At 43.3% G+C, this 66,727-nt stretch overlaps 3 protein-coding genes and 1 pseudogene across 9 annotated transcripts in view; 2 read left to right on the top strand and 2 right to left on the bottom strand.

Annotated features, from left to right (window-relative positions):
* Window positions 1–14,231: 14,231 nt before the first annotated feature.
* Kbtbd7 (kelch repeat and BTB domain containing 7) lies at window positions 14,232–18,832 on the bottom strand. The gene has a single exon (XM_028752709.1). It carries the CDS (start codon window positions 18,548–18,550, stop codon window positions 16,478–16,480), a length of 2,073 nt encoding a protein of 690 aa, XP_028608542.1. The 5' UTR covers window positions 18,551–18,832; the 3' UTR covers window positions 14,232–16,477.
* A 3,403-nt stretch (window positions 18,833–22,235) lies between these two features.
* On the bottom strand, window positions 22,236–49,312 carry Mtrf1 (mitochondrial translation release factor 1). 4 transcript variants are annotated; one of them, XM_028752726.1, is made up of 10 exons: window positions 49,031–49,311; window positions 44,531–44,956; window positions 43,613–43,704; window positions 41,945–42,026; window positions 41,649–41,756; window positions 37,375–37,547; window positions 35,972–36,089; window positions 32,165–32,301; window positions 28,213–28,311; window positions 22,236–22,573 (listed from the first exon to the last, which is right to left on the bottom strand). In XM_028752726.1, the coding sequence occupies exons 2-10, from the start codon at window positions 44,946–44,948 to the stop codon at window positions 22,460–22,462; spliced, it is 1,341 nt and encodes a 446-aa protein (XP_028608559.1). In that variant the 5' UTR covers window positions 44,949–44,956; window positions 49,031–49,311; the 3' UTR covers window positions 22,236–22,459. The 4 variants fall into 4 exon arrangements, with proteins under 4 accessions (XP_028608559.1, XP_028608561.1, XP_028608560.1 ...); XM_028752728.1 differs by having other exon boundaries at window positions 49,069–49,311; XM_028752727.1 differs by lacking the exon at window positions 49,031–49,311 and adding an exon at window positions 46,718–46,827.
* A 4,464-nt stretch (window positions 49,313–53,776) lies between these two features.
* Window positions 53,777–54,610, top strand: LOC114608689 (annotated as a pseudogene).
* An 8,930-nt stretch (window positions 54,611–63,540) lies between these two features.
* Naa16 (N(alpha)-acetyltransferase 16, NatA auxiliary subunit) overlaps window positions 63,541–66,727 on the top strand; it is a 58,698-nt gene continuing 55,511 nt past the window's right edge. For all 4 annotated transcript variants that reach the window (XR_003709408.1, XM_028752714.1, XM_028752713.1 and 1 more), the window contains exon 1: window positions 63,541–63,637. Coding sequence is in view for 3 of the 4 variants with exons in the window: in XM_028752714.1 (XP_028608547.1) it covers window positions 63,584–63,637 (54 nt within the window). In the remaining variant the exon portion in view is untranslated. The remainder of the gene's footprint in view (window positions 63,638–66,727) is intronic.

Here is a 66,727-nt window from a genome sequence, read left to right as displayed (position 1 = left end):
AGGAAGAGGAGGAGGAGGAAGAAGAGGAGGAGGAGAAGGGGAGGAGGGGGAAGAGGAGGAGGAGGAAGAGGAGGAGGAGGAGAAGGAGGGGAAGAGTAGGGGAAGGAAGAATAGGGGGAGGAGGAGGAGAAGGAGGAGTAGGGGGAGGAGGAGGAGGGAGAGGAGGAGGAGGAGGAGGAGGGAGAGGAGGAGAAGGAGGAGGAGGGGGAGGAAGAAGAGGGGGAGGAGGAGAAGGAGGAGGAGAAGGAGGAGTAGGGGGAGGAGGAGGAGGGAGACGAAGAGGAGGAGGGAGAGGAGGAGGGAGAGGAGGAGGAGAAGGAGAAGAAGAAGAGGAGGAGGAAGAGGAGGAGGCGGCGGAGGAGGAAGCACTCATATTCTAACTTAAAAAAAAAGTGAGTAGTGGGTGGCTGAATAGACCGGTCAGCAGTTAAGAGAACTGCCTGCTCTTCTGGAAGTCCCAGGGGTTAATTCATACCACTCCCGTGGTGCTTCTGTACTATCTGTAACTGGAACTCTGGTTTCGGGGATCTAACACGCTCTTCTGGCCTCACTGGGCACCAGGCATGCAACTGGTGCACAGACATGTATTTAGGCAAACACTCATACACATAAAATACATTTTACAAAAAAAATGTGTAAAGCATGGTTGAACTTCTACTTACTGTATATTTTGCGATATATATCTCCCCTCCCTTTTCTGCTCCAGTTTTAGAATAAAAGAGGCCCCGTCTTCCTTGCAGTGTAATCCTGCCATCTATTCTACCCTCTCCCTTCTGACTTCTGTGTCCACGTCTCAATCGGTCTGACGTTGTAACTGAGTATCACAGACCTGTAATTTATAAAGAATTGAGAACTATTGAGATCCCAGTTCTGAAAGCTGAGAAGTCTGAGAGCAAGGCACTGACATCTTAACATCTGGCAGGGGCCTTCTTGTATGTGGGGATGACAGAGTCTTTGATGGATTTGAGACATCATGTAGAGGGGCACACATGAAAGACAGCTGAACTGATTTTGATCACAGACCCACTCTGCAAATAACCCATTAGCTGATTACCCCTCTAGGCACAGGAAGGGATTAATCTATTCAAAAAGGTAGAGCTTGAAGAACACTTTAAAGATCTCGCCTTGTTCCAAATCCCCTTACTATCTGTTTTAGTTAAGAGGATTTAACAGCCACCATGACCAAGGCAACTCTTAGAAGGACATTTAATTGAGTCTGGCTTACAGGTTCAGTCCATTGTCATCAAGGTGGGAGCTGGCAGTGTCCAGGCAGGCATGGTGCAGGAGGAGCTGAGAGAGTTCTACATCTTCATCTGAAGGCCTGGAGGAGAACATAGGCTTCTAGGCAGCTAGGATGAGGGTCTTAAAGCCCAAGCCCACAGCAGCAGACTTTCTCCAACAAGGTCACACCTACTCCAACAAGGTCACACCTACTCCAACAAGGTCACACCTACTCCAACAAGGCCACACATCATAATAGTGCTACTACCAGGGCCAAGCATATCCAAACAACCACACTACCCTAAAATAGTAATTACCATGTAATTAAAATACTAGTGTTTTTACTGTGAGTGTTGGTGGTCTTACACTGCTCAAGCAGACAACCTGGGTCCCATTGCCAGCACCCACATGGTGGCTCACACCATCTTTGAACATCCGAGGTCTCTTGCATGCACAAATACCCATAAAACCACAATATGCTCACACACATACATTCTTTTTTACATCAGTTGGGTACGAAGAGCACATCTTTAGTACTAGCATTTAGGAGGCAGAGGCAGGTGGATCACTGTGAATTCAAAGCCAGATTGATTTACATAGATTTCTAGGTCAGCCAAGGCTACATAGTAGACCCTAACTCAAAAAACAAAAAACAAAAAAAAAAGAAAGAAAAAAAGGAAACTTAAAACAATAAGCAATAAATATAACTTAGGCCTTTTTACCAAGGTAGAACCAAAAGCAAAGGCCACCCCCCTAGACCCTCCAAGAATCTAAGCCACTGTGAAGGCTTCAAAAGCCAGGATAGTTGTGCTGAAAGGTGTCCACAGGCACACACACACACAAAAGACATTCATGTCACCCATGTCTCACAGACAAGATGCTGGAGTGTCCCTACAAGAAACAAGTTTGACCACTATGCTGTCAAGTTGACCATGGCCATCGAGTCAGCACAGGGATTCCAGAAGACAACAAACTGTCTATTGTGGCTGTCAAGGCTCGTAAGCACTCGATCAAATGGGCTGTATCAAACTATGAGACTGATGGAACCAAAGGCAACATCATGATCAGGCTCAACCAAGAGAAGCACGTGTTTGACTACCTCCTGATGTGTTAAACGTTGCCAACAAAATTAGGATCCTCCAAATTGACCACAGCTGCAGGACATACACAGTTTCCTCATTTAGCAAACTATATACAAGTTAGTTTTGTTTTGTTTTTTGTTTTTTTTTGAGACAGGGTTTCTCTGTGTAGTCCCGGCTGTCCTGGAACTCACTCTGTAGACCAGGCTGGCCTCGAACTCAGAAATCCGCCTGCCTCTGCCTCCCAAGTGTTGGGATTAAAGGCGTGCGCCACCACCGCCGGCTTATATACAAGTTAGAAATGCTCTCATGTAGTACTGTCCATTCCGAGTCCGCATATCACAACACGAGGTAACAAAGTACTTTTGACGTTGTGGCTGTCAATAGACCCTGACGCTGGCTTCACTGTGGTATTATTACTGTTGCTGTTGTCGTTATATTTTATTGCTATTGTGTGAGAGACTGTGGGCACAGTGACTGGGTGATCAGAGGACAGTTTTCAGGAGTCAACTCCTTCCTTCCCTCCTGGATTTCCAGGATGGAATCCATGTCAGGCTCACATGCAGGTGCTTTTAGCTGCTGAGCCATTTTGCTGGCTGTCATGATGCTTTTAAAGTTACTTCTCTGTCCACTAACTTTCCAAAACAAAATTGGAGATTTGGACTAGAAGCTGTAATTGTAATTGTCTGTAGTAATAATTATTTGTAATTTAAAACTATTAAAGATTTTGAAAATATAACATAAGAGTATGAGTTCTTTTTTGTTATTCAGATCTAAGAAGGGCGGGGAGACCTGTGTGTTAGGAGTGAGATAACCCATCTATCGTCCCCTTCTTCCTTCTGGCAGCAGCAAAGTGTGGAGATATGGCATATGTGTACGGGGTAAACTGATAGGTTTCCAGAGCTGAAAGTGGGGGGTTGGGAAATTGTGTCAAGATTTAGGGAGGGGACCCTGGATCTCAGGACACTTCATTTCTGCTGTGTCTGCTCTTTGCCATGAGGAAAGCATCGTCTCACTTGTTCCAATTCCCTCTTACCAAGCACTTGTCAAGCTAAATTCATGCGATGTGACTTGGTGGGATACACCTTGAGAGTGAGGCAGGAAGCTGTGTTCTTTGGGGAATCTTAGAATCTTTCATAATTGTCCCCTTCTTAAGTCAGGAGGTTTATTTGCGATTCTCATCCTCCAGTGTGTAACATCTGCTCCGGAAGCAGTAGCTTCCCCTTTGCAGGACCATTGCTTAAGGGAAGTCTCCTTCCTCTACAGAAGCCTTTGGAAAGTGACTTCTGAGGGTGGTGGAGTCGGGGCTGCCACAACTGCAGTAAATCAGAGGCAGGCCAAAGGAATGTGAGGGAGGATACCAGCTGCATCTGTGATTTCCCCAAATCTAGTTTGACCCCTGTATTACCAGACTCACTACACTAGCCACTTAGGCAGCTAAGACAGAGCATACTGCTAAATCCCCCGTCTACTGGCCCCTTCTTCCATCAGCAGAAAACCTTGGGGATATGGCATATGTGTGAGGTAGATAAACTGATAGCTTTCTGGAGGTGAAAATGAGGAATTGGGAAATCATATAAGAATTTAGGGAAGGGACCCTGGCTCTCATGTGACTTCATTGCTGCTCTTTATGAAATACTTGATGTAATAATGAATAATAATAAAAGACTTAATAGAGAAAAGTGTTCATGAGCACAAATACATATGTGCCTGTCTATGATAAAGGTGCAGGGTGCATTAGCTTGTTAAAACATCATTATCAGTGTGATATGGAATTAAATTTGGGGCTTTGAGTTTATTGTGAAGGAACACAGGGGAATTTGAAATGATTAACACACACACACACAAAATGCTTACATGTGAGAGGACCTAATCCACTCCATTTTAGAACAGGCAGCCATGTGTTACGCCTTAAGTTTCAGTTTCCCAAAGAAGCAGGCGAGGATCCTCAGGAGAGCCACAGACAATGGGTTGTTAGTCAATAGTGGACCTGACATTTGGCCTAGAGGGAGGAGCCCAGAGTTGAGGCAGTTCCTGGGACATCTGGCCAAGAGAGATAACACCAGTTCCAATTTGGGACAGTCCCTGGAATTCTTCAAAGCCTCACCAAAAATGGTACAACATATCAGCCAATTAAAATTGTACTGCTGCACTCCTAGCCAATCATGTTTGGGGTTACCTAACCCTTTCAAAAAATTTCCCCAGCCCTGCACAAAAGGAGCCTCCAAGCTCCTCTCTGGGTTGCCATTTTGATGAATGGTCGGACCCCCTCATGCCAGTTGATTCTGCAGAATAAATACTCTTTGCCTTAACATAGTATTTGAGTCTGGGGTCGTCCTTCATCAATTTTTGAACCCTAACATGTGGTGGTGTGAATTGCCTGTACCAATACACAAGAAAATGTTCATATTAAGATATGTTTATCCTCTATTTAGAACTAGAGTCCCTTAGTCAGGCACACAGCGACTCATCTAGTGACAAAATTCCCCAGTTAGTAGCATGACTCCAAAGGAATATTCCTGATTAAGGTATGGAGATTAGAAAGAGCTAAAACTTAAGAGTCAGAGAAAACAGGTCTCAGATATAGTGGAATTTTAATCCAGCTACATGGCTGCTCTGGCAAGAGATCACAACCAAAGCTATGATCGGGCTGGAATACAGACACCCCTCTAATCCCAAACAATAATGTCTAATTGAGGGCCAGATGAAATGACAAATCAGAGAGAGATTTGACAGTGAGTCAGAGATAAGATATGCTCAACTCTCAGGAGAACATACAAGATAGAAGTCTACTTAAAGAGTAATGAGATGACCCAACCTGCGGGTCCTAGTAATTCGTGGGGGTGAGGAGGACCACAACCTGAAAAAGAATGGGCGAGAGAGAAGAACGGACTCAAGGAAGCAATTGCTTGTCAAGAGCCATCTATTTGAGCGCAAAGCACCTTTTTATAGTATGTTTTACAAGAGGAGGGGGTAAGAGGGGCCAGGTGGTGGAAAAATACAGAATCTTCTTGGCCTGTGCCCTGGAACATTTCATGGTCTACACAGTACACTGCCTTTAATTATGGTCTACCTGCTTTCCTCAGAAGATACGATACACTGCCTTGAATCTTTCTGCAGCTGCCAAACAGGATCTTGCGGTTGCCAAGCTGCAGGGGACATTGTGCAGGTGGGGAAAGGTAGGGGGTGAGGGTAAGGGGCGAGGGTCCTGGCTTCTGGCAATGAGAGAAAAAGAGTTCAGTTCAGTGCAGTTCAGTTGAATGCAGTTGATCTCAGTTCAGTTTGGAGCAGAGTAGTTCAGTTCAGAGCAGTTCAGTTCATGGAGTTCAGAGGCAGTCTTTCTAAGCAGAACAATTCAGTCAGAAGCCAAGAGAAGCCAGTTTGAATCAGTCAGCTTGGAGAGAGTTTGAGGCAGAACAGCTGAGTTGAACCAGACAGAGTTCAGAAAAAGCTATGAAGGGTGGCTTTATTCAGCAGTAAGTCTCAGAGGCTGAAACACTGTAGGCTTACATTAGCAGACAGAGGCTAGAAGCTGAAACCTTCAAGGTCTGCACTTACAGTAGATTAGACTATGGAGGGTAGATGTTTCCAAGTTAGAAATGCACTGGGTTCAGCCCAAGCTATGTAGTCATTACGCTTAGGTACAGCTATCATCTCATCACTTCATCTGAGGAAATAAAAGTGACATTTAATTTATACTTACACTCAGATGTGGAGGGAATGAAGCATACAACATGCCCTTGTTAACAAATATGGTAATGATTAAGTTCTCCCTTTGGATACTGGTCTTGAAATCACAATGTAGCTAAGAATAACCTTCAACTTCTCACTCTCTTACCTCTAACTCCCAAGTGCTGGGATTACAGACATGCACCACTATGCCTTGTATATGTGGTAGTGGGGATCAAACTCAGAGTTTCATGAAGCAATGCAAATGGGTTGTATCTTGAGTCTCTTAACAATCCTTTTAAAGGGGAAAAATTGCACTTGTTTTCCACTCTGTTTTTTTTTTAAGCCGAAAGAGAGATACAATTCCAGAGAACATGATTTATCCATGAAAATGCAAAAACCTGAGCTCACAAACAATCTCATGGGAAAGAATCATTCTTCAAATCCCCAACTGCTCATTCTAGACTAAATGCAAAGAAAAGACCCCCTCATATCAAAAGGGGTCCTTTGATACAGAATATTGCCCCCTGTTTTAATAACAACATTCAGGAAAGAAACTTGGTCCTTCTTTTCTCATAGTACCTTATTTCAAAATATGCGGTTAGGCCCAGGTCACTTTCAGCTCTCAGATCTGCTCCTGTCTCACTAAGCCCACAGCTACTTAATCCACTGAGGATAAAGTCCTGTCACCGGTCAATAATAGAGTTTTAGTTACTTTTCTATTGTAAAAAAAAAAAAAAAAAAAAAAACACTATGACCAGAAGCAACTCAGAAAAGAAAGTTTTTATTTGGGCTTATGGTTCCAGAGGGATAAGGGCTAAGAAACGTGGCAGCAAGTAAGTCTGGTGGCTAGAGCAGCAGGCTGAGTGCTCACATCCTCAATGGTAAGTATGAGGCAGAGAGACCAAACTGTGAGAGATGAGGTTATAAACTCTCAAAGTTCACTTCTCCTACCCCTGTGAGGTACTTCTAGCAAGGTCACACTTTCTAAACCTACCCAAGCAGCATCACCAAAGTGGGGACCAAGTATTCAAACGCCTGTGAGTATGGGAGATATTTATCATTCAAAGCAACACAATCAACATCCCTTTAATCTGTACCTTTAATTTGTACATTGTTAATACATTCAGGAGAGGGTCACTAATAAAATGAAATGGTGTCAAGTCTCTACTTAAAACTTTTTCAAGGAGGGGCTGGAGAGGTAGCTTGGTGATTAAGAGCATTTGCTGCTCTTGAAGAGCACCTGGCTGTGTTTCCCAGCACCCACATAGCAGCTCACACCTGTAGCTCCAGTTCCAGGGGACCCAACACCTTCTTCTAGCTTCCAAGGGCACTAAACAAAGACGTGATATACATATATACATGCAGGCAAAATATTCATATACAGAATGCAAGTTTTATACATCTGTTTGTTTGTTTGTTTGTTTGTTTGTTTGTTTTCAAGACAGGGTTTCTCTGTGTAGCCCTAGCTGTCCTGGAACTCACTCTGTAGACCAGGCTGGCCTCGAACTCTCAAACTCAGAAATCCACCTGCCTCTGCCTCCCAAGTGTTGGGACTAAAGGTGTGGACCACCACTGCCCGGCCCAAGTTTTATACATTTTTAATTAAATTTTAATTGTATCACTTCCTCTCTTCCCTTTCCTCTCTCCAATTCCTCCCATGTTCCTTACTCTCAAACTGAAGAAGCTTCTTCTTCATTATTATTGTTACACATACACACACACACTATATATATAACATGCTTAATCTGGCCGGGCAGTGGTGGGACACACCTTTAATCCCAGCACTTGGGAGGCAGAGGCAGGTGGATTTCTGAGTTCGAGAGTTCGAGGCCAGCCTGGTCTACAGAGTAAATTCTGGGACAGCCAGGGCTACACAGAGAAATCCTGTCTGGAAAAACAACAACAACAAAAAAAAACCCTGCTGAATCTGTTTGTATATGGCTTCAGGGCTGACCACTTTATGACCACATTATAGGATATCTTCTCACTAAATTTGTATAGAGCTCGGCGACTGGGTTGTATAAGAGGTAGGCAGAGTAAGGAGAGGAGGAGAAGAGAAGGAGAGGAATGGGAGGAGATAAAGGAGGAGGGAGAGGAGAGAGGAAGAGAGAAAAATGGCAGCGGATATCCAAGTGTCTTTAGCAGAGGTAGTTATTAATATCAAGGTTAGGTAATGGGGTTTACAATTCTAATTGTCTGGACATCTTGTTAATTGAGCATTTCATATATATATATTAGATTATTTATATATTGGATAATCTTTAAGCATTAAGAGTCTTCATTCTACCGGGTACTGCGGACATGGCAGGTATTGTCCAGGGTTCAGTCGAGCTTTGTGGACAGCGTGGTGGATTGGAAGAGCCAGTCACTATGCTGGCATCTCCTGGGTGTCAGGGTGTCAGGGCTGGGGTTTCTAGATAGCCAGAGCTGTGGTCCAGAGCCAGAGGCTCGGGAAAATGGCAGCTGTCTGGCAACAGCCTGGACCAGGTGCCGACATTTAAATATTACCCAGAACAGTGAAGTGGGATTCACATGTTGGCAGTAACCAACCACTGTCTAATTGGACTGAAAGCTCACTCAATAAGAAGGAAACCTAGCAAACTTCACAGAGCTTGTGAGGTCATGCATCTCAGAAGAGACTAATTCCTAACCTTATTCTATTTTTTTTTTTTTTCGAGACAGGGTTTCTCTGTGTAGCCCTGGCTGTCCTGGAACTCACTCTGTAGATCAGGCTGGCCTTGAACTCAGAGATTAGCCTGTCTCTGCCTCCCAAGTGCTTGGATTAAAGACGTGCACCACCACTGTCCAGTTTGAAAACTTTTTGTTTGTTTGTTTGTTTGTTTGTTTTGAAGACAGGGTTTCTCTGTGTAGTCCTGGCTGTCCTGGAAGTCACTCTGTAGACCAGGCTGGCCTAGAACTCAGAAATCCACCTGCCTCTGCCTCCCAAGTGCCGGGATTAAAGGTGTGGGCCACCACTACCCGGCTCAGTTTGAAAACGTAATGAGTAGGGGAATATAGCTCAGAGGTAGAACATGATTGGCATTTGCAAGACCCTGGGTTCAAGACCCAGTCAGTGTCCCTTCCCATCTTAAGGAGAATTAAGTATGGTAACACATGCCTTTAATCCTAGCACTTGAGCGACAAAGGCAGAAAGATCAGCGTTCAAAGCCAGCCTGGGCCACAGGACAAGACTTGATCTCAAAAATCCAAATAAATAGGCAAACAAACCCCTGCAAAAACCCTCAATGAATTCATACTGTGTGGAAAAAAAAATTCAAACTCCTTAGTGGTATAAAAGCTTTCAAAATTTGATGCCAACCAGTTTTTCTTGTTTGGTCCCAAGTTGGAAGATATCCCAACATAATCCTCCCTTTCTAGAATCAAGTTACTTCAAAATATATGCTATTTCCTTGTATGACACTTTTCGAAGGGAGGCATGTACAAACATCTACTCAACCCAGAAAGGAAATTGATGACCAAAGTAATGGTACCACTAACCACCAACTAAATGAACTTAAGGAGTTTATTGGGGTTTACTTACAGAGTCATGGATAACTCAAGGCAACCTCTGTATGGTTGACAACTCGCAAAATCTGCAATCCTGGAGCTTGGCATTCTCTTCAGGATTTGCAGGCATTCTAACATGACAGAGTCTCCTCTCTTCAGCGGTATTGTTGTGCCAAGAAGTATTGTGAACCCCAAAGACCACCAAGGAGCCGACTCTGAGGCAATTGCACTACGGTCTTTATTTACAAGTTCGAGTTTGGGTTACATCGCCATCTCTGACACAGTAGAATGGGAGGATGTAACCCTGAGCTCTCAGCAGGACAAGGCTTTATAGGAAATGGCCAGCAAGCAAGGGAGTTTCAGTCTGGTAGGCATCTAGTTGTATGACTATCGTAAGCCACAGGTGAGCACTCTGAAGCAAAACCATGAACAATCACAGTCTGAAAGTACATCTGAAACAATCAGACTAATCTTTGATTGACTGTTGCTAGGAAGTAGCTAAAGAGTAACTCTGAGGTATGGGCCAAGGGCATGCCATAAGGTCCTTCCTGGTACTTGGGTGTAGCCTGGGTTCAGCTATACATCATTTCTCTTAAGATGGAGGCTAGTCCCAAGATGGAGTAGGTTCGGGGTCTCAGTATTTACTGCTTATATAGTCTTGGGAAGTGAGTGACCTTGTGAATCTGATTAAGTTTTTATGTCTTGAGACTTGTATGTTATATCCCAAGTCTTAGGGGGCCTCCCTTTAGAACTTCCCAAGTCCTAAGTGTTATTTATGTGTATGGGTGTTTTGTCTTGCAAATATCTCTCTGATCATGTTTCAGGTGGGGGGAAGTTGCTACACAGCACTTCTGTGTAGCAAAACCCACCTCTGGAACTCTCCTGCTTCCATCTAGCCATCTCTCATCTTCATCCATCTCCAATGACCGGAATTAGCTATTAAAAGTATCAAGCAGGGGCTGGAGAGATAGCTCAGTGGTTAAGAGCACTGACTGCACTTCCAGAGGTCCTGAGTTCAAATCCCAGCAACCACATGGTGGCTCACAACCATCTGTAATGAGATCTGATGCCCTCTTCTGGTGTGTCTGAAGACAGCTACAGTGTATTCATATATAATAAATAAATAAATCTTTAAAAAAAAAAGTATCAAGCAGTCAGAATTATTTTTTGGGTTTTTTTTGTTTTTTTTTTTTTTTTGAGACAGGGTTTCTCCGTATAGCCCTGGCTGTCCTGGAACTCACTCTGTAGACCAGCCTGGCCTCGAACTCAGAAATCCACCTGCCTCTGCCTCCCAGGTGCTGGGATTAAAGGCGTGGGCCACCACCGCCCAGCCAGGATTCTTATTTCTTTTTCTTTTTTTTTAACAAATTCTTTTTAATGCCACTGTAGCTGTCTTCAGACACCCCACAAGAGGGCATCAGATATCATTACAGATGGTTGTTAGCCACCATGTGGTTGCTGGGGTTTGAACTCATGACCTCTGGAAGAGCAGTCAGTGCTCTTAACCACTGAGCCATCTCACCAGCCCCCAGAATTCTTATTTCAAGAGATAGATAATCCTGCCTCTCTCCACGGAGGTTTAAAAAATAGTGTAATGTGGGTCTCAGGAGTCTTAGCACTGTCTGGAACGCCCTTCTCATGAAGTCTATTCTGACAGAAGATTTGTTAGAGACTGTTACTTACATTCCATTATGACTCCTCAGAATTTTACAAGAAACCTCTGAGTTTTAACTAAGTAGACACTGACTTGGAATAAAGACTACCTCTTCCAGGCTATGATAGGACTAGCTCTCCTTACAGCTATGGTAATCATGCCATTTAGATATAATGAATGCTATGTTATCAAAAGCCATGTGTGTATTCCTTATAGGGACAATTTATGCGTTCCTATTCCACTTTTTTTCTTCTTGGTGGCCAGGATAAGAACCACCCTGAGCCACACGGAGCCAATTATCAGCCTAAGGATTGAAGAGGAAAACTGATAATCCTGAGTTGGGTAGATCAGTATCCAAATAGCACAACAAACTTTTATATAAAAAGTTTCTTTCCTTCTTTTGAGACAGGTTCTGTGTAACCTCAGCTATCCTGGAACTTGCTATATAGACCAGGCTGGTTTTGAACTTGCAGAAATCTGCCTGGCTCTGCTTTCTAGAGTGCTGGAATTAAATGTCATCATCCCTGGCAGGAAATGAAATGTCCTATTTAATTAAACATCTACAGAATTTCTGCATATACAAGCACACTTGGACCTTAATTCTGTCCTATCAGGAGAGAAAGCATGGCTTCCCTTTGATTGCTCAGCTTGCTTTCTTATAGAACCCAGGACTATCAGTCCAGGGATTGCACTACCCACAATGGGCCCTTCCACCTTGATCACTAATTGAGAAAATGCCTCACAGCTGGATCTCATAAAGACATTTTCTCAAGGGAGGCTCCTTCCTTTGTGATAACTCCAACTTGTGTCAACTTGACACACAAACACATCACTATTAAGCCTTAACTCTTACTTTCTTATTCATCCCCAAGATCTAAATAACTTTAAAAGTCCCACAGTCTTTAAAAATTCTTACATAGGCCGGGCAGTGGTGGCACATGCCTTTAATCCCAGCACTTGGGAGGCAGAGGCAGGCAGATTTCTGAGTTTGAGGCCAGCCTGATCTACAGAATGAGCTCCAGGACAGCCAGGGCTACACAGAGAAACCCTGTCTTGAAAAACAAAAACAAAACAAAAAAAAAAATTCTTACATAGTAAAATTTCAATCTCTTTAAAATATCCAATCTCTTTTGAAATTCAAAGTCTTTTAACTCTGGGCTCCACTAAAATACTCTCTTATTTCAAGAGGGAAAAATATCAGGACACAGTCACAATCAATACCAAAATCAAGCTCAAACTGTCCAATGTCTGGGTGTCTGAGATCCACTCAAGATCTTCTGGGCTCCTCCAAGGGCTTGGGTCACTTCTTGAGCTTTGCCCTTTGTAGAACACACCTTGTCTTTCAGGATCCAGCTGCATGTACTCCATTGCTACTGCTGTTCTTGGTGGTCATCTTATGGTACTGGCATCTCCAAAACACTGCTGTCTTCTGTTGAAACTAGGCTTCACCAATAGCTTCTCATAGGCTCTCTTCACGGTGCCAAGCCTCAACTCCTTTACATGACCCCTTCAGTCCTAGGCCATCAATTGTAACTGAAGCTGCACCTTCACCAATGGTCTTCCATGGCTTCTCACAGTGCCAAGCCTCAGCTGTTCTTCATGATCCCTTCACGCCTTCAAAACCAGTACCACCTGGGTGCTCTTACATATTACCAAGTCCAGCTGCAGCACGAGGTACAACCTTGGCTATCTCTGGTATAGCTTCTTTGTGCTCTCAGAAAACACTTCCCAGAAGATTTCACCTCAGTGATGCTGGTCTCTTCTTATTCATCACTAGTTTTTTAGCTGCAGCTAACCAGCATCAATACTCTCAGTAATGCAAAGGTTTCACTTTAGTAGATCTGGTATCTTGTTGACCACAGCTGATTCTTCAGCCCCAGCTAACCGAAACCACAGAATCTTCACAATCAAAACAGTAACAGCCCTGATAAGAGTCTTTAATCTTCCCTCTTAAATTTCACGAGCCAGGCCTCCACCGTTTGCACTGTTCTACAGAACATCCCACAGAGCTCTTTTTTGTTTTTTTGTTTGTTTTTTTTGTTTTGTTTTGTTTTTGTTTTTGAGACAGGGTTTCTCCGTATAGCCCTGGCTGTCCTGGAACTCACTCTGTAGACCAGGCTGGCCTCGAACTCAGAAATCTGCCTGCCTCTGCATTCCTCCCAAGTGCTGGGATTAAAGGCGTGCGCCACCACTGCCCAGCCCCCAAAGAGCTCTTAACAACCAATGGCTCTTCTAGCTCAAAGTTCCAAAGTCCTTCCACAGTCCTCTCCAAGACATGGTTGTCACAGGAATACTCACCCCACTATCCTGGTACCAATTCTGTCTTACTGTTTTACTGCTGTGAACAGACACCATGACCAAGACAACTTTTATAAGGACAACATTTAATTGGGGCTGGCTTACAGGTTCAGTCCATTATCATCAAGGCGGGAATGTGGCTGTATCCAGGCAGGCATGGTGCAGGAGGAGCTGAGAGTTCATCTGAAGGCTGCTAGCAGAATACCTACTTCCAGGAAGCTAGGAAGCCCACCCCCACAGTGACACACCTACTCCAACAGGGCCACACCCTCTAATAGTGACATTCCCTGGGCCAAGCATTTACAAACCATTACAAGTGTCCTTTTCTGATGGCCTGTTTTCCTAATTATGGAAATTCTTACTCTTTATGCTAATTTGCTAAGTCAGTCTCCTATCATTTTGAAAGTGACAATACTTTATATTGCCCTATCTTTGGTTGCGGCAGGATCTCTCAACTGTAGCTCAGGCTAGCCTGAGAAACTTGTAAGCCTCCTGCCTTAGCCTCCCCAGTGCTAGATTAAGCACTCTACCACCATGCCTAGCTTCAACTTAACTAGCATTTGAAGTAATTTAGGTTCTCAGAACTTCAAACTACAGGTACATAGACAGAAAAGTAGATGTATTTCTTATAAATGGTAGCAATGGAAATGACAGTACCCCGAGCACTTGCTGATTAACTGGCAAAGTCAGCACGGGAGAATTCTTGTTGAGAAGAATTTCAGTATTGCTATACCTGTATCACTGAACAGGCAATAGTTTTATATACTTAACAACTAAATAAAACATAAAGCGAGAACGCCTTCGGTTTAAAACCAGCTTTATTTGGAACAAGCAACATACAAATCATTTATCTATAAAATAATAGCATCTATTCTCTAAGTCACAAATGTTTCACAAAATCAAAACCTTTCCCAAGAAAATGTGACAGTAAGCCAAGATATTACTAATATTTAGCCTAAGCTTTAACTCAAGAGTTGAGAATGATGAATTTGAGAATTTGACTTTTATACATCAGTTGCAGACCTTAACTGTACAGATGACTAATCTGGTTGTGGTAAGCATTGCCAAGTTTCCACCTTACAGAACAAAAAGCTATCAACAGAAGTTAATGGGGAAGAAAAAGTTAGCCTCCAAACAAGGGAAAAAACTTTCTAAATAACGAGTAGTTCTTATAACATTCCCCAGTATAAATGGAATAGAATTTAGACTTGAAAGCGTGACTACACTTTACAAGTCAGCAGGCTCTAACAGGAATATTATTGAGCTGACCTAGCTTACACTCTTCACCCAGCCAATCAAAATGATAAATAATACACTATCCATGGCATTTTGTTTTGCTTCTGTCATTTTATTTTTCACGACTTTTTATTAAAAAAAAAAAAGTCACTTCCCCATCTTGGACCAGATTCTTTCCTCTACCAGAGTGTAAAAACATTAGCATTTTGCCACTAGAGAATAAGGAGGAATTTGCATGGTACTGAATAAAGACCGAGGAAGATAATTCTAAAAGAGTATAGAAAACTTTATATAGCATAAAACATCTGTATATGTACACCATTTGTCATGTATATGTATTATGACAACCATATGTATTAATAAACCTTCAAAAGGTAAGCACCTTTAACATAATAATGCCTGTTTTGTGTAGTTTACTACTTCTGGACTTTCCTTTACATATGGTGACTGAGACAGAAACTAGAGTATAACTTACATAGAAATAGAAACTAGATACAGACACCATAATAAAATGGCCGTGTATACTGATTAGGGAAAGAACTGAAGAAACATATTTTGAAACATACTTTAACTACTGGCCCCAAACAAATGCCACCCACCATCCACTTAAGTTTCTTAACAGTCAACTTTTAATACAAAAATATCTTCAAGCTGAAAATGAAGAACATTTATAGTAACTTTAAAAACTGACAATATTTCAATACTACACAAAACAGTTCTATACACAGCTTGAAGTTTTAAAATTCTTTGCTGGCACTTAACTTGAGTTGATAAAACACTATAACTACTGATCTCAATAAAATACTGCCTTTAGCTTATACATATTTTCAAAACCAGTACTTCATAGAACATTAAAGAATAAATCACTTTCTGCTGATAAAGCCTCTAAGATGAATACTAAAACTATATAGCTAAAATATTTTAGTGAAGCAAACATTTTAAGACAGTGTATGACCAATGAAGAAAAATTTACATTATTTAATCATGTCCAGTGAAGAAAAATGCCGTTCTTCTGAGTCAACAAAGCATTTAACATGTACAGATCAAAACTGTGAATTTCTAAAGCAAATTACCTCTCTCATTTTTTGGTTTAGAAAGGTGCTTAAATAATTGATGACACTACTAGAGTGGTTTTTTTTTTCTCTCAAGAAATAGATCATATTTACCACATACATATTTTAAACTTTAAAGTAAAAACTTAAATTCTTTGGAAACAGTGGAATCCTGATTTTTTAAATTTTCTGTGACCTTTTAAGTCCACTGAACACATTATCAATATGGAATCACTACTTAGTAACCTGAATATTTCTTTCTTTGTAGAAAGGAAGGAGAGAATACTAGATTTTTAACAAACTATAACTGAGGATACTAAAAATTTACTTTAAAATGTGATCTTTCATTATTCTGAAGGAAAATGTTAACACCTTCAAAATACAACAATTCTCAGTCCAGTTTTTCTAGTAAACAAGACCTCATAGCACTAGACAAAATTTAACTAAAACTAGAAAAATCAAAATATAAACATACTAATTAACAGCAAAACAGAATCCACTAAACACCTTAATCAATTTATGTAGTTCACTATGCACATTTTAATCATGGACTTTTAGCACAGCAAATTATGAAATAAGCTGATTTCAGGGACTGTATGAATTTTGCATATTGTATTACTATTCAAATTGCTACCCTTTCTAAACCAAATCTCCAGTCCTAATCAACTTTGTTTTTTCAGGAAAAGGGGTATCATTTTAAGATACATTCCATACAGTAGAAACAACATCTTATTGTCGTGAAATATTTACAAAGAACCCTACTGATCTGGTGCATTTCTCTGAGGTGCAACCTGTACCCAGACTTCATCATCAGAAAAAGAACTTGAACTTCCTGACTCAGAGTCCAGTTCACTGAATCCATCTAAGTCCCATTCAGTGCTAGACTCACTCCTTGCATCATCTTCCTCGGTGATGAAACTCTGACCAGGTTCAAGACAGGAAGGATAAACTCGAGCACACAGGCAAATAAAGCCAGAGTCAAACTGCAAAAGGCCTAACATGGTACCTATATTAATCCATTGGTCTTCCCTAGTATCATATTCATATACTGTCACACGGTTCTTTTTCCACTGTGGGGTGGTGGAAGTGATGAGCAGCAACTTTTGGTCATGATTGACGATCTGGTAGTTGTGGGTTTCTGAGTCCAGTGGAATATTACTAATCCGCCTCCACTCTCCTCTAGCTGGGTTGTAGACCTTCATGACTGGGATGTCACAGATGCAATAGATTTCATCTTTGAAGACACAGGCTTCTTGAAAGTCACTTCGTTTAAGAGATGCACAATTCAGCCACATATTATGGCTAGGATCATAGCAGAGCATCCGCTTACTGTTGACAGCATAAAGATAATTCTGAACCACTATTAGTTCAAATGAATAAAAGGAATGTGGTACAGGAGCCACCAGCGCCCATTGGTTCCTCTGAACACTGTAGCATTCCACTTCCTTCAATTTAACTCCAGTTATCGGGTCTCGCCCACCCAAGATGTAAATGTAGCCATTCAGATATGCCACATCCATGCCCTCTCGACACAGCAATCGGTCTGCCAGTTGATGCCAACTATTTTGGGCTGGTTTATATACCCATAAGTCTTTCCTGGGTTGGGCAGCAAGATAGATGTCATGGTCTGGAGAGACACAAACAGCTGAAGATGTAATGGTCTTAGTGTGTGCCAAGCTAGTCAAAGGAGACGGCATTGTGTAAATATCCCCCGAATAAGGGTCATAACAGAGAAATGGATCTCGGGGGTGTCCAAAGAAAATTACCATCTCTTTGGCACACATACCCAACCTTTGGGGTGGATTTTCTGCTACAGATACAACAGAGCTACTGGTGCTGCTGCTGTTGCTGCTATTGTTGCTACTGCTGCTGTGGCTGCTATTTGGCTTGCACACCACTGACTTGTACAACCTATCACCAAACCGTAGCTGCAGGAGGGCCCCTTCAATAACGTCCAGGCAGTATTTCTTCACAATAGGCTTGGTCAGTAGTCCTCCCAGGTAGTCTTGGTCTTCTGCCGGGAAGTGTGCCCAACGAATACACTTAAAGACTTCCGCAGCACTGGGGCCCCGCTCTTTCGGAGCAGCCTCCAGCCACTGCACCGCCACGTGACACACGGTCTTCTCACTCTCTACATCCAGACTGTCCAGACGCAGGACGGCCAGCAGCTGGGCCAGGGTCAGATCTGCCAGCGTCTCCTCCCGAATGGAACCCATCCTGCTGAGCTGCTTGAAGTTGTGAGCTATGAAGGACTGGGCCTGAGACCGCAGCTTGTGGTGGTCGAAGGCATCAGCGAACTTGAGGATGGCAGTGCAGTTGGTCAGGTCGAGTCGGCGAGCCAGGAAGGAAGCACAGGCTTCACGCACGTACTCCAGCTGCAGCATGTCTGAGGCCGCGTACAGGCGCTGCACATTGGCCTCGCTGAGCGACACGCGACCGGTGTAGCAGTAGTCCACCAAGACCTCGAAGGACTCGGCATCCACGTCGTGGATGGTCACGCTGGCCTGCTGGCTCTCGTACATGCCCCCTGTGAACATGCTCTTGAAGTAGGGGCACGCCGCCGCCAGCACGTTGCGGTTGCACGAGAAGAGGCGCCCCGTGCCGGGCCCACTGCCAGGCGTCACCACCTCGATGGTCACATCGCACAGCAGCCGCGCGTCGTAGAAAGACTTGAGCTGTGCCAGGAGGGCTGCGGAATGGGCCGTGTCCTTTAATTCCTCCGGGCCCGTGAAAAACGCCGACACCGAGGGCTTGGAAATCCTCTTGGGCCGCCTCCCGCCGCGGGGACTGGCGAGGCGGCGAGAGCGCGGGGCGTCTTCCCGGGACTGCATGGTGGAGATGGCGGCGGGGCGCCGAGGGCGAGAACGGCTGCAGACGCCCGGCTCCTCCTCACGCCTCCCTCGCCGACGCCGACTCAGCGGCGTCCCAGAACAGACTCCGCTCGCGGCCGCGATTACTCAGCTGGGCCTTCGCCGCGGTGCCGCCTTCCTTTATCGCGTAGCCCGCGCCTGACTCACCGTTTCCCTTCGCGCCCTTTCTCCCGTCAGCTCACCCTCACACGACCCTGGGATCCAGCCACAGGAGCAGCTTCTGCTGCGCTGGCGAGACGGGTAGATACCCCGACGAACTACTCTTCCCAGGTTGCCTTTCGCGCGCCTCAATGCATGACGGGATCCTCGGGCTCGCGGGTCCATATAAATAGGCCGAAGCCGCTTTGCATCTTGGGAGTTGTAGTTTACGTAACCTCTTAAGCTTTTGTGTTATTGAATACTTCCCTGAGGTAGAAAGCGTTTAGTATCCTGAATTTGATACTTTAGGTTTCAGCCTTGCATAGTGGCATACGCCTTTAGTCCCAGAACCAAGGAGGCTGAGGCAGGAAAACCCATCTCTCTCTCTCTCTCTCTCTCTCTCTCTCTCTCTCTCTCTCACACACACACACACACACACACACACACACACACACACAAAGCCTTTCAAGTCCAGAGTAAAAGTACCGAGTCTATTATTTGATTGTATGACTTCCACCTGAAAACTTTATAGAATTCCAAAACTGAGGATAACAGTATTTTAGTCTGTGTGAAGACTGAATGGTATGTGCAATTTACAGAGTTCTTTATTTTTTTTTATTTTTAGGTTTGTCGAGACAGGGTTTCTCTGTGCAGTCTGGGCTGTCCTGGAATTCACTCTGTAGACCAGGCTGGCCTCGAACTCAGAAATCCGCCTGCCTCTGCCTCCCAAGTGCTGGGATTAAAGTTGTGCGCCACCACTGCCTGGCCGAAGTTCTTTATTTTTATTAGAATAATTATTTAATCGATAGACAGTCTTTAAAATGCAAACTCGGGCTGGAGAGATGGCTCAGTGGTTAAGAGCACTGACTGCACTTCCAGAGGTCCTGAGTTCAAATCCCAGCAACCACATGGTGACTCACAACCATCTGTAATGAGATCTGATGCCCTCTTCTGGTATGTCTGAAGACAGCTACAGTGTCTTACAGTATAATAAATAAATAAATCTTTAAAAAAAATAAAATGCAAACTCAATCACCATTGTTTTACTTATTCTATTATAGATATACACCCACTGATTTGAAGTCATGAGCCATTTAAAAAACTCTTTAAATGTCAGCAAATAATGAAGACCCCCTGCAGAGAGGAGACCCTCACTCAAGTCTCGGAAGGTCGTGACTACCCAGTAATCTGCTCGAGACACCGTGAACTGGAGCAATAGCGAGGTTTATTCGGGCATGTGACAGCTAGCTGCCGGTCAATTCGTTTGCTCATGCAGGAGCTGAATTGACCAAGACAGCCAGTTTGAGAGGGGTTTTTAAAGGGAAAAACCACAAACCAAGGAATGGGGAGGGGGATGAGGGGTTGCTAAGGTGGCATAACATAAAAATAGCGGAACATTCCAAAGGAACCCAACCTACGTGAGTCAGGGTCATGTGAAAACTCTATGTACGCTAATCTTTCTCAAGAATGTGGTCCTGCCCTGTCACTGCAGCCTTGCCCTGTCACTTCGGTTACCAGCTTGGTTCCCAGCTTGGTTCCACCTAGCTCACTTGCATTCTTTCCTTTCTCTTTGTGGTTGGCCAGTTCCAGTAATGGTGACTGGTCTTTCCACATTCTTGGCTTGCTTCATACAGAAATTTTCCATGCCCTTGTTGAAAACTTAAAGAGTATCCTATATATCCAAAGTAAATTCTACAAACTTAAAATGATCTCCATAATTTTCACTCTACAATAACTTCTGATTTTTTTTATTTGCTGTTTAAATGTAATATATACACACACACATTCGGGTTTTTCTTTTCTTTCCTCCTCCTCCTCTTCCTCCTCCTCTTCTTCCTCCTCCTCCTCTTCCTCCTCCTCTTCCTCCTCCTCTTCCTCCTCCTCCTCTTCCTCCTCCTCTTCTCCTCTTCTTGTGGTGATGAGACGGGGCTTCTCTGTGTAGCCCTGTCTGTCTTGGAGCCACCTGCCTCTGCCTATCAGGTGTTTAGGATTAAAGTCATTGCTGAGATTAAAGGTGGTGGCATGTGCCTTTATTCCAGCACTTAGAAGGCAGAAGCAGGACAATCTCATTTTACTGAGACCAACCTGGTCTACAGTGAGAGTTCCAGAAGAGCCAGAGCTACACAAAGAGAACCCGTCTAAAAAAAAAAAAAAAAAAAAAAAAAACCAAAAGTGCCCCAGAAACCCCCCCAAAGATATATAGATTCATTAGGAAGTATTGAACAACTTATTTGAGGACCTAAGAAGAGCACTATGGATGTCCTTCAAGTTTGTAGACTAGATATAAACAAATAGGTGGTTTTGTTTCCTAATTGTTATAGTTTGAGTTGGAAATGTAAATACTTATGTATTGGTGAGCTTGGTTGCCAGCTAATGGACTTTTGATAAGTGACTAGATCCCAAGGGCTCACCACTATGCAACTGATGGGTCTTTTCCAAAAGTTTAATTAATTAGAAACTATATTACATTTAGTTATGCTGTGTGAGAGTATGTGACACGTGTGAAGGCTAGAGGACAATTTGATGGAGTCTGGGTTTTCCTTCCACCATGTAGGTTCTGGTGATCAAACTCGGGCCTTGAGGATTGTTAACAAACAAGCACTTTTCCCAGCTAAACCATCTCACCCACCCTCCAGGTTAAATGTGAGAAACCAGGAACACAAAGCAATGCAATGTAAAAGAGTCGTTCAACAAATTATTTTGAAACAACTAGGTCAAAGTCAACAGTGTTAATTGATTCCCTTCCATAAACTCTAAGAAAGAACATCAAGATAAATCTTAGGCCTAAAGAGAAGACTAAAAACTGCAAAACTGCCAGGTACAGTGGAATACCTTTAATCCTAGCACTAGAGGGGGACAGGCAGGGGCAGGTGGATCTCTGTGACTTCAAGGCCAGCCTGGTCTACATAGGGATTTCCAGGACAGACAGGGCCTGTCTGGAAACAAACAGACAAAAACTACAAAACTTCTAATTGGGGCTGGAGTTCTTGGGAGACATACACAACATTTTAATAAAACAATAAAAACACTGACAATCAACCAAATCCCAACTTCTGCTCTTCCACAGTGTGGTGAAAATAAGCATAAATGTAAGCACTTGTCTGGGGAAATATCAGGTTCCATGTATACTGGCAAATAAAAAAATGTCCAAGTCATTCATTATCAGGTGAGTGCAAATTAAATTCACAGGCGTTCAGCACGCACTCAATAGAGTATCTAGAATTAAAAGGGTAAACAATGCTTAATGTCTTTTGGTCATTGACTGCCATGAGAGTTTTAGTGAGCCCACATTCCCTCAGTTGAAGCATGCCCAGTGGGTGAGCTCCCTGCAAGCATCCCTTTTGTTTCAAATATTTAGTAGCTATGAATTTGTCCTGAACCTGTCATATAATTTTTTTTAAATGTGATTTTTATATAAGCTAGGCATGGTGACTCATACCTATACTCTCTTTGGAAGAAAATGCTTATGATTTTTAAAAGGTCTAAAAGAAACAGTTGATTCATCTTATACAATTCTCAATATTTTATTTTGATGTTACAAGCTTATTTTCTATTTGGAGAGCTGGATTATTTACTGAGAACTAAAATAAACCCCTATGTCAAGAAATGTAAGTTTCTTTTATTAAAATGATTTCCATAAAACCCCTATACTTTATGAATATTCATTATGATTTCCACACCTGTTTGTTTCTTGATCAAAGCATTTATATAACAATAAATAATAAACCACATTTATTTCACTGATTGAAGGCTTTCATCCAAAAATTCAGCAATGGCCTCTTCATCTGCTGATTGACGCAGTCTCTCAATTAGCTGGTCCAGGCACTTCTCACCACGTAAAAATTCCTGATTAAAAAAAAAGTTATTATGACACCTGACTATACAGTTTGTATGTCAGATGTTTACCAAAAACCCATGTAGTAAACATTAGCCCCTCCGCTTTTGGAAACCGGTAGAAACCTAAAAGAGGCAGGCCTGATGGAAGGTGTGCCCCAAATGAAGCTGAAGGATACTCATGGCTTCCTCTCCATTTTACTTCCAGGAGAGGAGGTAAATGGCTTCTTCTGCCACTTGCTCCCCTTATGATGAACTGTGCTTAGGCTAGAACAAAGAAGTAGGCCTCAGGCATGAATATGACTGTGGGCTAGGACAGGGAAGTAGGCTCAGATATTGTTGTCATCCTGATGAGCCCTTAGAAACAGTGATCTTGGGAGTGATCAAGGGATTTTGTTTATTGCCTTGTTTGTTCCTTGACTATTTGCATCTATTGTATTGCTGGTTCCTCAACCTAGAACTGACCTAAATACTTGCATGCAATTAAAACGGTTTAAAAGAAAATTGAGAAAAAAAAATAAACCCGCCTCAGCCTTTAGCCTCAGAACTGGCTGGGGTCGTGCTGCAATATTGTCTAATTCTTTTTCTTTTAATCTTCACTCCTGCACTGGAGAACCTGTTGACTAACTGAGCTGGCTTGGTCAGAAGGCCCCAGCTAGATGTTTTACTTTTTTAAGTTGCCTTGGTCATGGTGTGTCTTCACAGGATTGGAACAGCGAGCCATTCAGTCTGAAACCTTGAGACTATGAGCTAAAGCAACCTCTTCTCTTCTCAGGTTGCTCTTCTCAGGTATCTGTTACACTGATGGAGAGCAGGCCACCACACCCGATAATCAAAAAGAGAGCAAACAATTGTCTGTTTCTTCATAGTTATCACTAACAACAAAGGCTTACTAATATTCTGCAATATTATTAACACAACTACTAATATATGGAGAATCCCAATTTCAGTGCTTTTTTTTTCCTTAAATAAAACATGAATCTAAAGAGAAAACAGATTTCTACTTTAATTGCTTAAGTTACCATTTTACTTTGAAATCAAATTGAAATACAAATCATTGTATTTGAAATCAATACAATGAAATCTGTGACTTTGATCTTTACAATGACTCTGGAGATAAGACAAAGACATCTGAATGAGCTTTTGAAACTGACCAACTGCCTGTCTTCAAAGACCCTTTGCTGAGTAACTTTGACACTAGTCTCTGTTAGCACACTATCTTTGAGAGGAAATGTTGCCTGTGACTTCTTTTTAACAAAAAAAGAATGTGTTTGTCTGCTAAAAGTTAAAAAAAAAAAAGTGTAGTCCAGTACACTGGAGGAAGAGGCAGGTAGATCTCTGAGTTCAGGGCCAGTCTGGTGTACAAAGCAAGTTCCACTACACAGTGAAGCCTGGGTTTGATTCCCAATACCCACCAGGTGTCTCATAACCATCGGCAACTCCTGTTCCAATGCCCTCCACCTCTCTGGGTGCCAGGCATGCACATAGTATACATACATACATACATACATACATACATACATACATAACATAACATCCATATACATAAAATAAATCTAAACATTTTAATTGGAAAGCCAAGGGCTGTGATAAGGTCTTCATGCATGCATGAAGACCTTCGTGCAGATCCTTAGGTCCCATGTAAAAGAAAACATACACACACACACACACACATTTGTAACCACAGCGCAGGGTGCGTGGTTAGACATAAGCAGATTTCCAAGGTTCGCTTTGGCTAGGCCGTCTAGTCAATTGGTGAGCTCCCGGGTCATAGAAAAGACCTTGTCTCAAAAGGTGGAACAGAGGTAGAACCTGACACTGACTTGTATCCATGCGCACACACATGTAAAGTCACACAAATATGTCTACACACATGTGCACATACAATAAGTGAAAAATAAATAAATAAATAAATAACCCGGAAAATGTAGAAGTCTTAGATTATTGCAATGGCGCAGCTGGTAAAACGCTTTCCTTGTGAGTATGAAGACCGAGCTTGATGCCCAGAACCTGTAAAAAATCTCGGTGTGGTGACATCCACGTGTAACCTACACTGGGGAGGCAGTCAGGCAGATCCCTGTGTATCCTGGCTAACCAGTCTATTGTAATTGCTGAGTTCTGGGCCAGTAAGAGACCTTGGCTCTAAAAGCAAGGTGAATGGAGTCTAAAGAAAGACATTAGAGGCTGACCCCCGGCCTCGAGGTGAGCAGTCCAGCCGCAGATACAATCTAGACATCCTGCGTAATTGCAAACTATTTTGTAATGGTGAAGGAACAAGTCTCTTTCGTTAACAACTTCCTTTATCTTTTCTATCTTATGTTTTTCTTCTTTCTGTTTTTTTTTGTTTGAGCAAGTTTGTAGCACAAGCTGGTCTAGCACTCCTTAAGTAGCAGAGGGTGACCTTGAACTTCTAATCCTCCTGCCTTCACTTCCCAAACAACTTGCTTTTAAATGGTTCAAAAGCCAAACAAATGGATATAGAAAAGGAATGGAGGGATAAACAGAAGGCAAATTCACAACTGTTCAGCCCAGAGATAGGCTGTGTAGTATTCACTGCGAACAGTATATATGTCTGAAAAAACTCGAAAATAAAGTAGAGACAAATAATTCTCCAAATAATGACCCTGGGGAAGGTTGCTTCCTTTAGACTTCCCTGTCATTTCCCTCTCTCAGTTCCTCTCTGCAAAATGACTAATACATAAATAAAATTTAAAAAGTTTTGCTGGGCAACGGTGGCACACGCCTTTAACCCCAGCACTTGGGAGGCAGAGGCAGACGGATTTCTGAGTTCGAGGCCAGCCTGGTCTACAGAGTGAGTTCCAGGACAGCCAGGGCTACACAGAGAAATCCTGTCTCGAAAAACCAAAAAAAAAAAAAAAAAAGGTTTCACACAACTAATACATGCTATACACCTGCTTATTGAAAGCCAACATGCTTGGTGTTCCAATTATTATGGCACCGCCACTTGGATTTCATTTGGGGAACTGATGTAAAAGGGATTCCACGCTCAACACTAATCATAATACCTCGGGAGTTGGTTTGGATCACCCAGGGTGTCGTGGTCATGTAAAGATTAAAGGGTTTATGTAAAGATTCTAGTGCTGTCAGACCCTAACAAGCTAGTGTCAGAGTGAGACAGGTAAGCAAACAGCACAGACTAATGCAGACAGGTAAAACACTAAGGAGAAGGCAAGGGCAGAAAGGACCTGTTAACAGGAGGGTAACAGCTGAAGAAGACTGAGCCTTTAAAAGAAATGGGTATTCTCCGAGCAGAAGGCATTTCAAATGACTGAATGTGGAGAGACAGAAAGAGAGAGACAGAGAGAGAGAGAGAGAGAGAGAGAGAGAGAGAGAGAGAGAGAGAGAGAGAGAGAGAGTACAGTACAGTACAGTACAGTCAGAGCTCTGGCCAGGGCAAAGTTCTAATTGCCAGCCTGGACTACAGAGTGAGAAACGATCTCAAAGAAGGGCAAAAGAGCAGCCTCAGAGGCACTCTAAGTCCCCTGAGTGCTCCCCGAAGCGCTGGAGCATTGGGGTCTATTGCGCTCCCCGGGGACTGAGACTGCGCCTCAGGAATAAATGAGTGTGGACATTGACCTCGTGACTATGCACTCTTCTCCTTGCGCTCCTGCACCGCCCCCTTTGACTCTGTGAGCTGGGAAATGTGCCTTCCGACTTCTTCTCAGCAGTTCATAGCTCAGGGTTAGCCACAAAGAAGTGGGCACAACTCTATCCCTAGCTTAGAAATCTTGGGAGGCACTCCTTGGGGGCTGCGGCTTGTTCAGCGGCCTGAGCCAAACAGATCAATGGTTGTCAGGGTCACGATCATGCCCAGGTGCAGCTGCTCCATCAGGAATTATGTGGATGGAGTCAGAGGAAGCTGGAGTTACTGAAAGGGGTGGAGAGCCGGGCAGAAGAACCCTACATGTTCACTTCCCCCCGCCCCCACTCTGTCTACTCTCTTTCTCCTTCCACTCTGTCTGCCAGCTGCCACTCTCCTGCCGAGGTCCTAACTCCTTCTCCAGTTTCTTCTGGATCATTTCTAAGTTACTCGCTCTTGTCAGCCTCTTTGCTATCTTTCCTTCTGACCCTGGCCGTGCTGTTTTTTTTATTTTTTGGTTTGAGACAGGCCTTGCTATCAGGCTGCCCTCAAATTCATGGTGATTCTCTTCCCTTGGCCTCCGAAGTCCTGAAAAACAGCTGAAAAAATATGATGCACTTGAAACAATATTGCCAAATATGTTTGCTTACTAGTGTGTTTTATCTAAGGAAAGAGAAGTTAACAAACATTTGCTCCCTCTACCAGGTTGGTGGCTCTCCCTTGTAACCCAAGGAATCAGAATATAAGGCCAGAGCATTATTCTGAGTTCCAGGCCAGCCTGGGCTACAAGAGTAAGACCCTATTTAAAACAAACAAACAAACAAACAAACAAACAAACACAAGAACAACAGTAAATTTTTTTCTCATCTCAAGGTCATATGCAAGATAGTTGTGTGCCATAAGACGGCAGAGGAAGTGGAGTAAGATACACAGAACTTTATAAGCATAAAAAACTGGACATCTCTCTTGTAAAACCAAGACTTTGGGTACAAAGTGGGCAGAATCAAAATTATGAGGCTTTAGTTATTCCACTGGGTTTCTTTGCTAATGTATTAATGGTTTTTTGTTTGTTTGTTTTTTGGGGTTTTTTTTTTTGTTTTGTTTTTTTTTTTGAGACAGGGTTTCTCTGTATAGCCCTGGCTGTCCTGAAACTAACTCTGTAGACCAGTAGACCAGGCTGGCCTGGAACTCAGAAATCTGCCTGTCTCTGCCTGCCAAGTGCTGGGATTAAAGGTGTGCGCCACCACCGCCCGGCTAATGTATTAATGTTAGTAGTCTTAGCTAGAAGGATTTTAGGTAATGCTGTTCAAGCAATGTTTACAGGGTATTTTCTTCAACAGCTTGGCTATACTGCTTATATAAAAAGAATATACAGGGTGTGGCGCTTCACGTGGAGATGTGAAGGCAGAGACAGGGAGATCTCTCTATGAAGCTAGCCAAGGCTACATAGTGAGGGGTAAAGAAAAAGAGAAAACAAACAAACAAATCAGCACACACACACACACACACACACCACACTCACACACTGTAGTAGGTCTAATTCTATGATGCTGATGCCCTGGGTGTTTTAACCATGTATAATTCTCTATCTTACAGATGGAACCTGCAACAATAAAGGAATAGTACTTCTGGAATTAAGTAATCAATAAAGTGACTTTGACTTAATAAAGGATGATGCCATCCTAGTGGGCTTCACCTAATCGGATGTACCCTGAAAAAGGCCTAGCCATTCCTGCAAGAAAGGATTAAAGGTGGGGAGAAGGTGTTTGGAGGGAGCCATTCGTGAAGCAACATTTAGGGCTAAGAGCAGCTTCTACCTGACTTATGTGGGGTGTGTGTGTGTATGTGTATGTGTGTGTGTGTGTGTGTGTGTGTGTGTGTGTGTGTGTGTGTGTGTGATGGTGCGTGTGTGATCAGAGGACAACTTGCATTGGTTTCCTGCCTTCCATCCTTTGGATCCCGGGAATGTGCTCTCAGTCAATGACCTTTCCAGCCCCTGACTATATTTCTAATGAAGCAAAGGTACATAAAACATAGTCAGTAATATTACCTTAATGTCACGAACTTCATAGGCTATCCTGTGGTCAGTGACTCTATCCTGGGTGAAATTATATGTCCGAATTCTCTCTGACTGGGCTCTTGTTCCCACCTATCCCATAACAAAAAGAAATTTGTATTTTTAATTTTAAAATTAAAAATTATAACATTTATAGAATCTTAATAAATCCTTATGTGAGGCTAAATCTTTTCAGTTCAGACTCCATCTTAGAGAACCTGACCTAAGTTTGAACTCAGGTAAACTAACAGGCTGGTATTTAGCATTGGTTTCCACTAGTCTCTAGGCTAATCCCCAACAATACCAGTGTCTCCGGGTTATTCCCCCAACAAACCTTCACCTGAAGGTTACAAGCCCACCTCCCCACCCCCCCACCCCCCGACCCCCCACCCCCCCACCCCCCACCCCCGCCTAACGGCCACCAATGCTGAGGAGAGCAGAAATGATGTTTATGACATGACTCCCAGCACCAGCCAATTATGTTAAAGGGCACAGCAGCTTTCCAGTTACATGCTTGCACACATACTCCCTGCTTGCTGCTTACTGTATTATAAAGCCTTACCCCGATAGACATTTGGGACTCCCGACCCCAAATCCATCCTGCATGAAGGTGGTGCTTGGTGGAGCCTGAGCTAGCTCGAACAGAATAAAGACTCTGTTGTGAGTTGCATCAGATTGGCTCCTGTCTGGTTTTCTGGGGATCACTAACATTTCCCTGGCACTACACTTATAGTTGATTTTCCTGTTTGAAGGGATTAAGTATCTATTAAAAAAAAAAAAAACTTATATCCACAGAGCAAGACAAGAACAGGTAGGAGGTAATCTTTAGACTTCAGGTTTGGGGTTGGGGAAGGAAGTTAGAGGGTGAATGCATGTAACTCAGCAGAGGTTCCAGCCCCAGCCCACGGGACAAGTAACCAAACACCCGTGGAGAGCTGATCTGTAAAAAAAACAAATGCCTCTTTGATGTTTCAAGTTCCTTTTTTTTTTTTTTAAACATTTAAAAATTTTTTCCTGTCCTTCCTTTTTAGAGTTTTTCGCTGTTAAAAATATATTGTGCCTCTATATAGCTTAAGGTAGCCTCACTCACAGCAACTCTCCTGTCTCAGCCTCCCAACTACTGGCAGTACAGATGTGAGGCCCATGCCTAGCATGTTCCTTTTTTTTTTTTCCCAGGTAGAGAACCCTGACATTCAGTGATTTAACAAACACTTGAGGGAGCTTACAGTGCTAGGCTTGATGCAGACGGGGAGAGAGCACTCCCTGGATGCCCGATGCAGACGGGGGAGAGAGCACTCCCTGGATGCCCGTTTCTAGCTGGTTTCTTAGTGTGTCCTGGCTGCATTTCTACCGTCACCTTCACCTACACTTCTACCAAACTACAGGTTAACATTGTATGTTTCCGCTTCTGTGAGCGGGCTTGCCTCGTCTTCCCAAGGCATTTGTCTGAGAAGCTTCCTGCTATGGGTTCTTCTTGTCTGCTAAGAGCACACACTTAAACTCAGCATTCCAGGTTCTTACCATGAGCAGTCCTCCCAGCATTATTTCTGAGAACCACACGAACCTTTACAATGCCACTGTTATAGCATGCCAATTTCACATGTTATCTAGTTTATTTGAAGGGGTTGCCCTTCCTTAACATGTCTCTACCACCCCAGCCCAGTAACTGAAATATGTTCTCTGACTCCTTTAAACTTACAACCTGGAATCTCCGTACAATCACCACATGTGATGGTTACGGACATACTCAGTCTGCTCCTGGCCATGCGATGGTTCTGACATGCTCAGTCTGCTCCTGCCCCTGACAATAGTCCCATACACAGCACTCTCTCAATTGCTTTATTTTTAAGATGAAAGACGTGTGTTTTTGGATCTGTCCTTCCTCTCCACTTTCCACGGCCTCAAGCTCCCTTGTTCTTTCTCCATATCCTCACTATATAGCACAGGTTGATCTGCAACTGGCAATCCTCTTGCCTCACCCTCCAAATACTCATTTTCTTAAAGCCTGAGGCAAATGGCATGAGACCAAACATCTGACCGGAGAATTTGGAAGACTTACAGATTTCTCAGCTCACTCATAGACATAATGAACCAGGGACTGTGTGTTCTGAAACAGTCTCTCCACTCTCCTTCTGCCGGCTGGGTTTGGAAAGCACCACATTAAGACACCAGTCTAGACCAGTTGTATCAGAAACCAGTCTGCAAAACTTTCTGAGTGATGAGGGAACCAGGGTTGAACACTGGGCACTGTATAAAGACCACTGTATGATTGACTGACGAAAAAGTTTCCAAACAGTAGAAATTGCTACTAAACAGGCAAACAAGGTCTTTCTGGCCACTCAGATTAGACTAAAGGGATACAATCTATCCCTTTACTTTCATTGCAATGATGGCAAAGAAAGTTAGAAAGACAAACAGGGAAAGGGTTCCTATCATGATGAACACAAGGATTAATATTTAAAAGATTGTTATTGTTTGTCAAGGCAGGTTTTCTCTGTGTAATAGTGTAGGCTGTCCTGGAACTCACTTTGTTGATTGGGTTGCTCTTGAACTCAAAGATCCACCTGCCTCTGTCTCTGGAGTGCTGGGATTAAAGGCATGTGTCACCACAGTCTAACTAATATATTTTACATATAACATCGTTTTTTTGAAATAGGGTCTCACTAGGTAGACAACACTGGCCTAGAACTCATATCGATCCACCTGCCTTGGCCTCCTGAGTGCTGAGATAAAAGATATAAGCTACCACCACAGCCAGCTTTGCATACTATATTTCATACTATTGTTGAAGTCTACATTCCTGACCTGGTTCTCTGGCATTACTTCTTAGAAATAACTAAGTCATTTTGCTTCAGGCCTGCCAGCCATCCCATATTGTTGACACAAAAAGGAAGTAGACACAGAAAATTATTTGGTTCCAAGCAAGGTCAAGTTGACCATATATCTGCTATGCTCAGAGCTTTGTTATATTTTGAAAGCTGCTCTCCTTAGAAAATTGCCCAGCTGCAGCCTTCACTCAAGGCCAAGCAAGATAGGGGTCGGGTTGAACCGTTATATCTAACTTATTAAAGAAACGTGGAAAAAAGACAGACCACCCTGCAATGCCATCCCCTGACCCATACCTGTGTATGAGCTCATTGTGGTTTTTCTGGTTTTTGCCTTTATAAGCTGACCCTGAGAAATGTTCTGGTCGTTGCTTCAGTTCCCAAAGTCTGAGCTACATCCCTGATCAACCAGTCTTGGGGTCTGTGTTCAATAAACTATCCCTGTCTGATAAGATCAGTGTTCATACGGTTTGTGGAGTGACTCCTGGACCCCAACAACTATAAATATATATCCAGCAAAATTCCAGAAGTACCAAAGGAACGAGATGAAACAGCAATCTCCCTTTTGTTCTTTATCCCCAGACTCCAGCAGCAATCTCCCTTCCTTCTTTTAGGAATGCCATTTAAGTTTCATTCATACTGAGTTGTAATAAAAGCCTTTAAGTATCTGAAAATCTTCAAGTTTCAAGAGATTATTTTATTATTTTATCTTAAAACCAAATTTCCTGCCAGGCACAGTGGCTCACACCGTTAATCCCAGTACTTGGGAGGCAGAGTTCGAGGCCAGCTGAGTCTACTTCCAGGACAGCGAGGGCTACTCAGAGAAAATCTGTCAGGAAACAAGACAAAACAAAACAAAACCAACCAATTTCAGTTTAAGACATTAAAACATAAACATTGCAGGGAAACAAGTAGGAAATATTTCTGTTTATTCATTTACTCCTTTGGAAACTGGCACGCCTGAATGCAATCAACAACCCCATAGGTTACCGGCACTTAAATATTCCTTGCTTACAAAAAAAGCACATGTCCCGTGTTCTAGACATTCTATTCATGTGAGGACAGGCACTGCATTTGAACATGACTTTCCTACAGCATTGCAATTGTTCCACTTGTCTTACCTGCAGTCTTCTAGCATTCTGCTGCTGACACCTGTCTTTCTCGATTATCTGTTGGTAGAGTCTGGCTCTCAACACACGCAAAGCTATTTCTTTATTTTTCAGCTGTGATCGTTCTTGTTGGCACTCTACTACAAGTCCTGAAAAACAAGCAGAAGTAACTGTCACCTATCATTTCTGCCGGTCTAGTAAAGAAGAAATGAGGAACATTTATTCATTGTTTGTGTGTGACTAGGTCTCACTGAGTAGCTCTGGCTGGCCTTGAACTCATAATCTGCCTCTGCCTCAGGAGTTCTGGAATTAAAGGGACACCACACCTGGCTGAGGAACATCGTAAGGCAAAAGATTAATCAGGGAATTTGACAGAAGACAAGCAACAGTTTAGATTTAGCACAATTTAGAAATTGTTGGTAATAGCTCTAGGTGCCTACTTAGACTCTGATGTCTAAATGTTTACCGTTTTCTTTGATTTTTTTCAGGATACTTACTATGTAGTCTTATCTAGCCTGGGTCTCACTGTGTTTACCAAGTTGGCCTGTAACCCACAGAAAATTGCCTGTCTCTGCCTCCCAACTAAGTGAGAGCTTAAAAATGTGTGTCCGTAAGCTGGTGACCCTACATGAGCCTCTCAAGTGCTAGGCTTACAGGAGTGCGCTGTGAGGTGTGACTCTGAGCCACTTCAGGTTGGAAGGCGGAGGCAGCAGCTAGTCATGTTTACTCTTGTTCTCTGAGCATTTCCTTTCTTTCTTTCTTTCTTTCTTTCTTTCTTTCTTTCTTTCTTTCTTTCTTTCTTTTTTTTTTTGGCTCATCCAGATACTTTTCCAAGAGCAATCTGCTCCCATCCTCTATGGAGTGCTGACCCCACCCCACCTTTGTTCTACACAGGGAGCACTTGTCCCTTCCTCTTTCAGTCACAAATACACAAAAGGAGGGCTGATGTTGACAATACTCCTTTATGTAAGCCCAGGGATGTAGCTCGGTGACAGAGCAGCTGCCAAGCTGGCAGGAGTGAAGCTTAGGCTTCCATCCTTAGCTGTAGCCATCTTGTTCCGTGCCTGCCAGCTATTCCATACTGTTGCTGTAACAGGCCTGCCAGTCACTGACACACAGAAATGACTTGGCTTAAGGACATGCTGACCACATACCCTGTTTTGTTTGTTCTGAGTGTTCTGTTTAAGGTTTGCTAATCTTCTTGTTTTGTTTTGTTTTTTGTTTTTTGTTTGTTTGTTTTTTTCAAGACAAGGTTTCTCTGTGTAACCCTGGCTGTCCTGGAACTCACTCTGTAGACCAGGCTGGCCTCGAACTCTCGAACTCAGAAATCTGCCTGTCTCTGCCTCCCAAGTGCTGGGATTAAAGACGTGTGCCACCACCGCCTGGCCAAGGTTTGCTAATCTTAAGAAATCTCACAAAGCTTTTCATAGAATCATCAGATCAAAGGTCAAGTGTATCTGTACCCAATTAATGCTACTCCATTGATCCTGGCGGTGGCCGGAGCTCCTTGCTACCCTCCCCAATGTTCTGGGTTCTCGAATGAAAGACACATATATACAGCCTTTATATTATGATATGCCTTAAATAGCTCAATGGCTGGACCACTCCCTAACCTCCACATGGCTAGTCCGCTCCCCTCTAATATTCCTGAGTTATTACGTACTCAAATCATTATTCCATCTTTGCTGCTCTACCCAGTCGGGTGCCTTCTTGGGACATGATCCTTGGGCTCCTACGTGGTGGCTATGCTCTCTGTCCTGCACCTTGCAGGTGTTGTCTTTCCTCTCCTTGTCCTAGCACGGCAGAGCTCTCTCCTCTTTCCTTGGTCCCCTGCAAGGGAATCCTAAAAGTCCTGCCTCTGTCTGTCTGCCCAGCTATTAGCCACTGGCAACTTTATTTACTAATCAAAACCAACTGGGAGCAGGGTTCCCTCAATGTCTTACATGCAGACATGCAGATTCTCATGCAATTTTGGGGACCCAGATTAACATAACACAAGCAGCATTAGACTAAACCTACAACAGTCAATATGAACTAAAATAACTTAAGTCAGAGCTGACCACTGGGCAGCACTGCCTGCACCTACATATGAGTTCACTGTGGTTGTTGTGGCTGACTCTAAAGAATGCTACTAACAAGTCAAAAAGTTATAATTATAATACTCATGCTCTGTTATCTGAATGTTCTAAAATTCCCCTGTTCACCACCCATTTACCACCCCCCTCACCTCACTCAGGACCAATCAGCTTAAAGGTTAGCTGATAATACTCCGCCTAGTGAGCCGATGGCTCCCCTCCTTGCCTTTAAACTTTTGAACCTGTTTTTCCTATAGAAAGTCTACTCTGAGGGCAGACTAAGATGGCAGTTAGTCCTTTTTTGCAATTCCAGTATTATGGTGTGCATTCAATGAATTATTCTTGCTTAACTGAGGTCAGTGTTTGGTTTGAGTGTTGATTTCTGAACCCCATCAAGTATTACTTCCACCACCCAACTCTGTGCCACCACCACCAAACGAGACAGTGCACTGCCCATGTGCTCGGAGGCCTTTGCGTTAGAGGCAGATGGGAGACACCCGTTGTAGGTGCTAAGAACAGCACTCCAGTATGTGATCTTGACTTAACTGCAGCTGTTTCTCCAGTCCTGGCTTAACATTTGATAGTGTCTGCTGATCAATGAGCATCAGAGTTTGAATCCTAGTAGCCACATAACAAGTCTTCGAAAACACTTATAAAGTCCAGCTCTTTGGGATCAATCTCCTTCCGGCCTTCATGTATGCAGAGACTTGCACACATGCAAACACTCACACAGACACACCCACAGACACACAAATAGACACACACACACACAAAAATTTGTTTAGTAATTTAAAAAGAAGTATAAAAATATAAAAAGAAAAATTGTTTTAGTCTGAAGAGTGATGCTGAGGCACCGCATAATAAGATGGTCAATGGCGGTCTGCATGTACAACAGCTGTCCCATAAAACCTTACTGCCTACTAAGACTGACATTTTCCATCATTTATAATTTTCACCCAGTGATAAGACTGTGTAAAGATACATTCCCCAGAATGTATCACTGTTGTGAAACAATGTATGTAAAAGTACCTTAACTAATTTAAAAAAAAATCTTACAATTTATCAAGGTGACCAAGTGTCCTGGTGTTCAGGACCCCACTAAAGCATCGGAGCCTCGTGGCACTGGCAGGTCATCTACAAGATACACAGGATCCACGGCAATGGCACGTCTGCTGTATCTCTGTTCCCCTTGGAACTGGAGCTGGAGCACCACTCCTGGAGCCACAGGCGTCCAGTATATCCAAGTACCTATCCGGCACAGATCAGCTTAGGACCTGCATCCTTCAAAAGGGGAACTGTTTCCAAACAGAAGAGAAGCTAGACACCACTGGCTCATCAGAGCCACAGTGCCACGGCCCTCTGTGGAGATTTGAATGAGAATGGCCTCCATCAGCTCAGGTATTTGAATGTCTGGTCCTCAGTTGGCAGTACTGTTTGGAAAGGATTAGGAGGTGTGGCCTGATCAGGGAGGCTTGTCATGGAGGGTAGGCTTGAAGATTTCAAAGCCCAGATCATTCAGTTAGCTCTCTCTGCCTTATGCATGTAGATCAAGACACAAGCTCTCAGCTACTGCTCCAGCACCTTGCCTGCCTGCTGCCATGCTCCCTGCCACAGTGCATATGGACTCTAACCCTCTGGAACCATGAGCCCCAAGTCAGACGTTTCCTTTGATAAGTTGCCTTGGTCACAGTGTCCTATCACAGCAATAGGAAGTAACTAAGACAGAAGCAAAAGCCTTGCTCACCTGTGGGGATATGGACGAGCCTCACGGCGCTGTCTGTGGTGTTCACGTGCTGCCCGCCTGCTCCTTTGGCTCGAAACGTGTCTACTCGGAGATCCCTGGGATCCACTTTCACGTCTACCTAGGACACACACACACACACACACACAAAAAAAAAAACCCAAAAAACAAAACAATAGCATGAGTAAATTCACAATACTACAAACACTTTATTCCAAGATTTTTCAAATAAACTAAACTATTTACATAAACCATGAATTGAAAAAAAATAAAAAACATAACAGTACCAAAGAACCTACTTCCACCCACACCCCACCCTCCGCTGAATCAGGGTTTCTTTGTGTAATTCTGGCTGTCCTGGACTTCACTCTGTAAATCAGGCTGGCCTCAAACTCAAAGAACCCAAAGAGCCACCTGCCTCTGCCTCCCAAGTGCTGGGATTAAAGGTGTGTGCTACCACCACCACCCAGCTAAATAAACAACCAATTTCAATGAGATACTATTTTATTTTGGGGGGTGATGAGGCTTGAACTCAGGGCAGTATTCATGCTAGGCAAACGTTCTACCTTTGAATTTCACCCACTTAAGGGTGCAGTTTTTAAGCATGGATTTAGAATAGTATGCAATCACTGAATTATGTAATCTTTGAAGAGTTTCACCATTGATTATCTCATTGATTATCTAGACCATAAAGATGTCTATAATGCACATTATTGATTCACCGGATCCCTGTTAGAAAGTCACTAAGATCTCTTTGTATCCCTTGCCACATGCACAGTGAGACACTCGAACTGCTCCACATTCTCATGTCCTTGGCCACAGTCAGACAAGGTGACATCCTCCCTTCTTGTTTCAGCTCTCACAGACAACTACAGCTGGATGGAGTGGGTGGGGCAGTGTAGGATGAAGGTTACTTATGCAGGGCTTTAACCTCAGTGGAGCAGCCTCAGGCTAACCACTTCTTCTGAGACTTGTTTTCTCTCTTATAAGGCAAAGGAAACAATCTAGCAGGTGGGTTGTTTTGAGATTTAACACTCTAATCTCCATGAGCTATGTATATGTGCATGAGTGGGTGAATTCTGAACTACTGAGGGAATCCTTGACCACTGCTCCTAAGGCTAAGTGGTCTCTCTCCTCTTCCCCCTCCCCACTGTGTGTGTGCATTTATTGCTGGGTCACATTTTAACTCCTTGAGTTTTATTTGAAAAGGGGATCTGGGGCTGGAGAGATGGCTCAGAGGTTAGGGGCACTGGCTGCTCTTCCAAAGGTCCTGAGTTCAATTCCCAGCACCCACATGGTGGCTCACAACCATCTATAAAGGGATCTGATGCCTTCTTCTGGCATCCAGATGTACATGCAGACAGAACATATAAATAAATAAGCTAGCCACATCCTGGGGAAGTTACCTCATCTGGCTGTGGAAGGACAATAACTGACATTGTTCCTGTATGAATACGCTGCATCCGTGATGACAGGCCCACCTCTGGGATTCGCTGAACTCGATGGATTCCACCTTCATACTTCAAATGCTTATAGACACTGTCACCGGAAATCCGGGCAGCTGCATGATGTAGTCCCCCTAAGGAAAAAAGATTCAGAAATACTAGTGCAATCTACTTTGAAAAAGATTAGGCCTGTCTGTTAGTATAGCACATGAAATGGAAACCCAAGATATATAAGCTATATTATCCCAGTATAGAATATAATAATATATAAACTAAAACAAGTCAAGAATATTACTTATGGTCATCTCTGGGGAGGTAACAGTGTATTTTATATTTTACTTCTTATACTATTTATTTATTTATTTATTTATTTATAAATAAGGTCTTGCAATTTACTCCAGGCTGGCCTTGAACTCACAATTCTGTTACAACCTCTCGAATGCTGGGATTTGATGCATGTAACATCTGACTTGTACTTTTTGCATTCCAACTTTTCTATAAAGAACTTTTACTTTGTAATATTAAGAAAAATACCATTAGAAAAAAAAGGAATATTGGGACATTTTCTGTATTGAATTACCAGTAAATTTTTAGGCAAATATGTGCCATACATCAGAAAAGGCTCAATAACACAATTTCATACTATAGAATATCTTTTAGCCTGAGTTTCAAGAATTAAAACTTAATTCTAACCTGTGGTATGGAAAGATTGTTACACATACACACAAATCTTAGTGGTTAGGCTTTAGCTTTTTATCTAATAGGTTTTTAAAAACATTTTCATGATATAAGAAGTTATAATGTAGCCGGGTGGTGGTGGCGGTGCACGCCTTTAATCCCAGCACTTGGGAGGCAGAGGCAGGCATATTTCTGAGTTTGAGGCCAGCCTGGTCTACAGAGTGAGTTCCAGGACAGCCAGGGCTACACAGAGAAACCCTGTCTCGAAAAAAACAAAAAACAAAAAACACAAACAAAACAAACAAACAAACAAAAAAGTTATAAAGTAGCCAATGAGATGTCTCAGCAGAAAAAGGCACTTCCTGCCAAGCCTGAAGACCTGAATTCTAAGTTCTGAAAGCTGTCCTCTGACCTCTACATGGACCCCATAATGTGTCCCTCCTCCCAAAATAAATGAATAAATAAATGTAAAAGAGGTAAACGACTCCATGAATATACAGAGATACAGCACAAGAATCAAATATGTAATTCAATGACTGTCTGCTCCCGTGTTCCTCCCCCAGGTCCTTTTCAGTCACGACCCGTTCCCTTCCCTATGAGGGTCCTAGTCTGAGTTCTGCTGCTGTGATAAAACGCTCTGAAAGAAAAACAGCTTAGGGGGAAACGGGTTAACTTGAGCTCAAAACCCCACATTACAGTCCATCATTGCAGGGAAGTGTAGGAAGAAGCTTGAAGTAGCTGACTGTGCCGACAGTCAAGCAGAGACAAACACATACATGGCCACTGTTCAGCTGGCTTTCTCTATTCTTCTACAGTCCAAGCCCTAAAACTAGGGGATGGTGCTACCCACCTTCAGGGTGGGGCTTCCTACATCAGCTAAGGTACTCAAGAGAATCACCTACACACAAGCCTACAGGCTGGTCTAGTCTAGACAGTCCCTCATTGAGACTTTTACTACATGATTCTATGATGTGTCAAGTTGACATTCATCATTACAGTGAGTCAGCACATGGTCACTTTTACTGCCTTCTCTGTCATAACTGTATTTACCTGGAAGTCCTCTTTAGACACTATAGAGCACTCTTTTCTGTTTAAAAACAGTTAATAGCTCAGTAGCAAAGTTCATGCCTTGCCATGCAAAAGGTCTTCTGTTCAATGCCTGTCACTCCCAGCCCCAGGGGATATGTCCTTTAAGTCTCTTAGTCCCCACGTTCTTCATTCATTTCTCAAATTCCTGTATATTATTGAGGAACTACATGGCAGTTGACCTACAGAAGTCCCAGCAGTCGGGTTTACTGACTTCATACTCGTGTGTGTGTGTGTGTGTGTGTGTGTGTGTGTGTGTGTTTTATTTTTGAATTTTGTGTTCATTGGTATTTTGTCTGCATGTATGTTTGTGTGTCATATTCCCTGGTTCTTGAGTTATTTACAGTTGTGAGCTGCCATGTGGGTGCTGGGAATTAAACCCAGATCTGGAAGAACAGCCAGTGCTCTTAACTACTGAGCTATCTTTCCAGCCTGACTGCACACTCTTGCCACAAGCCAACCTGTTCTGCTGCTGAGATTTGGCAGTGGAGTCCAGAGACTGGATCATCTGCCAGGTATGGTGGCACATGCCTTTAATCCTAACACTTGGGAGGCAGAGACAAGTGGATTTCTATGAGTCAAAGGTCAGCCTAGTCTATATAGAGAGTTCCAGGCCAGCCAAAGCTACACAGTAAGACTTTATTTTAAAAAATAAAACAACAACAACAAAATTAAAAAAAAGATACACCTATCTTTCCCTGTCTGCAACTTGATTATCAATGGTACAGTTACATAGGAAAGGCTAGCTAAATGCTTGATTGGGTCCTTTACTAGTCTTGCCAATATAACAGTACTTTAAAAGAATACAATGAGTTAGGTCCCTTTAACCATCTGAAAATAATCAATTATTTTTAATTAACTAATAGTGCATGTATAGAGTGATCATGCAAAGAGACTGATGTGGAAGTCAGAGGAACCCTTCCTGGAGTAGGTTCTCCGTAACTACCTCAGGCCTCCAGGCCTGTGCAGCCAGTGCCTTTACCAGACGAAGAAGCTGATATGCATTAGTAGACAGGTATAAAAAAATGTGACGGTTGCATTCTATGCGTTAAGGTCATACTATAAAAGATACCCAAGAACTAAAACAGAGTGAAGCCATAACATTAAATTACCTATCTCAACTTCACGCTCTTTAACTATTTCCCTTGCCAGGAGTGGTGGCACACACCTTTAATCTCAGCCCTCCAGAGGGATAGACAGTTCAATCTTTATGAATTTGAGCCTGGTCTACATAGTGAGTTCTAGGATAGCCAGGGCTATGTAGTGAGAACTCAAAAAAGCTGAAAGAAAGAAGGAAGGACGAAAAGAAAACAAGCAAGAAAGAATGAAAATCCGCCCCCCCCCATGCTCTTTTCTTAATGCTGAATACAAACATTTGAATTTATGTAAATTCAAAATCCTACAACTTTCCTGTATAAGTTAATGGAGCCAGTATCAGGCTGAGTTTTGTCTTAATTCCTTTCTTCCTAGCTATATACAATCAGCTAGCTTACATAACTCACCCATGCTGTGGTTCCCTTATTTGCAAACCACCACCACCACCACCATCTATGTCTGTGGTATTACACAGATAAAAGGACAGCTATTCATACTGATTATCTGATCGGTGCATGTAACGGAATATGACACATTTTCAATTCATCTAGTTATCAAGAGATTTTTTTTTTTTTGCAGGGGAAAACAGAAGCCTATTTAAAGCATTAAATACAATGCTGACACTTAGCTGTGAAACTGAGATCACCCACTGGCTCCCCTGGACCAATATGCCAGCATCTGGAAGGAAAGGCTAACAAAGATCCCTGCTACCTAAATTTCAAAAGATGGCTGAAGAGCTGATATCCCCTAGAGAAAGGTAGTAAAGGTGTACTGCTGGACCGGCCAGTCTGTACCAACCTGAGTTTACTAATGCAGCATACTGAGTTCCCTCTGCTATTTGCCTAATTAATCCTTTAACCTCACTCTGATTTTCTAGTTTATCATTAATTACCCTCCATCTATCACAGCGTAGTACGTGTTACCCAGCAGACAGAACCTATGGGTCATCTTCTGAATGTATTTTATTAGTACTATTAGTTTTAAAATTTAAAAATCTTGTGTGTATGGGTGTTTTGCCTGTATGTCTGTCTGAATACTACATGCATGTCTGGTGCCCTCAGAGACCAGAGGGGGCCTGGGACTGGAGTTACAGATGGTTTTGAGGTGTGAATCTCCATTAGGTGCTGAGAGTTAAACCTGACCCTCTAGAAGGGAAACTACTGCCCTTAACCACCGACCCGTCTCTACTACAGCCCGTTATAAGGTTTTGTTAGTTTTTGTTTTTGTATACTTTTCAAGTTTTAATTTATTCATTATTTATCTTTTATTGAGACAGGATCTCACTTTGTAGCTCTGCCTAGACTAGAGTTGAATATATAGACCAGGCTAGCCTCAAACTCACAGGGATTTGTCTGACGCGACCTCTATATGCTTACCATAATCTGCTGGTGTGTAATTCAGCAGCTCAAATTTCCAGTGCTTATAGTATGAATAATTCTGGTACATATCAAATATTTCTCGGGTAAACTGCTGGCAGATATCACCTATAGGAGAATACACAAGCTATTCAGTGAGCACAACTGTTAAAGAGCGCCACCCTTAGGCGTGAGCACTCAGGAAATGAGCATTTCCTAAACTAAACACATGCAGTCGGCTTCTCAAGGGACATGGATGTCAAACCAACGAAAACCTCAGTTTTCAAAGCTCTTTTACAATACATTGACCATCTGACCTCCCGTAGTCCTTCCAGATGTCACCTCCAGAATAATGTCACTCTGGTCACACGTCTCCTTAGGCACTAAATGCTCCAAAAGCTGGAAAAGAAGGAAAATGCAGTCGCCGATGTATTTACTTTCCTTGGTATATTATTACTTGAAATTAAGTCAAAGCCCTCAAAACAGTTTTTTGAAGTCAGTAATTAACAAAACCCAGAGACCCTTAAAACCATATCCTAAGAAATCTAATTAGAAGGCCAGTTCATACGACAATGAAGATACTTATCTGAGATTTTTCTGCAATGTTATCACATTATCTTAATTTTCTAAAATGAAGTTAGTTATGATCAAAGTCCAGACTTGCATTCAACTTTGTTCAGATTTTGCCCCTTAAAATTAGCTCTACACAGTGGTATCTTTCATCTGATGGATGAAGCGAGTCTTTGAAAATCATCATTTGCTCCAAATGACTTTTCACATATAATTATAGACTCTCCCGTGCCATAAGTGATGGTCAGCACTATACCATACCTTACATTCTTGGTGGGGTCATTCTGTCTAAAGACTAAGGGGACTCAAAGTAAGATTCAAATAGCTTCTCTCACATGACAGAAAAAAAAAAAGGGGGTGGGGAGGTTCCTAGGTTCCTAATGAAGTTTTAGGAAACAACTAAGAGGCCTTTCGAATCTAACTAAATACATACACGTTCTGACTCCCCTCCCAACCACCGCTTCTCTGAAACACTCCAGTCTGTGGGAGGGAAAGCTAGACTAATGTCGGATAGGTTTTGCCTTTGGTGCACTAGGTCACACCTCGACTCATCTTCTAAGTCCTCAAAAGCCCCTCTCTAAATCCCACAGTAAGAAAGCTGAAGGGACAACGATGATTGCCACAGAAATAAACGGGGTACACAGTGCTAGGGTTTTCATTGTCTTTAAAAACAAACCGCCTACTGAACTATAAGAGACTATTTTTGTGGAATTTGCCCTTCCATATCTAGATTGCCAGCTAAAGCTGACATCCTCCCATGAAGCCTGAGAGTCCCCAGCATGCCCAAGACTTTTTAGTTCTAATTAAAGACCTGCAGTAACCAGCAGCCTCTACCCTTAGGATTCATTCCGTTGTACTCAGCGCGCAAGTTTTCAATCTAATACAACCACCATGAACCTACCAATCCCTTCTCACTCTTAAAACCATCTGACTTGTTCTCATGGTGACTATATTTCTTTTAAAGTTTTACTCAGTTATTTTTATTTCTGTGAGGGTTCCTGCTGAGCACACACACATGCCATGGGGAGGTCAGAGGACAACTGAAGGGAGCTAGTTCTCTCCTGTCACCTTGCGTGGTGCATTGGAATTCAGGTTGTAGGACGGGTGTGTATAACATCACCTCTATCTGCAGAGCCATCTCCCTGGTCCCCTAACTTTCCTAACAGGATCATGTCTGCTTGTCTACCAAGCCAATAGATTGAGCTATGGTTTTTCCTTCCTCTGGAGTCCTGTTCATTGACATCTCAATTCCTCTTCCAATTATCCTTCAGCAAATTGTACTAAGTATAGCTTAATTACTTGTTGTGACAAAAGATCTGCTGGGGCAGTTATCTTGAACATTAAACCATATTCTAGGAAGAATACTAGTCCTTCAAGTTAGCACTAGTGAGATCAGTCTTCTGCCCGGAACATACCTCACTATACAGTCTGTGGATCTTCTGATCAATGATTTGCCTTTCTTCTGACACAAGTTCTTGCAACTGCTTTTCGTCTTGTTTATTTAGACCTAAAACCAGCAACAGGGATAATAGTAAACTCTTTAAAATTCTTACAGAGAAAGTATTAAGTAACTACCTCATCAATGTCTACAAAGTTTTTCGTTTGTTTTGAGACAGAGTCCTACTATGTAGTCCAGGCTGGCCTTGACCTCCTTGCCTTCCGGTTTCAGTCTCCTAAGAGCCTGTCTGTGGGGAACCCGACAATGCTGTGGCTGGTGAGGAACAATTGGTGAGAGGCAAGAAGGAAATCCTGGCCAGCATGATTTAGTCAGCCTGGCTGGCTCCAACTTCTGGAGTCCAACAACAAGCCAGCCATAATTAAGTACAATATCATCTTGGAAAAAAGTTTCCTGGTAACAATTATCCCAATTAACCCATGTACACAATAAAGCTTAAGATGTGACTACACTGATGTAGTCTCTACCGTGAAGATGGGCTCTATAGCTAAAGGGCCTAGGATCTGTGTGGTCTCTTACAAGATCATGTAGAGGTCACCAGGCTGCAAAGTGCACGTGACACATATACTCTCTCACATTACGCCCTACGATGGAAGAGGAGCCATCATCCTGTATTCCTGTATGTAGAACAGCCCTCAATAAATTAAAACCTATGATCATATCAAGTCTCCTAGACTCTAACTAAACCTCTAGGTAAGTACTGTGAAGAGCCTGGACTCTTAGCAGACCCTTAGTAACAAAAACTCGTTAAACACCAAGTGAGTACACAACCCTCTTCTTACCAGAACTGAGCTTATTATCTGTAGGCATTTAAAAAGCCAGAGTTCAAAGTTTCATCAGTTCCACACTTATATTCACATACATATCCTTTACCTACTTTTACACATCGACTCCAACTCTTCAATGGCTTGTTCGGCCTCCTGAATTGCTTGATGAACAGCCACAAGTGGTGCCAGCTCAGCATGCCTTCTGTGTAAGGCCCTTCGGTCTCCTTCATTCTCAGAGACACCCTGCAAACACTGCTCAAGGGCCTGGTACTCTTTATTCCGGTCTTCCATATACTTCTGTAGGCCTTGATGTTTCCAGAGCTTCCTTGTATCTTGATGACAGTAGCCTCTGGACCAACTCTTATGTAAGAGCTGATGGAGAATGTGAGTCTTGTTTTGTCTAAAATTCCACAGCCTCGTATCAAGGCTTATCTGTCTGAATTGCTGACAATAGGGGAAGACATGTCTCTGGGGGTATGCACTGAGAGACAGATTCTGAAAAAGCCAAATACACAGCTGACGACTCATTTCCGCAGCTGTAACGTAAGACACACCAGTTGAGAAAACCGATTCTAAAGATATACGGAGTTTCAGAGAAACTTTTAGCTCATAGCCTCATTTAGCTCCAAAGATGGTCAGAGATACATACACACACACACACACACACACACACACACACACACACGCGCGCGCGCGCGCGCGCGCGCGCATGTGTATCTATCTATCTATCTATCTATCTATCTATCTATGGTTTTATATATTTTTAGTTTTTAAAAATAAATTTATTTATTTATTTATAGCCAGAGTTCCATTATTTACCTCTGGCTACCCTAGAACTCACTCTGTAGACCAAGATAGCCATGAACTCAGCGATCCACCTGCCTCTGCTTCCCAAATGGTGGAATTATGGGAAGTAACACCAGGCTGAACCCACAAAGAAAATCCTTGAAACCTCTAAATAATAGCATATTAAAACAAGCGAGAGGCTGACGAAACGGCCCAGAGAATAAAAGTACCTACAGGTAATTCTGACAACATCCAACATCAACCCCTGGGATTGTTGTTGTCATTGTCTTTGTCTCTTTTCTTTTTTTTTTTTTTTTCTTTTCTGAGACAAGATTTCACTGTGTAGCCCTGGTTGTCCTAGAACTCACACTGTAGACCAGGCTGGCCTCACACGCAAAGAGATCCTCTTGCCTCTGCCTTGTACGTGCTGGGATCAAAGGTATGCACTTTCACTACCTGGCTTATATAAAGAAAGGTGATCCTTGAAAGCTGTTGTCCTGCACACCCCCACATGCACACAAAATAACTTTGTTGAAAAAAAAAAAGCAAAAAAAGTATCCTTATATATACAACTAAGACAAGTTTGTAGGAGTATAAAACACAGCACTAGAATGGGCTAAGGCGGCTCTAACTTTAAACGAGTATAGATATATACACTTAAAAGCTATAAAACATGCTCTCTTATTTTGTTGTTGTTGTTGGTTTTTTTTTGTTTTTTTGTTTTTGTTTTGTTTTTCTTTTTTGAGACAGGGTTTCTCTGTGTAGTCCTGGCTGTCTTGGAACTCATTCTGTAGACCAGGCTGGCCTCGAACTCAGAAATCCACCTGCCTTTGCCTCCCAAGTGTTGGGATTAAAGGCGTGTGCCACCACTGCCCGGCAAAACACGCCTTTAATCTCAGCACTTGGAAGGTAGAGGCAGGCAAATTGAGTTCAAGGCCAGCCTGGTCTACAAAGCAAGTCCAGGACAGCTAGGGCTGACACAGAGAAACTTGACTCGAAAAACAAACAAACAAACAAACAGCTATAAAATAATAATGCATTTTTAGGTAATTCATAGTCATATATTTATTAAGTTTAAGGAAAATATTAACATCTAAACTATTACCTAGTCTAATTGACAAAAGGGTCTTCCTATGTAGCTCAGGCTAGCTTCGAACTGGGGGCTTCCTGCTTCAGCCTTCCAAATTCTGAATCAGAAGTATACATCAATATGTCTGGATAAACTTAAATGAGCAATTTTATTGTATTTATTAATTTATTTTTAAATTATTATTACTGTTATTATTCTAGAGAGTGTGAGAGAAGACAGGGTGTGTATTGTGTGTGTGTGTGTGTGTGTGTGTGTGTGAGAGAGAGAGAGAGAGAGAGAGAGAGAGAGAGAGAGAGAGAGAAAGTGAGAGAGATTAGGGATTGTCCCCTGACCTTACATGCTAAGCAAGCACTTTGTTTTAATTTCAGGGTATTCAGAAGCCAAAGAAAGTTAAGTAACTTAATCACAAGTATTCACTCACTGGATAGAGGCAGAGTTTGTATTATAACAGCTTGTCTATTCCAAGATCAATGCTTCTCATTCTCAACCCTGTGATCACTTCTTGAGGATGCTTCTCTTTTAGCCAAGAATCTAAAGGAAGAGATCCTCAAATATTAAAACACCAAGTTAACATACCTGGAGGATCTGGTGGGGAGGGGGGATAATGATGATATTTTAATAACTGAAAAAAAAAACAATTACAAAGCAGTATAATCTCTGGTTGTTGTTTTTTTTTCTAATTCTACAATATGTGGGAAAAAGCAGATAAAGGATGCTTAGTTACTGTTCTATTGCTATGAGGAGACACCATGACCTAGGCAACTTATAAAAAGAAGCACTTAGTTGAGGCTTGCTTACAGTTTCAGGTTAGTCCATGGGCATCATGGTGTAAGTGTGGTAACAGGCAGACGGGTGTGGTGCCAGAACAGTAGCTGAGAGCTCACCTCTGGTCTGTAAGTTGTAGGCAGAGACTGGGCCTGGTATGTGCTCTTGAAACCTCAAACCAACAAGGCCATTCTTCCTAATCTTTCCTAAAGAGTTCCACTAACTGGAGCCAAAACACTCAAATATATAAGCCTATGGGGAGGGGGGGGTTATTATCATTCAAGCCAACACATATTTTAAAAGACAAAAGAAACCCATCAAAATGGTGTAACTAAGTTCATTCCTTACTTGTGGAATTACAGAAAACTTAAAAGTTTTCCCATTTTCCATGTCTTTTAAACAGTACACATTATTCTCATATTTAACAATTATATAATATTACCAAGCTGGAGAGATTTTGACAGTTGAAGAGTACTTGTGGCTCTTGCAGAGTACCAAGGCCAGCACCTGCAGTGGTTCACAAATTGTCCCTAACTCCAGTTCCAGGAGACTGATCTGACACCCTCTTCTTGCTTCCTGGGCACCAAGCATGTATGTAACATACATACATACATACATACATACATACATACATACATACAGTTGGTTACCCACATGCACACAAAAATATTTTTAAAAAATGACAGATTAGGTGAAATTGGCTATGTGCAATAATTATCTGTTCTTCCCTCAGATAAGGGCTAACAATAGTATGACTTTACTGGGCAAGAGAGGGAAAATGTTTTGCCTCCTGATTAAAAAGGGAAATAAGAGTCAAAATGTAACAGAATGGTTCAGTGGTAGTTCAGTTGCCCAACATGCTCAAGGCCTATGGTTTGACCCTTAGCACAACAAATTACCTGAAGCAGCCTTTACTACAACTATTGTTTGATGCTGTGCCTGGCAATACATTCATATATAAGCCCCTTTGGTCTTGGTAAATCTAACTTAGCATTATCATTTTAAAATTTAAATATTCAGAAGAATATTCATTTTCACCGGGCAGTGGTAGCACACGCCTTTAATCTTAGCACTTGGGAGGCAGAGGCAGGCGGATTTCTGAGTTCGAGGCCAGCCTGTTCTACAGAGTGAGTTCCAGGACAGCTGGGGCTATACAGAAAAACTCTGTCTCAAAAAAAAAACCTAAATAAATAAATAAATAAATAAATTTTAAAAAAATAAAAAATAGCCGGGCGGTGGTGGCGCACGCCTTTAATCCCAGCACTTGGGAGGCAGAGACAGGCGGATTTCTGAGTTCGAGGCCAGCCTGGTCTACAGAGTGAGTTCCAGGACAGCCAGGACTATGCAGAGAAACCCTGTCTCGAAAAACCAAAAAAATAAAAAATAAAAAAAAAAAATAAATAAATAAAAAAAAAAAATAAATAAATGAATAAAAAATCAGAAGATTCAGCGTATCTTGGCTTCTATTAACAAATTTCACGTTACAAGTCACAGTTGAAATTGGACTGTGAAAGAATTCGCGGATGCCCAGCAACCACACATTTAATACTCCAGACGTTTCTGTGCATATTTATATCTAACCCTGAGTACATCAGGAGTGTTCATTTGGAAAGAATAAAAGGATGGCAGGTTTTAATAATAATAGCTCTGGCTAAAATTTCCATTTTAGAAACAGCCGCGGAATGAGTAATTATCAAGGTCAGAAATCATAGTTATTTTCTAAAGTTACCTAAACTTAGAAAGATCAAGGCTTCAACATCACCTCCACAACCCAGTATTACTCAACATTTTATGAGCAATTCTAGTTTCTGGAGTGTTAAAAGTGACACTAAATGGGCATCAGGCGCAGAATGTGAAAACCATATTGAGCAAGTTAGTATTATGAATTCTATACGGAAATAACACAAGTGGGCAGTGGGAAAAATAAAAAAAAAAAACCCTCTTACAGCCAAGAAAGAATTGTGAATACCTAAATAAAAGAAGAAAAAATACGTTCTCGTTTCTTACTGATAACTGAGCCTTCTGTGCCTGCAACATTTCAGCGCAAGGTACTGCAAGCATGATCATTTCCAGGCTATTGCTTCCGGGTTATGGTTTGTTCCTGGCTCCTCCTCCATTTTGACGCTTCTTGAACAGTAGTAGCGGTCCTTAGGTGTCCGTAACGGTAAACAAGAATGAAATGATGAAGCAGGGAGGATACAGCTATAGAAGGACCACGCGTGGAACTTATTTGGAGCTGACTTCCGGGAGCGGTGAAGTCCACAGGGAGAGAGGATCACCCTCTGTTGCCCCAACGGAGGAATCTTGGGAGTTGTAGTTTATCCTTCCCCAGGCTTTCTGGTTCTCACTTCAAGAACCTTTGCTCCATCTTTCTTCCTAAATTTAAGTTTTTCAGTTTCTTGCAAACTTAGAAGCGAAACTTTTTCTTAATTTACATATCACAAGAATTTATTTACGTGTTACAAACCCTTAAAGCAGTACTTTCTAAGTTACTGGGGGTTTTTTTGTTTTTTTTTTGTTTTTTTGTTTTTCCCAGAGTGCAGGAGGTTAAAACTAGAGACTCACGCATCCTAGGACAAGAGTTCTACCATTGAGCTATAGCTACAGACCTGGTGGTTTGTTTTTTTAAACGGGACCTTTTTTTTCCCATCATTAAATTTTTTAGGAGATTCTGAATTGTAATTGTCACACTTTCAGCCAGTATTGTTTAAAACAGCGACTAAAGAAAACTATAATTTTGTATTTTAAAAAATCATAACAGGCACTTGGGAGGCAGAGGCAGGTGGATTTCTGAGTTCGAGGCCAGCCTGACCTACAGAGTGAGTTCCAGGACAGCCAGGACTACACAGAGAAGCCCTGTCTCGAAACGAAAAAAAGAAAGAAAGAAAGAGAGAAAGAGAGAGAAAGAGAGAGAGAGAGAGAGAGAGGGAGGGAGGGAGGGAGGGAGGGAGGAAGGAAAAATCATAACAGGTCCCAAAAGATAGGTAACTATATCTACAAATTAAAATTTTTAAAGATAGTGTTGCTTACATGTGTGTTTAGAGACACAAGACTCTGTCTCAGAAACAAACAAGCAAATAAACAAAAAACAAGGCAAGAAAGCAAAGAAAAAAGTCCAATCAATTGTAAACATACAATATACAAACATAGTAGGATATAGTTCTTAGCTGTCACATTTACAGGTAATAAGGCCTCTTTATGCTTCAATTTTCTCTCTGAAAAAGAAGATAAATATATCCCATATCTCTGGCTTTAGTAGATATTTTCTTAAATTGTGACCACATACACGAAAAACAGAAATTGGAAGTAAGTGTGATCAAACCTGTAATCCCAGCATTCAGGTGGCTGAGTCAAGGGAGGCTTTCAGAAGTCCGAGGCAGCTTGGGCTACATAGTGAGTTACAAAGCCAGCCAAGACTACATAGAAAGACCTTGTACAGGACAAAAAGGGGGGGGGGGAGTAAAAACGGTAGAAGAAGAGGAAAAGATAGAAACCACCAAGCAACAAAATAATATTTAACATTTACTAATATGCACTTTAAGGTAGTTACTTCCACCTACTACCTACTAGTCACTAGTTTAAATGCTTTAAATCTATTAATTTGTGTATTTCCATAACAATCTTTAAAACCCTTTTGCAGAAGAGAAAACTAAAGCACAATACATCTACGGAGGCAAGCATGTTGGCTCACACCTGAAATCCTACACGCAGGAGCTGAGATAGGAGGCTAGTAGCCATCTTGGGCTACAGAGTACCAGACCAACTGGGCAACAGTGAATATCTGTCTCAAAAACCTCAAGCCTGCCGGGCAGTGGTGGCGCACGCCTTTAATCCCAGCACTTGGGAGGCAGAGGCAGGCAGATTTCTGAGTACAAGGCCAGCCTGGTCTACAGAGTGAGTTCCAGGACAGCCAGGACTACACAGAGAAACCCTGTCTCGAAAAAAAACCAAAACAAAAACAACAAAAAAACCAAAAACAAACAAAACAAAAAAACCCCATCAAGCCTACTTGAATACATAAATAACTTAAGAATTCCTGCCAGGAATTGCGAGGCAGATCACATTTGGGAAGTAGAGGCAGGAGACTCAGAAGTTCAGCTATATTGTGAGTTCAACGCCACCATGCGATGTGTGAAATTCTGTCTCAAAAGACAAAATTAAGGGCTGGAGACATGACTCACTGGTTAAGAGCACTTATTGCTCTTCCAGGGCACCAGAGTTCAGTTCCCAGGACCCACAGTAGGTGGTTTACAACTGCATCTAAGACCAGCTCCAGGGGATCCAATGTCTCGGGCCTCTACAAGCATCCATACTCACATATACACACCCCTACAAGCAATTCAAAAGGAATAAAAATATTTATTTTAGCGTGTCTGTACACTCAAATGGAAGTCAGAGAAAAACCTGTACGAATCAGTTAGAAAATTGCCATACAAAACAGACATGTGAACACACGGTGAGAAAGTAGCCACCTATAAGCTAACAGGCAAAACTCACCTTGTTATCTTAATCTTGGACTTTCTGGCCTCCAAACTGTGAGGAATCTGAACCACCAGTCTATGGTATTTTGTTATGAAAGCTTGACTTGACTGATGAATATGTAGAACATCTTAAAAATAAAAAAATAATTTTTATGTACTTTGTGTTATCTCTCAGCATAAAAAGAATCCCGAAGCCAAGTTATACTTAGTTTTAAGTACAGTTTTTTATTTGCCAAGTTTTTAAACAAATAAAACAATGTGGCATGTACATGCTAATTAATGCAGAAAGAGATCTACACTCTGTAATTGAAAAGGCACATTTATTTAGTCGGTATTTGAGATAGAGTCTGTGGTAGACCATGTTGTCCCTGAACTTGCTATTGTAGCCAAGAGTGACCTTGAACTTCTGTTCCTCCTGTATCTACCCACCAAAGATCTGGGTTTACAATCATGAATCCCACTTCCTAACTTGAAAGAGTATATTTAAAGCCTAGCAAACTATTTCCTATCAACTCTGTTAGGGCTAGAGAGATGGATCAGTCCTTATGAGCACTTGATGCTCTTACAGAAAATGGGCTGCAGTCCTAGCACTTATATGGGCCTCACAACCATCTCTAATTCCAGTTCCAGGGACTCTGATGCCGTCTTCTGTCTTCACTGGGCACTGCATATATTAGACATGGAGAGATGGCAGTAAAACACTTTTAAAAAACTTTTTTTTTCTTTCTTTTTTTTTTTTTTTTCGAGACAGGGTTTCTCTGTGTAGCCCTGGCTGTCCTGGAACTCACTCTGTAGACCAGGCTGGCCTCGAACTCAGAAATCCGCCTGCCTCTGCCTCCCAAGTGCTGGGATTAAAGGCGTGAGCCACCACTGCCTGGCTTTAAAAAACTTTTAAAAAATGTGTTGCAAGGTGTGGTGGCACATACCTTTTATCCCAGCACCTGGGAAGCAGAGGCAGGTGGATCTCAGTGAGTTTGAGGGCAGCCTGGTCTGTAGAGCAAGTTCCAGGACACAACCAGGGCTAAAAGGAGAAACCCTGCTGCTAAAAAGCAAACCATCACCACCACCACCACCACCACCACCACCACCACCACCACCACCAAAATCCACAAACAAACCAACCAATTAAACAAACGAAAACTCCCAAAACCCCAAACAAAACAAAACAGGAAATAATTTCTTTGTGATTGTCAAAGTTTCAGTTACTGGACATTTTGTTTTGGGACCTTTGCAGAACATGTTATTAAGTCTGTTCATCTTGTAAGAACTGAGAAGCAAAGTGATGAGAAGAGGTGCCAGGACTCTAATATCTCCTTCTAGAATATACCCCTCTGATCTAACTTCCTCCAAAGGTTTCCACCATTCCCAAGAGTCTTGGGTGGAATGTGATATGTAACCTAATGAGTTGTCTTAATTACTTTTCACTTGCTGTGAAGAGACACCATGACCATGGCAACTTTTAGAAAAAGAACCATTAATTGGGGATTTGCTTATGGTTTCAGAGGGTGAGTCCTTGTTGGGGAGGATGGCCCCAGATAGGCAGGCATGGCAATAGAGCAGTAGCTGAGAGTTTACATGTTGAGACAGTTACTATGAGGTAGAGTGGAGCTTACTGGGAATGACAGGGTATTTTGAAACCTCAAAGCCTCTCCTCCTTACTGCCAGTGACAGTAACACACTCCCTCCAACAAGACCACACCCCCTAGTCCTTCCCCAACAGTTCCATCATCTGGGACCATGTGGAGAGCCAGTGCCGCGCCCTAAAGATGGCGCGTGCTGCTGCCTTGTTGGAGTGATAAATAACTCCATATTTAGGCATGGGGCTGTGCTACGAGTGGTGTGATCTAGTGGGACCTATGGTGATTGGCCACGTGGCAGCCAGCCATTGGCGGAGGCTTTGATATAAGAGTCAGAGCCGAGGGAAGAGGAGGGGCCAGAAGAAGAAAGGAGAAGAGAAGAATCCTGATTAAACTGCCTCGAGAAGGAACCTGGTTGTCCTGTGTCTTCTTCCCACTGGTCGGGGTCGGCGTGGCACAATTGGTGGCCCGTACGGGGACTCGCGGTGAAGCGCCCCGTGAGGTTCCAGAACTCTTGGCGGACAGGGCGATCAATCGGTAAGTGCCCGATAAGTAGGGGCCAAATATAAAAGATCCCGGAGAGGGACGAATCTAAGGACCGCGGTAAAGCGGCATAGCAAGGACTGCGGTACAGCGGCGAGGTTAGAAAGCGAAGCCATGGGTAGCTGTTTTAGCTCTCCAGATAAAGACACTGTCCCAAGTAACCATCGGAACAAGTTTAAGGTCATTAACGTGGATGATGATGGCAATGAGCTAGGCTCTGGTGTCATGGAGCTCACAGACACAGAACTGATTCTGTACACCCGGAAGCGGGACTCGGTGAAATGGCACTACCTCTGCCTGCGACGGTATGGCTACGACTCAAATCTGTTTTGTTTTGAAAGTGGTCAGTGGTGTCAAACTGGACAAGGACTTTTTGCTTTTAAGTGTGCCCGTGCAGAAGAATTATTTAACACGTTGCAAGAGATTATGCAAAATAATAGTATAAATGTGGTGAAAGAACCAGTTGTAGAAAGGAATAGTCATCAGACAGAATTGGAGGTCCCTAGAACACCTCGAACACCTACGACTCCAGGGCTTGGTGCTCAGAACTTACCCAATGGGTATCCCCGCTACCCCTCGTTTGGAGATGCTTCATCCCACCCCTCAAGCCGGCACCCTTCTGTGGGAAGTGCTCACAAAATAGACTATTCAAGGCGTAGGGATTGTACACCAACAGTCTTTAACTTTGATATCAGGCGCCCCAGTTTAGAACATAGGCAACTCAATTATATACAGGTGGATTTTGAAGGGGGCAGTGACTCTGACAACCCTCAGACTCCAAAAACGCCAACCACTCCCCTCCTACAAATCCCCACCCGGTGCACAGAGCCGTACGCTGTCATAGACTTTGAGAGAACTGCTGCTTTGTCCAACTTGCAGAGAGCACTGCCGAGAGACGATGGTACCTCTAGGAAAACCAGACACAATAGTACTGACCTCCCCATGTGAGCCCGGAAGCATTGCGTTGTCGCTTACACCTTTGTGAAGGTTTTCAGAGTGAAGATGAATGGTTCGTTTTCACTTCTACACTAAGTCCTTTTACAGATTGTCCTTTTTTTTTTCCTGAGTATTTCCTGTGCATCTTTAAAGAGAGTTAATACAGAGCAGGTATTCCGTGAAGAACACTAGTCTCGTGACAGTCATAGTGCAGCAGTAGCCTCCCATTCTCACAGTGCCTATTTAACATGAGAACTGCAGTAAAGGACGCGCTGCCGCCTGGTCTGTACTCAGTGTTCTGGGGTTATGCATCTCCTTCATGTCTAAGGTGTGGCTGGCATTTGAACCTTTTCTAAAGTCTCTTGATAATGTGCATTGGTAACCTAACTCTAGGCCCTGACCCTGTGTTGGCCTGGTCTAGGGGGTCTGTTTGTGTATTTCCACAGACTTGAGATGACCCCATTTGGGTTCTGGAGCAGCTTGTGCGCCGCTGCAATGTGGATGATCCTCCTGTCCCTCCTCTGGAATGTAAATCCTGTGAAGCCAGAGCAAAGATGGGGAATCCTGTCAGTGTTTCCGGTGTCGATGCCAATTTGGCATGATTCGCAAGTTTTTCCTTGCTTTTTTAGTAGCAATAGTAGTTTAGAGTTGCCTAAGTGTGGTGCACTGCCGCGCATGCATAGTCTCCCTCCTGAAATCGCCATTAAACACCAGTAAGGCGAATGCCTGAGCAGCCGGTAACTGTCAAAAGCTGATGCAGCCCGACGCGTCATATCTGCCGAGACGCATCAGCCAGTAGAGTAGGGACACGCCGACCCGATGGGTATATAAGGAGAGCTCCTCTTCCCCTCGGGGTCTTTCCTCTCTTCGGCTTCAATAAAGCTTGCTGCAGAAGGATCCTGACGTCAACTCTGTTGTTGGTCCATTATATGGACGACATCCTTCTATGCCACCAAGAAATGAGGGTATTACAAAAGGTGTATCCTATGCTATTGGCTCAATTACAGCAATGGGGCTGGCATATAGCCACCGATAAGGTGCAAGTGGCTGATGTTGGATCCTTTTTAGGAGCAATGGTTTATCCAGAAATGATTGTTCCACACAAACTTGAAATCCGTAAGGATCAATTACAGACTTTAAATGATTTTCAGAAACTTTTAGGAGACATAAATTGGCTTCGGCCATATTTGAGGATTCCATCGGCTGATTTGAAGCCGCTGTTTGATATCCTAGAAGGAGACCCTCATATTAGCTCCCCTAGGACATTGACCCCTGCCGCACGGCAGGTCTTACAGCGGCTGGAGCAGGCTATTCAAGAAGCTCATTTACAGAGAATTGATGAGGATGGGCCATTTCAGTTATATGTGTTGAAAACTAAGCTTTTACCCACCGCTGTCTTGTGGCAAGGTGGACCACTATTGTGGGTACATCCACATGCCTCCCCAGCAAAAATTATTGAATGGTATCCCGATGCAGTAGCACATCTAGCAATACGGGGCTTAAAAGCTGCGATTACCAGATACCTTGGTCGTGCCTTATACTGCACATCAGGTACAGGTCCTGAGCACTACCTCTGACAATTGGGCAATCTTAGTAATTTCATTTCAGGGTGTCATTGATAATCATTTTCCTAAGGATCCTATTCTACAGTTTGCCGAAGCCCAGGCCGTGGTATTTCCACGAAACATGGCTGATAGGCCAATTCCACAGGCAAGGGTTGTTTATACTGATGACTCTAAAACGGGAATAGGAGCCTATGTTATAGAAGGACAAACAGTTACCAAACATTTTGAAGAGACCTCACCCCAGGTTGTAGAGTGCCTAATAGTTCTAGAGGTTTTAAATACCTTTCAAGAACCATTAAACATAGTTTCTGACTCGAGCTACGTGGTTAATGCAGTAAAAATTCTGGAGACAGCCGGCCTCATAAAACATACTAGTAAAGTTGCAAAAATTTTTAATCAGATACAGGCCGTGCTCCTTAGGCGCCATGCCCCAATATTTATTACTCACATTCGGGCTCATTCTGGACTCCCAGGACCCATGGCACGAGGTAATGCACAAGCTGATCAGGCTACACACTTGATCGCTGCAGTGCTCCAAGACTCTGAGTTTGCTCGGGCACAAAAATTTCATGAATCATTTCATGTCACTTCGGAGACTCTAAGACGTCACTTCACACTCTCTAGACAACAGGCCAGAGACATAGTTACACAATGTAAAAATTGTTGCCAGTTTTTGCCTGTGCCCCATGTGGGTGTGAACCCTCGAGGAATTCGCCCCTTGCAGGTGTGGCAGATGGATGTTACTCATGTTCTATCATTTGGTAAATCCCAGTATTTACATGTCTCTATTGATACTTGCTCTGGTGTACTCTGCGCTACTCCCTCGTCAGGAGAAAAGGCCTCTTATGTCATTCAACATTGTCTGGAGGCTTGGAGTGCCTGGGGCAAGCCCAATGTCCTAAAAACAGATAATGGCCTGGCATATAACTCTCAAAAGTTCAAACAATTTTGCTGTCGGATGCAAGTGACGCATGTGACAGGGCTTCCTTATAATCCCCAGGGTCAAGGCATTGTTGAGTGCGCACATCGTACCTTAAAACCTTATTTTGTTAAACAAAAAGGGGGTATAAAGGAAACACTGCCCCCTGGGCCTAGAATAATAGTCTCCCTGGCCCTTTTCACTCTTAATTTTTTGAATTTGGATGATCATGGCAAGTCGGCGGCTGACCGCCACTGTGCCCCATCAAGCCAACAACAAGAATTAATAAAATGGAAGGATGTCCTGACCGGACAATGGAAAGGCCCGGATTCTCTATGTTAATGAGATCCAGGGGAGCTGTTCGTGGTTTCCCGCAGGACGAAAATAACCCGTTCTGGCTGCCTGAGAGATTGGCGCGCCGGCTTCCAGCGAATACATCTGCCTCGCCTCTCCAAGATGATGCCACTGATACATTGGCAGAAGCTACTACTGGTCTTGATGCTCGAGAGTCTACCACCTGAAAGAAATTGGTCTGAATGTTTTGAAGATACCCTCCTACAACTGTGATGGTCCATTACAGAGATCAACTCTACCCGCGTGGATTTGTCCCTGATCGAGGGACTTTCGTCCTGGGTGTCTTCTCTCTTCTCCTATTTTAAAGAGTGGGTGGGAGTGGGACTTTTTGGAGCTATTTTGTGCCTGGGTCTGGCGGGTACCCTTTTTCTGCTGTGTAGGATGCGAGCTCAACGACAGAGAGATAGGGTGGTGGTGGCTCAGGCCTTTGCAGCCTTAGAAAATGGTGACTCTATCGGCATCTGGATGTCCATGCTCAGAGACTAACATCGATAGCCCCTATACTATTCTTGCCCACGAGGTCTCTGTTCCATGATAAGGGCTGGTATGTCAATGATGGAGTGTCAAGTAAGACTCGGTCCACCTAAGACAGGGCGATCTCGGGTGGGGAGATCGACCCAGTGACGGGTAAGGATTTGAGCAGTGCTCTCCTTTACAGGCTCAGTACCATCATGAGGCCTCAAATGAAAGGGGCTACAGAACCTCCCCAAGAATCACCCATGCAGGGTCTCAGCTTCTGCACCTGGAGGGCCTTTGCCCATTGCACCCAGTGAAGTGAGACCTTCTGCTCCAATTAATATTTAAAACAGGGGGAGATGTGGTGCGCTGCCGCACATGCGTAGTCTCCCTCCTGAAATCGCCATTAAACACCAGTAAGGCGAATGCCTGAGCAGCCGGTAACTGTCAAAAACTGACGCAGCCCGACGTGTCATATCTGCCGAGACGCATCAGCCAGTAGAGTAGGGACACGCCGACCCGATGGGTATATAAGGAGAGCTCCTCTTCCCCTCGGGGTCTTTCCTCTCTTCGGCTTCAATAAAGCTTGCTGCAGAAGGATCCTGACGTCCGAGTCCATTCTTGCTGGCGAGAAAGTGATGCGAGTCACACCTAAGGATGAAGATATAGCTATTAGCCCTAATATGAGTGTTCAGTTGTTAGGAACTTTATGCTTTAAGTTGATTAGGAATATAAGTGATAGTAGTGATTGCTTACATTTATATAAACAAACTGCAGCTTGGTTTGAGAAATCAGGGAATATATCCAATGCCACTTGGGTTAGAGGATGGTGGCCTAGCTTAGAGTCCACGGGTAATACTACCATACCTGCACAACCATGCTGGTCACCCTTTTGTAAAGGCTCCTTAGCAGGAGACACCTTGTATTCATGGACAGGTTGTCAAGCTAGAAAGGTTGGATGGGTAAAAGGGGATTTGATTTACTGAAGCAGGACCTAAGGATGGCCATCGTGACTGTGAATTCCACTCGCGTTGATCTCTCAATGGCGGAGGGCCTCGCTACCTGGATCCAGCAAGCCATGAATCATCTAAAGGAATGGGCGGGCATGGGGGCTCTGGCTGTTTGCCTAGTCGCCGCCATGGTTGGCTGTTTGCTGTGCCTTTGCTGTATAGTCCAATCCCAAAAAAGAGATCTTAGCATGATTGCACAAGCCTTTTATGCCATAGAGGCTGGCCAGTCCCCTCAAGCCTGGCTTGCTGTGATTGAGAACTGATGCAGCAGGGTGCGAGGCGTTGCACTACACTTGGTGTACTGGGCCTAGAGATTGGCCTGACCCAAGGCAAGTATGTCTGACTGCATGCAGGTTGACACTGACCCTTCCCCGCTTATATCCTTTCGTCCTGCCCCAAGAAAAAACAGTGTCGGATGGATCTGGTCTGATAGGCCGGTACAGTGTCCTTTCTTCCCTGGTGTCAGACCTCTGCTTGCACCTGCTTGCTCTTATAAACAAAAAGGGGGAACTGTGGAGAGCCAGTGCTGCGCCCTAAAGATGGCGTGTGCTGCCGCCTTGTTGGAGTGATAAATAACTCCATATTTAGGCATGGGGTTGTGCTACAAGTGGTATGATCTAGTGGGACCTATGGTGATTGGCCACGTAGCAGCCAGCCATTGGCGGAGGCTTTGATATAAGAGTCAGAGCCGAGGGAAGAGGAGGGGCCAGAAGAAGAAAGGAGAAGAGAAGAATCCTGATTAAACTGCCTCGAGAAGGAACCTGGTTGTCCTGTGTCTTCTTCCCGCTAGTCAGGGTCAGCGCAGCAGCACAGGACCAAGCATTCAAATACGAGAGCCCATAGAAGTATTCTTATTCAAACCACCACTGCTGTCTTCTCAGCAGCCTTTAATCGCATGGTCAAATGGGTTGTGGGAATAATAACAAACTCCTAGATTTTACTGTACCAACTAGTTGTGGGGAAAATTTAAGAAGGCTGCTACAGCGGCACAAGCCCCAAAGGGGCTTCCGCCGCTGTGGCGGGTCCCACATTAGGGAAGAAGTCCTATGGTTCCAGCGGCCTGAGGGCCTTGGTGGCGGCAGGCCCCAATAACACGAGAAAGTCCTTTGTTCCAAAAAGGTTTATTGTCATGGCGGATAATAGATGGATCTAGGCGTACCCCCAAAACTCAGGGCAGTCCCGAGTTATGTAGGGAGGGAGAAAGGGGGAGGATCGGGGGAGGATCTGGGGGAGGCAAGTTTAATTTGCTCTGCCCTCTGGCCTTCATTAGTATGTAAATCCCTAGGGCCTGAGGCCTATAGCCTGGCCTATGTGACTCTATGGAGACCATGACTGCTTTTCAGGATCCTGGAAGATGGGGGGAACCGAACTCCTTCTGGTTCTCGCACAGAATTCCACACAGAATCTCGGGGTTCTAGACACCTGCTCAACCATGACCCAGGATACCCTTACGCAGTCCCACAACTAGTTATATAAGATAGGTATGTGGTTGTACTGTTATTTTACTTGGTGCATGATTCTAAAGGAGGTACAGCTTGTCTAAAGTGCCAGGAGGGAATGTTTAGCTGGAAATCCCAGATGCTCCTAGTCAGGATTTGGCTTCCTTCTGAGAAACATTGCATTTTGATTTACATAGCATTTCTTTTTAATTTTGGCTTTTAAATGACTAGGCATTAAATTTATATAACCCTGCTTTAAAGCAGATCACAATGACATTATTATAACTCCATTTCCTGTTGAAAGGTAGAAATAAGTTTTGTCCCAGACAAAGTAGGAAGGCAATAATAAAATCACAGCTGCTGGTTTATTTAGGCTTTCTGTTTGTACAGACATTATATCTTTTATATAGACTAAGATTTGGGCTTGAACCTGCCAGCAGCGCAGCTAGTGGAGGTTCTTATTTTGTTTTGTTTTGAATTCTTGCTCTCCTGTCTTACCCCACCATAGCCTAAACAACTAAGGTATGTGTGCATATGTGTGTGTGTGTGTGTACATGTGCACATGAGGGTGTCCCTGTATGTGTGTTTGTATGTGAAAGAGAGGGAGAGAGGGAGGAGGAGAAGGAGGGAGGAGATGGGGGGGGAGAGAGGATGTATAGGTGTATCTGTGTGTGCATGTGTGTGGAGGCCAGAGAGCAACCTTAAATGTCAATAACTCAGGAGCTGTCCACCTTGGTTTTTGAGACAGGGTCTTTTACTAGGACAGAGCTCACCAGATAGGTTAGGCTAGCCTGCAGGGATTTGTTCCCAGCATTTAACTGCTGAGTCATCTCTTCAGCCCCACACCCTCCCCTTGCCCCCAGCTTCTTCTTTTCTCTTTTTAAAAAAACAAACAAACAGCCGGGCAGTGGTGGCCACGCCTTTAATCCCAGCACTTGGGAGGCAGAGGCAGGCGGATTTCTGAGTTGGAGGCCAGCCTGGTCTACAGAGTGAGTTCCAGGACAGCCAGGGCTACACAGAGAAACCCTGTCTCAAAAAACCAAAAAAAAAAAAAAAAAAAAAAGAAAAAACAAAAACAAAACCCAAACCAAAACCAAAACCAAAAACAAACAAACAAACAAAACCCAAACAAATGAACAAAAACAAAAACAAAATGTTGCTTCAGGCCAAGTAGTGGTGGTGCAAGCCTTTAATCCCAGCACTTGGGAGGCAGAGGCAGGTGTGGATCTCTAAAAGTTCGAGGCCAGCCTGGTCTACAGAGCAAGTTTCAGGACAGCCAAGTCTACACAGAGAAATCCTGTCACAAACAAATGAACAAACAAACAAAAATAAATACAAACAAACCCTCTCAAACAAAGGGGGGGTGTCCCTGTGTGTGTGCGCGCGAGTGTGCACACATGAGCATGTGTAGGTGCATCTGTGTGTGCCTGTGTGGTGGGGGTGGGGGCATAGGATGAAGTTCACCTAAAAGCAAACATTGCATCCTTCAATGTGGTACCTCATGAGAATTATTCCTTACAGTTATCTCTGACAAGTGATTGACATGGGCAACCCCAGTCTTGAGTCACCTTCCAAGTTGGGTAGTGGTGATGCTGTTGGATTCTAAGATCCAAAACCAGGGGACAGGCTCCCATAGAAACTCAGGGACAGGATTCGCTGCAATCACATGAGGTTTAATATGAAACTAGTGTACTAGGATTCTCTTGCCTGTAGACAAGAGAGCCCCAAACAAGAGCTGGGTATAGTACTTATTTCACGAGGGCAAACCACAAAGTGTGACCTTTCCGGGTTCGGTTTCTAGGTAACTAAGATTATGACAAGGAGTGTCCTCCGTTTGTCTAGGTTTATTACTTTAAGGGCTCAGCTTCCTGATTCCTGGAATGTGTCTACCTGCTCTGGGCCCTCCTTACCCGCAGGTTGGTTCCCTTCCCTCTGGTCTGAGGAATGTTAATCAGCCTTCCCTTCCTCTTCTGAATGTTAATCCAGCAAGTGTCCTCCGACTAAGGAATGTGCCCCTCCTGGGATGTGTCATGGGACAGTGGGATTCTTTTAATCTTAAATTTGAACCGAGACCCGAAAGTGTTACAATGCATGCCTTTGATCCTAGCACTAGGGAGGCAGAGGTAGGCAGATCTCTGAGTTTGAGGCTAGCCTGGTCTACATAGTGAGTTTCAGGACAGCCAAGGGTACACAGAGAAACCCTGTCTCTGAAAAACAAAACCAACAAAAGGGTTCTGGAGAATGAACTCAGGTTTACAGGCTGAGCCATTTCCTGCTGCCCGTAGCCTCCTCCCTGTCCCCTTAAAGGTTCTCAATACATAGCCTAGCCTGGCTCTGAACTTGTAATCCTCTTGCCCTTGATTTTCCAGTGCTATTATTACAGGCACGTGCAGAAATTAGGATTCAGAATGTATATAAGTTTATATACATATGTTTACATACATCTTTTAATACTACACCAACATCTAGTATGTGGTCCTTGTCACAGATGTCTATCTGTATGTTGTTACGTGCTGTTAGTATGTTTTATTTTTGGAGAAATCGTCCCTGGAACATTCTAGGATTGTATCCTGCTTTTCCTATTATTGGATAGCCTATGTGAATAAAGAGGAAGTAGTCTCGAGGATCAGTAGACCTATAAAAAGATCGAAATTATTGCTGAAAATGTTGAGTCCCCTACACGGCTGAGATTCTTTTCTTTCTCCTTCCTACCCTTTGCCTAAAGGGGCTTTCAAACCAGTTCCATCATTTCAAGCTCTGATCACTACTTTGATATGCACCGAAAGATAAGTCTTCTTTTAAGAGTCGGTTTAAAAATAGCAAGAAAAGGCAAAATGGATTCCAAATCAAGAGTCTTCATTGTATCCAGCAGGATTTCCATTGCACAAAACAAAAGAATAAAAGTTAACTAGGAAAAAATTTACTTCATCTAGGGCAGAAGCCTAAAAACCAGAGACAACAAAGTTCAGAGATAAGGTACGTGAACGATCTGGAGCCGATGAGGTGACAGGACCTGTATATAGCACTGCACCGACCTGGAGACCGGCTAGCTTTCCTCTCGGTCGTGAGACTGCGCATGCGCACCACAGGGGGCGGGCCCCGGTCGCCATCTTGGCGCGCGCGGGCTTCCCTCCCGGGCCGCCCACTGGAGTGCGCTGTGTTCCTCTTCCCGTGGCATCCTGCGAGGTAACCCGCGGCCTGGGTCCTGGCTAGTCGGTTCAGCAGGCCTCCCCATCGCCGTGATGCCCTGCGTGCAGCTGCCTGCCAAGGAGAGCTCCCTCTTCAAGCGCGTGCTGGTGAGCGGCGGCCTACCCGACCTCTGCGCGCTTTCTTTACCTCGGAGCTGGGCTCTCCTCCGGCTGCTTCTCCTTCCCTCTCCCGCAGCTCTCCTCTCTATCTCTCCCCCCGCGGCGCTCCCTCCCTGACTCTGTAGTGTGCTGGGCTGGCCCCACTGCGGGAGCTTTCCAGAAACTTCCCTGGCAAAGCCGCTGGGACCCCGGCGGCTAGGTGCGCTCTGCGGCGCTAGGCTCAGCGCGTCCCTCCAGTCCGCCCCTCAGGGTTTTAAAGCTGCTTCGTGTCCAGGCTGGGCCAACTACCGCTGCTTGGGGGTGCGGGGAGATCGAGCCCGCGATCCTAGGGTGCCCATGCCTCTGAGAGGGAGAGTTTGCTTGTTTGTGGTGACTCCGTTTTGGAAGGGGCTTGCTAGAAACTTTTAACTCGTCCTTGTGATGTGATGAAAGCTGCAGACTGGCTTTGCGCTTGAGATCATTTACGTGGCTTTGAAGGCAACCTTAATAATAAGTAACAATAATAATAGTAATGACAGTAGTAGCAGCAGCAGCTAATTGCCTTGGTCATGTCAGACCCATGCCAAGCTAAAAGTGGTTCGGTTTTACGTTTTTAAATTTTACTTAAGACATGCTCACTCTGTAGCCCCGGCTAGCTCCGGATCTCTGTATACGGACAAGCTAGCCTAGATTTTTAGAGGTGCTCTTTTTGCGTCTCGAGTGCTGGAATAAAGGCATTTGCCACTATGCCCAGACAAGAAGTTTTCTCTGGGATGTGTGCTAGCATATCTGTCACCTTGGCACCTTTACCGTTTTCTAGGTTATATCCTTTCAGGAAGGAGAGAGGTGACATGCTTCTCAGTATGTCCTGGGGCTTTAAGATTTAGCAGAGTATGAGTTATTAGCTGCATTTTCTAGGCTGCCTTTTTAATTTGAAAATATGGTACTTGCAGGGTAAGCTTTTAGATTTCAGGGTAAATTTATATTGAGAGCACATGGCTGCATAGCAGTTAGCTGTTGATGAGCTTTACGGTAAGTAAAACCCTGATCATAGAGTACTTCATTGCCATCACCTGACAAAAATTTACAGTTAGTCGTTCTGGTTCAAGCCAATGGAAACTTGAGAATGTTAACAGTGGTCAGTGATACAGGGTTATCTCAGGTTGGCCAGAGATAACTTTGAACTCTCTCTGCTTTTGCCTAGAGAGTGCTGGGGTTACAGTTGTACCACATCTAGCCTTGGGATGACTATTTCAAATCTGTTTGATACAGTTAGTAGAGAAGCATGTTTGGCAAATAAATGACAAAATTGTAACTTTTGTAACCGTCGCCGATCGGTATTATTTAAAGAATACTTGATACTCTTCCTCAGTAGTTCCTTTTGCTTCTATCCCACTGTCTTTGTTATTTGTCAAATGAACCTCTATAGTCAAAGTTAGACCTTTAAAAGAAGTTTTTTGTTTTGTTTTTTTGTTTTGTTTTGTTTTTTTCGAGACAGGGTTTCTCTGTGTAGCCCTGGCTGTCCTGGAACTCACTCTGTAGACCAGGCTAGCCTCGAACTCAGAAATCTGCCTGCCTCTGCCTCCCAAGTGCTGGGATTAAAGGCGTGGGCCACCACTGCCCGGCTAAAAGACTTTTTATTACATCTATTTGTGTGCATATGTGCACACCATGGTGACTGTGCAGAGATCAGAGGACAGCTTCCAGGAGTCAGTTGTCTCCTCCCATAGTCAGACTCAGGTTGACCAGCTTGGTGCAAAGCATCTTTACTAACTGACCCATTGCACTGACCCTATTTTATTTTATTTTAGATTAGGTTTCAGAGTCTCAGTATAGCCCACAGTGGGTTGTATAATCTAGGCTAGCCTAAAACTCATGGCAGTCCTTTTGTCTCAGTTTCTAAGGACTGGGATTGATTGATTGTAGGGAATGAGCCACCAGGCTTAGCCACATTTAATTTATTCATATGGTTCAGTATTTTTTCTGTTACTTTTGTCTTCTAACCATTTAGTAATCTTCCCAGAGCCAATCAAGAAAATTCAATTTAAATGTATTTTAATGAAGACTTTCAAATTATCACCTCCACACCCAAATTCTGCTGCAAGAATTAGCTATGCCCTTGGTGCCATTTTGCTTTGAATTTAGGAGGATGGTTTTATTGAACAGCTCTTGATTACTTGTCGAAAGAAGCTTAAACAAGAATTCATCCTCAGGGGCTGGAGAGATGGCTCAGCGGTTAAAGAGCATTGCCTATTCCAGAGGTCCTGAGTTCAATTCCTAGTAACTACATGGTGGCTCACAACCATCTGTAATGGAACCCAGTGCCCTTTTCTGGTGTGTCTGAAAACAGCTACAATGAACTCCTATAAATAAAATAAATAAATCTTAAAAAAAGAATTCATTCTCCTAGAGGTCACAGGATGGTTCTGAAGATAGATAGTAAATAAATAAGAGTGTCAGAGACAGTAGAATGATAGCACTGTGTAGCAGATGAAAGAGTATGGATAGGCAGAGGGTAGGAGGCTGGCCGAGTTACCTAGCATGGTTAAATAGGTGAAGAGTGGCCTAGATCATAAGGAACACCAAGGAAAGATTGGACGAAGAGTATTCTAGTTAAAAGGAGTATAGTATAGAGGTCCTAAAGTGGGGGGAAAGCTTGACTACTGAGAGATGGGACCCCGAGTCTGAACAGTGTAATTGATGAGAAAGTGAGGAGGAGCCTGACCTGTGTGATTTGGGAGGAAAGGTGCCTTTTATGCTAGTGTTAGATGAATGATACTCTTTGTACCTGGACCACAGTTTGCAGCAAAGGTAGGTTTGTATCTGTGTTCAGAGGTTCACTTTTCCACATTAGTAAAGTGATTTAATAACACCATTTTAAAGGAATTTTTATAAGAACTAAATAAAATTAAAAAGGCAACAGCTGCCGGGCGGTGGTGGCGCACGCCTTTAATCCCAGCACTTGGGAGGCAGAGGCAGGCGGATTTCTGAGTTTGAGAGTTCGATACTAGCCTGGTCTACAGAGTGAGTTCCAGGACAGTCAGGGCTACACGGAGAAACCCTGTCTCCAAAAACCAACCAAACAAACAAACAAACAAA

The sequence above is a fragment of the Grammomys surdaster genome, unplaced genomic scaffold (assembly GCF_004785775.1).
Source record: "Grammomys surdaster isolate TR1022 unplaced genomic scaffold, NIH_TR_1.0 125934, whole genome shotgun sequence".
Taxonomy (NCBI): Eukaryota; Metazoa; Chordata; class Mammalia; order Rodentia; family Muridae; genus Grammomys; species Grammomys surdaster.
The sequence above is the reverse complement of the archived record's forward strand: the minus strand, read 5'-3'. Positions and strand labels throughout refer to the sequence as shown.

What these genes read in the sequence shown, in the direction of transcription:
- Kbtbd7 (XM_028752709.1), bottom strand. Translation starts at nt 18,550, where the DNA reads ATGCAGTCCCGGGAAGACGCCCCGCGCTCTCGCCGCCTCGCCAGTCCC.
- Mtrf1 (XM_028752726.1), bottom strand. Translation starts at nt 44,948, where the DNA reads ATGAGTCGTCAGCTGTGTATTTGGCTTTTTCAGAATCTGTCTCTCAGT. An exon ending in TTACACACCAGCAGATTATG is followed by an intron (nt 37,548 to 41,648) that starts GTAAGCATATAG and finishes TTTTTTCCTTAG; the next exon opens with GGGGACTACATCATGCAGCT. An exon ending in GCTCGTCCATATCCCCACAG is followed by an intron (nt 32,302 to 35,971) that starts GTGAGCAAGGCT and finishes CTTGTTTTTCAG; the next exon opens with GACTTGTAGTAGAGTGCCAA.